Raw genomic sequence first — 57,715 nt, 5'->3', positions numbered from 1 at the left:
TCAGTACACGCTGCTCATAAAAACGAATGCATATAAGCAAACAAAGGACCTGTTTAAAAACAAAACAAAACAGTAAGATGCACCATGCAGGATGACAACGATATGTTGAACTAATACCACATTATTTCACAATTAAAAAGGTGTTCGTTTGAAATCATTTACCATTTTTGTTGGAGAGCAACACCCAGTTTAAAATAATGGAAATTCAAAATACATTTAATGGCAAAAACTGTTTACATTATGACACATACAATGTATTCTTATTGTATTTGTTTGTTAATTTAATTAGTTTTTATTTAATGAGTGACTTAAAATAAATACCATAATATATTTCATATGGCTTTAGCCCCTCAAAAATAAATCAAATAAATAATTATTTAACTAGCCAAAATACGGTGCTTTGTATTTTAATAAATCTGAAAAGAAACTGGGAACTAATTGCGTAAATGAGTGTGCATATTGGTATCACTGGCATGTTTAAACTAAAAATATCAAGACTTTGGTTCGGGATTGTTTGTCAGTTATAACCTCCTTATGGTGCAGGTATCTGGGGCATATCAATTCACAGACGTCAGGAGGGAGAGCTTGTGCCTGCAGCTGAGACCAACAGTGAGGTAAACAAACTGGAGTGCGAAATAGGGGTGCCATTCCTTCAAGGGTTTGGATTCTTCACTGATGATGTGTTGTTCAATCCAAATAAAATAGCTTCACCTTGTGCTCAGTCTTTTTTCAGCTGAACGTATATTTGAATTGCCCCCCATGTTTTGTTTCAGTGATATGCTGTAGTTAAAAATTATTCAGGAATCAGTTAAACATGATTGTTGGACTCCAGAAACCCGTTAACATGAAACCATTACATTTTGATTTACTAATTTAGAGGCGTTTTTTTTTTTTTTTTTTTTTTGCTGGGAAGTGTAAAAAAAAAAGTTTTAAATTTGAAATGCATTCAATGTTGCTTTTAGGATACCTTTGCTATTTGCTATATTTAAACAATAAAGCAAAACATTAGGTCACTAAAATATTCACTAATCTTTAAATCAAACGACCCATCCCCATATCTATTGGCTATCATAATCTCCTGAAATTAAACACGGATTAAAAAAATAAATAAATAAAAAAATCCCATGTGGAATAACCAATTTACCAACATTCCCTTTTCCATTTTTCAATCGACGTAGGTAATAAAGAAATAACCATTGTTTTGTTTGTCTTTAATGCAATGATATGTCAGATATCGAAACTAAAATAGATTTAAATAAATTAAAGAATGTTAGTAAAAAAAAAAAAAAAAAAATCTGTTATAAATTAGAATAAAAACTTTTAAAAGGCTAAAGGCTAATAAATACATTTTGTGCTATAGATCATCAGGTTTGCGTGAGGAAATGCATGACCATGTGTTCATTATTTACCTATACTGTACTTCAATAATGGGATTTTTGAATTCCTAAAATGTGAAATTAATAAGAACAGTACAAGAAAATGCATCTCTGGAAAGTAGCCTGACAACAACATGCTATGTCATTACATGTGATTTGTACCTGTTGGTATTGCCTTTATGGGAACTTCAGTAAAGCAATATGGATTAAAAAGATGTTTTGTGCCCAGTTTATAATGGTGAATGGTAATGGGCCTATAAAGTTTTGCTTCACATCCACCTGAGTGTACAGATATGCTCATTTAAACTTGTAACATTACCTGCTAAGCATTATATAAAGTGTATGTAGCCAAATCTCCCACCCACACAATTCATAGCAACCAGACAGGAAAGACACTTTCTTTATTTCATCTTTATTCTGTACCTCAACATTTGTTTTGGAAAAAGGCAACTGAATAAACTGACATTTTTAAAGTGTTTTCACAAAATACAAGCCCCACTCTCTACTTTGTAACCCTCACACATTACATTAGACTTCCATTTTTAAATTAAACTCATTACATTTGTTCTATATCTGTTTCTCAGACGCACAGACATATGACCAAAAGGGAAACTGAGGATTTGTAGGTTGGGCAGGGGGAGAGGCCGGTGAAAGGTAGCTGACACAAGCCTGGCTTTAAAAGTATTGCAGTTTTGAAAAATGGGTTGAAGATGGGAAATTATATAGTTCTGGCACTCTAAGCTCATAGGTGTGTGCATTGTTATATGCTTCCCTTTTCAGCAGCCAAGGTTTCTTATATATATATATATAGAGAGAGAGAGAGAGAGTAGGAAAAGTTAGTAAGCATGATACACAGCAGGGGATAAAGTACAAACCTACTGTGATAGACTACTAAACAGCTGAGACATTACATATTAGAATAATAATAATCTTTATTTTTATATAGCGCCTTTCATAGTGGACCAACATCATAAATCGCTTTACAAGATAGGAGACTAGGGTGTGTGAACTATGCATCAGCTACAGAGTCACCTACAACGTCTCACCTGAAAGATGGAGCACAAGGAGGTTAAGTGAGTTCCTCGGGGTCACAGAATACAGGGGGATTTAAACCGGGGGACCTCCTGGTTACAAGCCCATTTCATTAACCCCTGGACCACACAGCCTCCTATGATGATATAAGCCACAAAGCCAATTCTCTTCTAACAGCATAGGAAAGGGCCGAAATGTCGGAACCATTTAAAACATTTTAATTAGTTTAATACAAACTGCAGGGGGGAAATGTCTATCCAGCTACTGACTTCTAATGGACCACACCAGTGCTGCGGAAATAGAACTGTACTGTATTGCAGGTTTAACTATTAAATATATGAGGTGTACACTGGATATTCATACATCATGATACATGAAATGTTGACAAACCAACATGCTAATGTAGACCAACTACCTTCCAGTACCTTTAGAAACTGCTTAGTGGGATTACAAACCTTTGCTAAATACACTACTACACACCTAAAGACCCCAAATGCACATAATATGCACAAATAGTAACAAAAACAAATGTATATGTCTGTCTGTGTGTGTGTGTTGCACATGGCATACATGTTAACAGCAACAGCATTTGCTAAATGAAAAAAGCAGCAGCAGAAACATGGAATAGTACACTCTTTGGTGCATCTCTCTATTGATACAGTATGTAAAAATATACGTACATATTTATACTGTATATGGTTGTGTACATGATTAACAACTAACAAAAAATAGGCAAAATTATTTAAACACATTTTGTGCGAACACCAGTCTTCTTGAGCAATTATCTGTACAAAGAACAAAAGTGTTGCGGAGCATGCCTTAAATCTAGAGAAGAATTGTGAACTTTCTGTCCTGTTATTCACAGTAAAACTATAATATACAATTGATTACAGACTGGTAGTAATACAGCAAAGATAATATATGTGGATTTTATTATTTAAATCTATGTACATAAATAGCTTAATATTTCACAGACACTTTTTCTTTTTTTTTTTTTAAACCACAAAGCTTAGGCACACTATTTACAGATGCAAGGCTTTGTGATACCCTTTTTATTTTACAATTATGTTTATACATACATTTATAATATATATTATACAGCCCTAGCAGTAGTGTTGTTCTAAGACTCCCACCTTGAGCCTATGTCAGCGATGCCCACACGCACATGCACACTCACACACACTCGGTAATAGCAAGGAGACACAGGGTTGGTGGGGGTGGTGGTGGTGGTGGGGGGGGAGCAGCAGCCAATTTAAACAAAACAAAGGCCAAGACTCCTGCAACAGAAACATATATTTTTCTTTCTTTTTACAGAATAGGTAGGACTGTAGGGAGGTTGAGTCTTGTCTGTCAACAGATATATCTTTTTATAAACTGTTTTTTAAATCCCCACAGGAAAGTGCTGTTAAGCTCAAATAGGTAATGTTTAACATTCGAGAATATACTCCGATGAACAATTTTAGGCTGTATTTAGCAAACTTAAGTGATTCCAGCGTGGTATTCTTTGTTAGTAGTGTTTTGACACTCCCTTCAAGCTGTCTAAAAAATCAGTTTCCTCAGCTGTAGCGATGCTACCTCGACTGTCGGCAATTCCATGGACATTTTGTGAAAGAATATTACCCTGGTATAAGGCACAAAAAAAACAGTAGGTATTGCCCATGAACCTGCCTCGCCAATGGATGCAGAGAGATACAGAACATCCTTCGAAGCTGTTTACTCAAGAGCTGTATTATAATAAAGGCATGGTGTTTTGTAATACTATAAATGTCAAATGGCACTTCCATAAAATGTAATGTAATGCACTTCCCAAACAGGCGTTTCTTTTTGTTTTTTTTTAATCAAGAATGCATGTTTGAAGGTTAATCCTTGCTTTTTTTCTAGTTGTATACAAATGTAGTCTTGCTGAGTCTTGACCTTGCCTTTTTAATGCAGTTCATATTTACTAAATAAAAACAACTAAATCTTGATTATTGCATCATGAATTCAAGTCTGAAAAATAAGCTTTTTTCTGCTGATATAAATTATATATAAATCCCAAAAAACATCTTGTTTATGTATTTAAAAAATAAATAGGTACTCATTCTTGGAGTGAAATATATAGTGCAGATATACACACACTATGTACATAATGAATTGCACACAGAAAACACCTATAATACAAATATGTCCTTTATACAACCATCATTGCTCATAAAAAAAAGCACAGTGCTCAAATCGATATATAAAAATGGAGTTGGAGGATGAAAAAAGTATGTAAAAAAAAAAATCTAACTACATACTATATATATATATATATATATATATATATATATATATATATATATATAATATATATATATATATATATATATATATATATATATATATATATATATATATATATATATATATATATATATATATATATATATATATATATATATATATATATATATATATATATATATATATATATATATATATATACATATCATAGTATTCAACATAAAGGAGCATCAAAGGAGTATATCCACTAATAATTCACCCCAATTTATCAAAACGGCTATGAAAACACTACTCAATGCTTTGAAGACACTGACATTAACTACCATTCATGAAACAATTAAGGTTTTATATATATATCATTAGTGTAAAACAAGTCCATTAATTAGGTAGTAATACTCTTATCTTTAAGTCCCATATATAGCATTTAAAACAACCTGTTAACTAGTTTTTCCTTAGGCGTTTAATACTATCATCAAAATTACAAATTGAAGAAAAAAAACATCTTCAGAACATTTTATAATTAGGCTAGTACAGGGTAACACCGTCTGACCTTTAAACACTACTGTGATTGTTTTGATGTTTTAATCCACATGTCCTGGCTCGTTAATCTACCAGGAGATTGCCAAAGTCACTTCTCTGCCCACCTCTCATACCCATGCTAAACCACCTCAACTTTGCTGTCTGATTTTTATATTTCAATGTGTATATATAGGCCAAAAGAGAATAATAATCCCTATTATATTACCATGAAAACCACACAAGTGGAAAGAGTTAGCATTACTTTGCTAGCAATGCGGCAGTTGATTAGTTTTCCAAAACGATACAAATATCAAAACAAACACAAAAATAATCTTGCTCTTGTTACTGTGATTCATGAATGGCAGCCTATGACCCCTGTATTGAGACCATTACTGCTGTGTTAACTTTGCATTCAGGCAATGGTCATTCAGTTGATCCAACTGTACACTTCAACACAGTTGCTTGAGTTCACTACATCAATCAGGTAATTTGGCTCTGAATTTGGGTAAGGGTCATGCTGTATTGAATCAACAATGGCACTGGAATCACACAAGATAAGTATTAATTCTGTGCGAGTGCCAATGCACGATTTACTTTTTGTAAAATGTCTGGGCACTGGCAGGCAGAAGACTGAGATAAAGCAGCAAACATCAGTATTCAGTGTTGTGTGATTTGGTATCATTCAACGAGTATGTAAAACTAAGTTGCTGAAGCAGTGCTGGAACAGGTGGAATAATTAAAAGCATGAATTAATACATTCTTGGGCTTTGAAACGTATGTCTAATAAATGTGACTATACGTATTACTGCTGCTCCTCCTTGCAAGAGCAGTTGATCAACATTGAAGTTATGTATTTCAAAACTGTGGACAGGCTTATTGATTTGCATACAGCCTCCTTTTGAAGCAAGCAATTTTTGTTTAAAGCAGAAGATCTTTAGGTATAGTGGTCTTTTGAAATGCCAATTTGCAACACTGATCTGTTTAAAGGAGCTTCTTGAAAACAGCTGGTCTGGTTAATTTAACAAGGATTTCCAGTTTTTTAATAAATACCTTAAACATCAATAGCTTTCATTACAACCCCCCTTGACTTAAGCCTTTAAAACACTAAGGCATTTCTAAAATTAACAATCCATGGAAAACTGAGGTCGGACAATGCAGTTTCATCTCACTTGTGCTTCAACATGTTGCATTGGATGCATTTAACACTTAATTATATAGCAATGTGCTTAAATGAAACTGTGCAGAAAATTCATTCAGGCTGTGCTTTTTTGCATTGAAGTCTATGGTCCTTATTCCTGACGAGGGTATGGGGGGGGGGCTATGGTATCAAATATGAATCTCTTCAGCTTGGGTCTGCCTTTGTTTCAGACTGAAATGCTCTGCATTTCAGAGGCTTGTTTCACCTCTACACAAATACACTTTCCATATCTATGGTGGTCATTATCTTAGTAGAAATGTAAAACCTACTGTTAACACAGCAGTCACAAGCCTTTGGAGCATATTACATGTTTTAAAAACTTATGTACATCCATTACAAAGGATGGCAAATTAGACAACGACTAACAAAATAAATGACTCCCCTTCCAATCAATTAGATGGCATGATTAAACAAGACAGCCCCCCCCCCCCCCCCCCCCCCCCCCTCCTTTGCAACTTTACTTCCAAAACCTGGACTGTGGCCTTTTTATTTGACATATACAATATATAGCTATTCACATGCTGGTGCAGTCTGGATATACACAATAACAATGATAACACAGTGTAACAATTATTTTTATTTTTTTTTTTGTTCCTGGGTAGTAAGTGTAAGTGCCTCAAAAGTATAGAAAATGGCTATTATTCCGTATAATTATACAGTATAATCGTAAATCTCGAAAAACCACTCACTTCTAAATCTTTTGTAGTCATTTTTGTATTACTTTAGTATAAATACATGTTAATTTGGAGTCATATGTTGTTTATTTCTGACTTTATGTGAACGAAAAGACACACATTTGCCCGTTTTCCCATTGGAAATAGTGATATTTTGAAATATCACTATCCTGGTCACAAAAGCAAAGTTTGTGGGGAATAACAGCCATTTTCTATACTTTTGAGGCATAAGCAATTAGGAAATAACACTTACTACCCAGGAACAAAAATTGTGTTACATAGTTTAATTATAATGATATTATTAATAATAAAAAAGGTATGATTGCAGTGGGTAACATTGCACACTGACAAAAAGGTGGCACATAACAATAAAAGTATATGAATAGAGTGGAACCTCTTTAGTCGACGAGCCTGTTAATAAAAACAAGTCAGCAGAAACGCTTTATGCACACGTATCAATTAATAGCAAGTACTTATCTGTGATGTTGAATAACAGTGGAGATTTATGAATATTTTAAAAACCCATTTCACATCAAAAATAATATCATACCTGAATACTGGAACAAGGTTTCATATTACAGTATTTCAATTCCATCATACCACACTAAGTTTAGTGGGTCTTCTTGTGGCCTCTTTCAAAATTAAGAAATACATTTCATCTTACAATCAAGAGATATTTCAAAATGTAGCATGTAGAGTAAGTTCAGAAGGCAAATTTGAAAAATTGCTGACAATTTTTAAATGTCATTGTTTTTGTGAATGCTAACTGCCACGTACTTTGGATTACTTAAACCATATCCAACAACACAAAGAGGCATTCATTTTTAAAGTGCTACTTTATATAAAGTAAGAGCTTTCAGAGTGGAAACCACTATAAAAGACATCACCAATACCCATCAAAAGTTAGGGACTGAGAGCAGTGAAGGTCAAATCCCTCTATATGTCTGTGCGTCCATTTACAGGGCAAGCATAGCACAGGGATGAAGAAAAGTACCTCTGAATGGTTCTTTAAAAAGAGCCAACTGTGTTAAATGCACATGGCCTCGTATACTTCGTGAGCAAAGTGTGATACATTATTTCCTCACTGTGTGGAACATTCTACTGAACAGACTAAACAGGTCTGTACTATGATTTTCTTTTAAAAAACATATCAATTACAACACAGCTGTTTTTTGACTAGAACTCTCTATGGCACAACATTCACTGCAGTTAGGTGGTAAAATAGCACAACAAAAAGAGAAAAAAGATGCAGCATTTTATCTACTAATTGTGGGGCGCACAACTGTAAAGTGTTTTTTCCCCCAGAACACTGACCTTCTACACTACCTTTGTCAGTTCGCGTATCGCTGCGGCACCCAAACTCCTGATGTGTATGGAGTATGGAGTGAATGTTGTCTACTACTTGGAGTTAGAAGCAAATATGAAACATGAGTAACGATAACTTAATATCCGGCTAAACTGCCGATTACTGATAAGAGGGCAGCTCAGAATTCAGAGTGTCTGTTTTTTATCCATGGCAACTTTCCATAGAAGTAAAAAAATAAAAAATAAATAAAAAGCTGCCATTAAACTAAGAAAAAACTAAGATATATTGTCTTGGAATGCAGATCTGTTTTACCCTTTGATGTGCTAAGTTCTACTGCTGTCTCTTTTTTGCAAAGCAACCCTTTTACTCAGCACAGTGCACAGCTGTACTTGCACAGACTTCCGAGCAGGGGTCCAGTGAAGTATCAGGTGAGGTTCCATTGTAATCCTAATTGCGATGAACTGTCTGTAGACAAAAAGCTAAACACATCTGTTACTCTTCCCTGCACCCCCCCCTCCTCTTTCCACGGTGTACTACTGATACACTTCAACATCAGCCTTTTGTTTGTTTGTGTAAATACCATTGCTGGATTTTTAAAGTTACGCTAAAATAATAATGATAACAATAACACTTGCATTAGCGAAGAAAAAAGAATAACCACAGCTTTTCCCTTTGTCTGTTTCATAAAAGCCATGCTATGACAATTCTTTTAACGCCCCTCTTTAGCTGAGTGGCTGTTAATTTATTTCTGAAGGCACTTAATTAATCCAATAAACAGCAAGAAACAAAAAAAAAAAATGAAAGAGGGGAGTGGGAAGGAGAGCAATTACCCCCTTTTCTTGTGAAATGTAAGCCAGCCAAAAAAAAACAAATTAACAAAAAAAAATGAGTAAAAACTAAAAAAACTGAACATAGAAAACATCACAGTTTGTTTCTTTTTCCCCTCTAAGGTGCCACCCAAATAAAGAAGACAAGCCTAAAATGAGTCAAGCTGCATCATAGGCTTTCTGAGATTTTGAGTTTTGTCAGTTCGTCTGCCTCTTCCTCTTCCTCCTCCTCCTCACCTTCTTCTTCTTCAGCATGGAGGTTGCGGGTGGCAGTTGTGGCCAAGGCTTGGGCCGGGAGTGGTCTCTGGGTGTTGCCTGGGCTGGAGACAGCAAAAGGAGCTGCCCTGAGGTGGCCCGATGAGTCCTTGACATCTAACTTCTCCATAGCAGCTGCTGCCCGTTGTGGAGGGGTGCGGTCCAAGCCATGGCCACCGGCAGAGGGGACCATGTTGGCAAGCTCGTCCGTGGGGGAGCGTCCAATGCTGCCGTCCACTTGGACACGGATGTCTGGCGAGACTGACAGCTGGTGCTGTGGCACCATTCCACTGTCCACGCTTTTGGGGAACAGGAACGTTTTCATTTGGCCTTTTCCCTTTACATTGACGGTGCCCCTGTAGTCAAAATCGTAGCCCATCTCGTTGAGGACACGGTAGCTCTCCTCGCTCACCTGCACTCGGCACTCCACCCCGGTGGTGTCCATGCGGCTGGCAATGTTCACCGTGTCCCCCCAGATGTCGTACAGCAGCTTTGTGGTGCCAATAACGCCTGCCGTGAGGGGCCCGTGGTTGAAGCCGATGCGTAGCTTGAAGTTGAACCAGAGCATGTCCTTGTTGAAGTTGTCCACGACGCACATCATCTCCTTGGCGAAGTCGAAGAGGGTGCGGAGGTGCCTATGTGGATGGCTGTTGTCCTGGCACTGCGAGGGGTTGAGGCCCGAAGCAGCCATGTAGGTGGCCCCAATGGTCTTAATTTTCTCGATGTTGCTGTACTGCTGTTTGTTCAGCAGCTCGTCAAAGTCACCAATCAGCTCGTTCAGCACACGGTAGCACTCCTTTCCGCCCTCGTAGTTCTCCTCGTAGAACTCACTGAAGTTGACGATGCTGGCGAATATGACACCCACGTTGTCGTGGTTCTTAGAGTAGCTCTGTGTCACCTTCAGCTGCTCAGCAACGTGGTAGGGGATGATATTGCGCAGCAACCAGTCGGCCTGGTCACGCATGGTCTGGATCTTGGCACGGTGGAGGTCAGCTTCCACGTTGCCATGGTAGTGCAGCCTGTAGCTCACCTCAAACTCCCGGTTCAGGAACCACACCAGAAGGAGTAGCAGGAAGAAAGCCAGGATCACTTCCTCTCTGTTCAGGTCCAGCAGCTGCAGTGTCTCGGGTACAGAGCTGTTCGAGGAGCCCAGCCTGTAACAGGGTAGAACTCAGTAATATGGTTGTTCTACAAATTATTTTTTCTACAGATTAATTTAAATATATTTTTCTACAGATTAATTTAAAACAAACAATAGTGTTTCGGAGATTTAAACTGCAGGATTCAAGACTGCAACCTACACTTTATTATTTCCAAAAACTTTTCATTTTAATGTCGCCTTTTCACATTTTTTTGATACTAGTTTCCTTTAGTTATGCTGAATCCATTAGTTAGTAATAATGGCCCAGGCTGTCAATACTATAAAAGTTGCCTTGTTTGTAACTTGAAATTGGGTGTAGTGGCTGTGCCTAAACTAGCAGTACTGATGTCTTCAGTTCTAAAAATACTTTTCTACAAAGTTAAAGATGTTACAGTAGTAACAGATTCAGCCCCCTGCCCATGCAAATTTCTGCTCTATATTGCAGCAGGATGCCATACTCTGTGCCCAATCCCTGGTACTTACTCCTCAGGGTAGAGATATGTGTAGAGCAGGATCAGCAGCACCACACCCACCACAGTTGAAATGAAGGACCTCATCCAGGAGCTCAGCTGGCAGAAGTTACAGTACTGGATGATGGTGATGATAATCGCACAGCAGATGAACATGGTGAACTGAAACGAAACAGCCAACAAGAAAGGGCTTAGACACTGCCTACTGATTACTGATCACTAGCAATGGACATTACTGCCTGTGGGATGAATTCTCTGGGATGAATAATGGTCGACGAAGCTCAACGGCAGACTTTGGAGAAGGTGAAATAAAAAAATTGGTTAGAAACAGTTTCAAAGAAGTCTTGTAACTACTAACACAAAGGGAAGTCTTGTTTTAATTATCTATACCGTGACAGATCTAGAAAGTCTACACCTCCTTTCAAAATGTTCACCTTTTGTTGCCTTATAGTCTGGAATTAAAATGCATTAAAACTGTTTTTTTTTTTAATTTATCTACACATCCTACCCCGCAACTTCCAAGTAAAAAAAAAAAATTCTAGAAATTTGTAGAACATTAATTAAAAATAAAAACTGAAATTGCTTGGTTGGATAAGTGTCCACCCCCCTTGTAATAGCAATCCTATATTAGCTCAGGTGTAACCAATCGCATTCAAAAATCACACACCAAGTGGCCTCCACCTGTGTTAAATTGTAGTGATTCACATGATTTCAGGATAAATTCAGCAGTTCCTGTAGGTTCTGCTGGGTAGTGCATTTCAAAGCAAAGACTCAACCATGAGCATCAAGGCGCTTTCAAAAGAACTCCGGGACAAAGTTGTTGAAAGGCACAGATCAGGGAATGGGTATAAAATAATATCTAAGGCCTTGAATATTCCTTGGAGCACGGTCAAGACGATTATTAAGAAGTGGGTGGTGTATGGCACCACCAAGACCCTGCCTAGATCAGGCTGTCCATCCAAATTGGATGACTGAGGAAGAAGGAGACTGATCAGACAGGCTGCCAAGAGGAATGGCAACTTTGCAAGAGCTACAGGCTTTTATGGCCAAGACTGGTCAAAGTGTGCATGTGACAACAATATCCCAAGTACTCCACAAATCTGGCCTGTATGGTAGGGTGGTTAGAAGGAAGACATTGCTCAAGAAAGCCCGCCTTGAATCCCGTTTGAAGTATGCAAAAAAACACTCAGGAGATTCTGTAGCCATGTGGCAAAAAGTTTTGTGGTCTGACGAAACTAAAATGGAACTTTTTGGCCTAAATGCAAAGCATTATGTTTGGCACAAACCCAACACAGTGCATCACCCAAAGAACACCGTCTCTACTGTGAAGCAAGGTGGTGGCAGCATCATGTTATGGGGATGTTTCTCATTGGCAGGGACTGGGGCACTTGTCAGAATAGAAGGGAAAATGAATGGAGCAAAGTACAGAGAAGTACTTGAAGAAAACATTCTGCCCTCTGCAAGAAAAACTGGGACGGAAGTTCACCTTTCAACATGACTACAACCCAAAGCACACAGCTAAAGCTACACTGGAATGGTTAATGAACAAAAAGGTAAATGTCCTTGAGTGACCATGTCAGAGCCCTGACCTTAATCTAATCGAAAATTTGTGGCATGACTTGAAGACCGCTGTCCATCAGCGCTCCCCAAGGAACTTGACAGAGCTTGAACAGTTTTGTAAAGAAGAATAGTAAATATTGCCAAATCTAGGTGTGCAAAGTTGGTAGAGACCTATCCCAACAGACTCACAGCTGTAATTGCTGCCAAAGGTGCTTCCACCTTTGACTCAGGGGGATGTAGACTTATCCAATTATGATCTTTCAGTTTTGTATTTATATATACAGCCCTGGAAAAAATTAAGAGACCACTGCAAAATTATCAGTTTCTCTGGTTTTACTATTTATAGGTATGTGTTTGGGTAAAATGAACATTTTTGTTTTATTCTATAAACTACTGACAACATTTCTCCCAAATTCCAAATAAAAATATTGTCATTTAGAGCATTTATTTGCAGAAAACGACAACTGGTCAAAATAACAAAAAAGATGCAGTGTTGTCAGACCTCGAATAATGCAAAGAAAATAAGTTCATATTCATTTTTAAACAACACAATACTAATGTTTTAACTTAGGAAGAGTTCAGAAATCAATATTTGGTGGAATAACCCTGATTTTCAATCACAGCTTTCATGCGTCTTGGCATGCTCTCCACAATGATGTTGGGTCTTTCACATTGATGTTGGGTGACTTTATGCCACTCCTGGCGCAAAAATTCAAGCAGCTCGGCTTTGTTTGATGGCTTGTGACCATCCATCTCCTCTTGATCACATTCCAGAGGTTTTCAATGGGGTTCAGGTCTGGAGATTGGGCTGGCCATGACAGGGTCTTGATCTGGTGGTCCTCCATCCACACCTTGATTGACCTGGCTGTGTGGCATGGAGCATTGTTCTGCTGGAAAAACCAATCTTCAAAGTTGGGGAACATTGTCAGAGCAGAAGGAAGCAAGTTTTCTTCCAGGACAACCTTGTACTTGGCTTGATTCATGCCAAAGCTGCCTGATTTCAGCCTTGCTGAAGCACCCCCAGATCATCACCGATCCTCCACCACATTTCACAGTGGGTGCGAGACATTGTAGCTTGTAGGCCTCTCCAGGTCTCCATCTAACCATTAGACGACCAGGTGTTGGGCAAAGCTGAAAATTGGACTCATCTGGGGGTGCTTCAGCAAGGCTGGAATCGGGCAGATTTGTCTTTGTGAAGGACGCATGAATCAAGCCAAGTACAAGGTTGTCCTGGAAGAAAACTTGCTTCCTTCTGCTCTGACAATGTTCCCCAACTCTGAGGATTGGTTTTTCCAGCAGGACAATGCTCCATGCCACACAGCCAGGTCAATCAAGGTGTGGATGGAGGACCACCAGATCAAGACCCTGTCATGGCCAGCCCAACCTCCAGACCTGAACCCCATTGAAAACCTCTGGAATGTGATCAAGAGGAAGATGGATGGTCACAAGCCATCAAACAAAGCCGAGCTGCTTGAATTTTTGCGCCAGGAGTGGCATAAAGTCACCCAACATCAATGTGAAAGACTGGTGGAGAGCATGCCAAGACGCATGAAAGCTGTGATTGAAAATCAGGGTTATTCCACCAAATATTGATTTCTGAACTCTTCCTAAGTTAAAACATTAGTATTGTGTTGTTTAAAAATGAATATGAACTTATTTTCTTTGCATTATTCGAGGTCTGACAACACTGCATCTTTTTTGTTATTTTGACCAGTTGTCATTTTCTGCAAATAAATGCTCTAAATGACAATATTTTTATTTGGAATTTGGGAGAAATGTTGTCAGTAGTTTATAGAATAAAACAAAAATGTTCATTTTACCCAAACACATACCTATAAATAGTAAAAACCAGAGAAACTGATAATTTTGCAGTGGTCTCTTAATTTTTTCCAGAGCTGTATATATATATATATATATATATATATATATATATATATATATATATATATATATATATATATACACATACAGTATATGTAGTATGGTGTGTAGATAAGTGGGAAAAAAATCCTCATTTAAATGCATGAAACTCTGAGGCACTGACACAACAAAATGGGAAAAAAGTTCAAGGGGGTGTAGACTTTCTATAGTATATATGTGTGTGTGTGTGTGTGTAATATATATATATATATATATATTATACAATTTAGATCTTTTATTTAACATCATGTAATCAAAGAAACAAAAAAAATTATATCACAAAAGTCTACTGGAAGCCATAACAGTAGTACAGTCTTTCGAAATGTCAGTTTTCAATTTGTCAGTTTCTTGTTAAGTATGTGGAAAACGACAAAGCAGTACGTAATTCAATATGTTAACATAACATTGCTCAGCATGTTTCATTATATAGGGTGATGCAAACCTTTTGACCATAGCTGTACTTGGGCAGATTTCTTTTTTGACACATCATGATATTTGTATGTATGTGTCCTGGTTGTTCCTAAAGTAACCACTTCCCCTTCGTCTTCAGCGAACACATTTAGTCACATTTAGCACAATTCAGATGTAGTTCCTGTGGTTAACGTAAAGGCAGAAGTAGGAATGCCGATTAAAATGATTGACTAGACATTAATTTTTTTTTAAGTGCTCTTACTGAGATGGCTTACATGAAGTTGTCCATTTAAGTCTTAAGGTCTAGTACTTACTGGCGCTATCACTTATGTATTAAAAGTGTCTGGAAGCAGAGATTTAGTTGGACAGGTAAACTCACGTGGCTGCTGGTGTCAAACTCGCAGGTGATGTGGGAAAAGACAGCGAGTGCTGGGAGGGAGATGAGGATGGCTCCAATGAAATGCCGGGGGATCCAACCAGAAATGACTTGCAGCAGGTGTTTGGTGCAGCCTGCCACTTCCTCCAGGTAAAATGCCATTCTGGAGAGGGGGAAAAAGAGAGAGAGAGAAAGAGAGAAGACACAAGTTTCAGAGCAAACCCAGACCCAAGTGCTGCAAGGACTCTGGTTATCTTCACATAGGCCAAGAGGACCAGCATGTTACACTTGTAGCAGGAATGTGATGAACTGTGTTATTTCAACCAGACTCACGAAGATGCAATGGTTTAGTGTTCTGGGCTGGAGGATTAGAGAATACAACCTCATGTAACAATGTGTAATCACTCCTAAAACTATTATTTGGTGTCCTGGGGATGGCTATGTTCAATGGCTGATAAGTTCAACGCAGGGAGGCGCAATGGTCAAACATAACAAGTCATCAAATAGTCACCATTACAGAGTAATCCAGAACATCATAAAAAAGGCAAAAACTATTTTTTTTTAATGGTACCAAACCCCCATTGTTGAGAAGTTACTGTCTATTGAGAGTACATTTTGTCCCACAAAGAATAAAACAAATACACACGTGCGCAGCATCCCTTACCGCACGGATAGGACGAGGGACAGCAGCTCCAGTAGGATGGCAAGCACACAGACAGCGACAGCAGCTGGAGGGGCTGCGGTGCCAGAGACCCAGGGCTTCAGGAAGCAGCCAATGGTGAGGAAGAGGAAGACAGCAGAGGACAGGAGCACATCAATGAAGGAGCTGAAGGTGGAGCTGGCAAATGTCTTTACTGGGACTCTGTCCTTCACCTTAGTCAGGAGAAGGGAGGTGAATTCAATAAGAAAAAAAGAAATACAAATCTTCCACACATATACATATATGGCTAAAAGTTTTGCATCACTTAGATTTTTAGGATTACGACAATTAAAAAAAAAAAAAAAACTATATGAACACAATTTAGATTTTAGATCTACCAGAAGCCATAATATTAGTACAGTATTTCATGTTAGAGAAAGGTCACATTTTTTTTACTTTTGGTCAGTTTTTCAGTGTATGGGAAAACTACAAAGCAGTATGTAATTCAATATGTTAACGTAACATTCATCAGGTTTCACTAGACTTTAGGAAGCAAAATTGGTTAATTCTTTAGCGTGATGTAAAACCTTTGGTCAAAGCTGTATGTATTTTTTTTATTTTTCTATCTCTAATCTGATATATGTTTTCAATGGAAGGGCTGGAAGGGGGAGTATGTGCTGTGATGTAATAAAAAATATGGATACTGTAGGTATTAGCAAAGTAATTACTTTTGGTCTTAACCAAATAACTAGCCATTTATTTTTTAGTGAGGCTTAACCACCATCAACAGTGTAGATCAGTGGTGAGCAAAGTGGGGGGCATGGAGAGTCAGTAAGGGGGGCACGACTATGACTAAAAGGGCAGTTCTGTATGATAAAGGGGGGGTGGCATTTAAAAAGTTTGCGCACCACTGATGAACTGGAGTGTTGCAAAACTAAAAATCACCAACAGAGGGCAGCATAACTAAAAGAAATGACAAAAGCTTCCCCTGCTGCATTCAGCAGAGGCATTCAGTGATTCAACTGCAGCATTTAATCTATTAGTCATACCGCAGGCCAGACTTCACCTTGAAAAACAAGCAGCGCCACTGACAATGACATCGTCAAGATGTGAGCTGAAGGTTCACATGCTGACATCCAGGCACTTACACACATACAACCAGGACATTATGCATTTCTAACACATGTATAAATGCAGTGCTGGATGTTGTTCATTATTGGTAGTTTTCTCATATACATGCATATCTTTATACATGTATATTTCAGAATATGTATCTATTTATATGCAGCACACACGCACACGCAGACACAGACACAGACACAGACACACACACACCTCCTTCTGGTAGCTGATGCGATACGTCATTTCCAGGCCCTTCTCCAGGAAGTTTAGGCTCAGCTTGTTTATGGGTGGCTTGAAGAAGTAATCCTTCATCAGGCTGCAGAGGGTTGGAAGGGAGGGCAGAGAAAGTGAGAGGGTGTTAGATGAAGGATGCACAGTTCCAGCTGCTGTGTTCTTGTTTCATTCTGCTTACATATTTCAACAGGATCTAGTGTTGATTGTGGCAGATAAAAACGTGTGCAAGAACTGTCTTGGTTTTATGTACTTCCATACATGCTCAATCAGTTTTACTAGACTAAGAGAAGACGACTTAATACCTTTTATTGGACTAACTAAACAATAATTAATCACAAGCTTTCAAGACCTCAAAGGTCTGCTCTACAGGTGAAAGTAGAAAACAACAGATTGATACTTTCACTTGAAGAAGAGACCTTTGAGGTCTTGAAAGCTTGTGATTAATTATTGTGTATTAGTCCAATAAAAAGTATCACGTCTCCTTCTCTTTGTCTATCACCTCTGGACTGATATGGCTACCACTTCATCTATAAATTTTACTGAATAAGTTTAGAGATAAAATCAAGTACACTCAGGGCAAGTACAATGACTGCTGTATTCATTTCCTTGTCTTTTAAACTGGAAAGTTATTGGCTGCATAAAGTGACAACCCCCCCCCCCCAAAAACTAAATACAGACAGATGCATTTCATGCACACCCCCCCCCCCACCCCCACCCACCCAACCCCAACAAAATTAGCAACCACTGTATTCTAAGAAGACAGACTTGTTAAACAATTTTGTGATAATATGTGCAGTTAGACCACGCTCTGACAATTCCAAGCAGCCCACCTGTCCTCCTTGATGACGTCGACGAAGTGAGCATCAGTCCTCTCACGGATGTTCTTGAACCGCAGCGGGAGCAAGGCTGATTGGTCCATACTTACCCCCACCCACTTCCCCTTCTCCTTCTCCTGTAGCATCTCACAGAGAGAAGTCTGACTATTGGTCAGTTTTTCCTCTGGGGGCGGGCTCAGTAGCCCATTTTGCGTCTTGCATCTTGCGTCTGGAATAGGCTAGAGAGATAGAGAGAGAGAGAGAGAGAGAGAGAGGTAGAACCTACAAAATGTGCTGTTCCTTCAAAACCTCAATTTACTTTTTTTTCTTAAGTAAAAATGAATGAGTCTTAAGATGCAACTATTAAGAGATTGACTTATGTTTTGAAGAAATAAGAATAAGCAATCTATTATTAAACCTATAGGTTATGCAGCAGCATAACACAGCAGAATACTGGTCTAGAACAGGGGTTCCCAAAGTTTTGGTGATGGAGGGCTAGTTTCTGGAGGTTGCATGGGATGGGGGGCTTGCACAAGAAAATGTACCACTCATGAAACTGAAGTATGTCCCAAATCATACCTTTTTTAATTCCTGTACATTTTTGTATTTAAATTAGGAATGTATATTACTACCACTGCAACACCAGCAGCTTTGAAATGTATTTGTATTTTATCCTGTGTCTTGGTGCCACAACAGGCTTAGGTTTGAGCACCAATATCATGCTGTCACATCTTACATTGTCCTGGTCACAACAATTAAAGAAGATAATGATGAAATAGGTAACCTTCAAACTATACCAATTAAACTCTTTTGTGGGCTATTCTTCAGTAGTGAGGCAGAATGCATCTTGACTTGTACAACTAACCACTTCACTGACAGCTGAATGTATGTACAGTGAACTCCGCTTAATTCAAATCTCTGGGGACCATACAAATAGTTTGAGATGTGCAAAATTAATTATTATTAAATTATGTAAATTGATCCGTGGTGTGGAAATTTAAAGCTATTTCTATAGTAAATGTGCAGAAATAAAACACAGACGTTACTGTATTTTACCTTGATAGTTTTATTCTTTCTGAAATCAACGAAATAATCAAACATTTCCATTTTAAGTGCAGCATTAATTATTCATAAATTATCTGCCATCACATTGGTGCTTTTTATGCAATTACATACAATTGCTACGTAACATCCTACTAGCTACTGCAGTCTTATTCAGAAACACTGTACAAAAAAGAAATGTAACAGTAACAATTTTAAACTGTAGCCGGTACTGTTCCTACTGTAATACTTTCCCTAACAAGAGATCCAAGTTGAACACCGAAACTACAATACTGTACAAAGAGCATTTTCCCAGTGTAGTTGAAGCTGAATACAGTTTTGCTTGTTTTTATTTAAAATAATAAAATTAAATCTGCAACAGAAAAAATGCCTGTATCCTGAACCATAACGTTTCTTGCAGGTGCTCTGTTAACATTACAGAAGCTAGCTAGCTACTTCAGCTGCTTAAGTAATCTAACGCTATTTGGATGGTACCTTCACGTCTTCATATCACAGTCTTTGAGCATCTTCCCCCATGGAAAGCAATAGGAGACAAAATAATAACTTAAGAAAAAGTAGAAGCGCTTTTTCTTTTCTTGGGAGGTTCAATGTTATTTTCCTTCAGCACGGCAAATCTACTGTGGACTCCAATATTTATTTTTAAAGGGACAGTGCACATATAATGACCATAACAACTTCAGTAATAACATTGGCTTGACAGGGTCCCGATTTGATCCAAAACATGTAAAAAACGTATGTTAGGGAATTTTGATGAACTTTGATTGCTGTGTATTATTCATTTACCACAAATTACTTGCGCATTTTTTTTACGACAATTTTCAGAAAATGTAATAATAAAGTAAATGGTCAGAAGGTGGGGGAGGGGTTGAGGGTTTGGGGGCCGCACCAAACCTCCTCGCGGGCCGCACTTTGGGAACCTCTGGTCTAGAACAATGATTTCAAGCAGCTCAAAAATACTGAGTTCAGTTGGGTAGGTTGCTTCAGTTGCTTTAATTAATTGCTACCTTTATGTTGTTCTTGTGGTCTTCCTGACAACCATTCTGGACAGTGCTGTCTTCAGTTGGGGTGTCACAGGTTGGGACCAGCATCACACTGCACGAAGGACACAGCTCCTGAAATGAAAGAAAGAACAGTACTGACTTCTTGGTATTTTTGTCACTGTAGACCAAAAATCTATGCTGTGGGTTATATAAAACCAGGGCATGTAATTTATAAGCTATCCTACTGTCTTATGATCTTCATTACCAATGATTAACCACTATATGTACTTGGTTATCTTTCAGTCGTTATGTGGAAATTCCAAAAAACAAAAGAAACAGGAAGTCAATAAGGTGCTGGTTTACCACAGCAGCTGAGAATGCACTGTAACTATCCACTAATTACAGGAAAGTGTGTGCTGCACATCACAGGGGCATTTATTGCATGATCTGTACATAGAGTTAGAGGATGTTATTAAACCGAGCAGGACGGTCCACAGGTCATGTTGGTTCGTGGTACACCACCAGATATTCAAAGGGAAGTTGTAAAAAAAGTAGAATCAATTGAACACATCTTCGCAAATGTATAAGAAACAAAAATGCCCTGCCACAACAGCTGGGTAAATATAGTTTGCTGCATACAGTGCAGACAGACACTGAATAATGACGAGTTCTGCTCAAGTCCTGGGTGATGATCTTCAGCTTTAGGTGCCAAAGCACCTAACTTTCCTGAATGGCTTCTTCTGATTACAGTTCTCCCAGATAGGTATGATGCTCTATTTCTTGGCCATTCATGTGAAGATGGAATATTCCGTTTTTTTTGGTAAATCTATTTCATATTTGGATCTGCCGCTGGGGCTGATTTGATAAAAGCATACAGTCTAATGATATCACACAGGGGCAGATCTCCTAGCTGCCTTACCACTGTACCAAGGTCGCTGTCTTTTCAGTGCACAGGAGACGACTGACTATAAAAGCAAATCTGCCCTGGAGGACGATCGCCCCAGTGTTGTATCATTAGTTTGTGTGAGCTTTATCAAATCTGCCCCAAGAGGCAATTGATTAACAAAAAACAATATGCACAGAGATGTTTTTCCACGTAAACCAATGTGATTTCCTAACTGATTATGTATTCAATTAGCTACAAAAATTACATTCAGACAGACATTATTGACAGAGTATTTGAAACCAGACAGTGTCAATTTTTCTTTTTTTTTTTTTTTTTAATGTCTCAAAACACCATTAAAATCCCAGCCAGGGTCCCAACAGATTCATTTATTGAGCATCATTAAGCATCAGTTCTGGTTGTTTGAACTGGTAACAGCAAGTTGCCAACAACCCAACCCCCCCCGCCCCCCCCCCCCCCCCCCCCCAGGGTACCCTTGTAATAAAAAATAAATTTTAAAAACTTTAATGAAGTGAAAATTCTGCAGGGGGGTAAGACGTTTGATATCGATTAACCCCTTACTTATTTTTTTTGCTTTGCATTCAATCCAGATAATCGCAGGATTTCATCATGTTGTGTATAAAGAGCAATGGGGTTTGGAAGCAAGTTAAATAAATAATGAAAAAAGACCTGCTGTTCAAGTTCATAAATTAACATTTTCACAATCAGCTCTAAGGTCGGACCCACACCACCTCCCAATCTCTAAATGTATAGTGAGTAGCAGGCTCACCTTGGTTCTGTCAGTCTGGCTGCTGGTGTGTGTTGCCTCTGTGGTGGTAATGGTCTCTGAAGTCTGTGTCCTGGAGGCCCCGTCCACATACTCCGACCCAGCCAGGCCCAGCTGGGAACACCTGCACTGGGACCTCTCCACCTTCCGCCCAGAGATCAGGTAGGTCTTTAGCCCTGCAATGAACAACACAGCACTGTCAGCCTTTCAGCACTGCCACTGTGGAGTGCACCTCAACCTCCTTTAACCTCGCCAGGGTAAATTCAGTATACTGCATGTCATCAATGGCCTGTACCCGATAGGCAAATGAATCCCAGGTAACCTGCATGTTGAGACCTCATCACCAGAAGCACACCCGGGCTACACACAGCAAGGAGGATAAAGAGAAAGAAAGAGAACTAATAAGGAAGATAAAAAGGAAGACTACAATACTAACTGCTAAAAGGATAAAAAAGTGAAAATGAAAACATTCACCATATCCTGAAAAGTTAGTAAACATTAATTAATGTCATTTAGCAGACTCTTTTATCCAAAGCGACTTAGCGACTAGGGTGTGAACTAATCATCACAACTGGTGTTAGGACCTCGTTTTTACATCTCATTCGAAGGAATAAAATCAGCCGCCACCCAAACATTGCAGTACATTTTCAATCGCTGCAAACAGTTCACAAACACTGTATAAGAAAAACTATTCCAGGGCAAACAGAAACCAAACATAACAGAAACCAAACATAACAGGGAAACAGTACAATATCAGCAATATTTATCTATATGCTAAAATATACAAGATTGGAATGAAAAGTGACATTCGAAAAAAATGAATTTCCAATGCACATAGGACATGTTAATACATTTAGCAATATCCTTTTAAATCCTAGGACAGATTAGGCAAAGTCTCTCTATGGATCACAAAGTATATAATATGGTTTATTAACCGTAACAATACGTCCTCCAAATAAGTCAGGGTTGCCACTTTTAATTATTCAATACAAGTTAAAAGTCAAGAGGCCTTCCGTTATGTTATCTCAAAAGAAAACATATTTCACAATCAGAAACGTGAAATGTTTCTTTCTAGTTTTAAAACAGTAACATGTTCCTTTTTATCTGTACCAGCTCGCACCATAGCTGGTCAGAGGATAAACAGAGAACTCAAGTTTCCAGTGCAGTCATCCTGGCACCTAGCACCATTCAAGAACAATGAAAAACAACTGGGCTTGCACAAACAGGGCACACTAGCTTACAAAGCACAACTATGCTGCAGATTTGGCTTAAGTGACTGTAAATGACTTTCCCGAATTGCTAGGGATGAGCCATCGGTTTGGCACAGGATGCCCTGCCCATAAAAGTGAAGCAGTGATCTGAAACCTGGTAAGCTTGCTGCCAAACACTCTGAAACTGCCAAGGCGGTTGAGGTAATCTTTACTAGGGCTATGCTTGCATAAGATCCACAAAGCAACAGAATAAAGATTATGTTAATTGCTGGACAAGGGAGGAGAAGGGGGTGGGGGATTGTGGCAAAGTGCCCTGCCCCTGTGTGTATTTTGTGTTGTATGTTGTGTGTTAATGTTGGTGTGTAGTCATTGGTACACGGGATATAAACGGGTCTGTGTAACACAAGTGTTTAAAATGTATATTTGTATTTAGGCACGAGGATTGCACAGCACTTCACGTGCAAGTAAAATGTAATAATATGTGAGCACGGGGAATTGCACTTTATTAATTCATGTGCAGTTGTACCGCGACTCCAATTGAATGATTGAGGCGGGACGGGAGGCATGTGAGAGGGAACACACCCCAAACTCCCTGGAGTAAGGTGTGGAGTTGGTCCTCTGCTACCTGGAGGCAGCTATAAACAGAACAGCAGCCCAGGCAGCAGGGTCTCCAGCGCCCAGGCGGGTGGACCGCGAGAATTCAGCGCCCAGACGGGGGGACTGTGGGGATCCAAAACCAGCAGAGGAAGAATGCCTGCTGACCCCATCTCCACCAGCAGAGGGTGAGTGCCTGCTGGTATCACTTCCCCTACCGTCACCACCTGGAGGAGAGGAGCAGGTGCTTCCTCTGCCTCCATCACCTTCCCCTACAAGTGAGTGAGAGCCGCACCAGTCCCCTGCAAGTGAGGGAGAGCTGCACCAGTCCCCTGTAACAAGTGTAGACTACAAGCCGCTCCCACTTCCACTGCCAGGAAACTACACGCCGCTCCCACCTCCACCGCCAGAAGACTACACGCCGCTCCCACCTCCACTGCCAGGAAACTAAAACCTCTGCCACCTCCACAGCCAGGAATAGAGCAGCAGGAGCTGTCTCTGCCGCCGCCACCTCCACCGCCAGGAGACTACACACCTCGGCCACATCCATCGGCAGGAGCAGAGCAGCAGGAGCTGCCTCTGCCTCCGCCACCTCCACCAACAGAGGGTGAATGCCTGCTGGGTCCCCATCCACCAGCAGAGGGTGAATGCCTGCTGGGTCCCTGTCCACCAGCAGAGGGTGAATGCCTGCTGGTTCCCCCACCAGCAGAGGGTGAATGCCTGCTGGGTCCTTCCCCACCTGCAGAGGATGAATGCCTGCTGCTATCACTTCCACCACCAGCAGAGGATGAATGCCTGCTGCTATCACTTCCCCCACCATCATGAGGAGAGGAGCTGGAGCTGACTCTGCCTCCATCACCATCAGAGGGAGAGGAGCAGGAGCTGCCTCTCCCTTCACCAGAAGGACCACGACTAGATGCTGGCGGTCCTCAGCAGCCCTTGCATAGGCTGCTGAGGGAAGCCCAGAGAAGAACCGCCTGGCCGCAATGGCCGAGAAGAGGGCCAAAACCCGCACCCCAGCTTGTCCTGACTCCCTGCCTCGCTTTGCCCAAGGATGCCTGCCGCTCTTCACCCAAGGATGCTTGCTTCGCTTCACCCAAGGATGTCTGTCTGGCATCGCCTTGAGTTGCCATTTGTGTCCCCCCAGAGGGAGCTGCCGACTATGAAGTGGGGAGAGGTCAGGAGACCACCAACCCCAGCAGCTTTTCCACAGCTGAAGGAGTCAGTCTGGGAGCTGTCAGCACGTCTGTAGACAGCCACACCTTTAGTGTTGTGTTGTATGTTGTGTGTTAATGTTGGTGTGTAGTCATTGGTACAGGGGATATAAACGGGTCTGTGTAACACAAGTGTTTAAAATGTATATTTGTATTTAGGCACGAGGATTGCACAGCACTTCACATGCAAGTAAAACGTAATAATATGTGAGCACGGGGAATTGCACTTTATTAATTCATGTGCCGGTGTACCGTGACTCAAATTGAATGATTGATTATCAATCGAGTCTCGGTACAGCTGCATAAAAGCAGCATGTTTTCACTCACTCGGGGTTGTGTGTTCGGTGAGTGGAGAACGGGGGGGGAGAGGAGAGAATTAAAAATGAGAAAACTAAACAATGTAGAATATATAACCGTTGTTTTGACTCACCGTGTTTGTCTGTTAGTCCACTGTTTGTTTAAGTGTTAGTCTGTTTTGTTTGTCTGTTTATTTTGGCCTCACGTGCCGTGTGCTGTTTTTGTTACAACCTTTTTATTTACTGTCTGTTCATTTATTAAATGCTGAGTGCAAGGAAGTGCTCAGCTTCTGGTTCCTGTTTCTGGTCTGACGTCCCCCACTCCAGCCATCTTTGTGACAGGGATGCTTAGAAAGTTAAGCAGAGATTATTAATTGAAGAAATAAATGAAATACTAACTTGTAATGAAGACTTCTCAATGATTGCATCTATTTTTAATGACACTGGCTGGGAGCACTGTGTCCTCAATTATTTAAAAATAAAATTTTATTCTTGGGTTAAAGGCTCTATATTCACAAAATTAGCCTTGCTACTAGAATTTGCAGGTTTCAGTTAGAAAAGGTTTAAACTACCACCCTCCACTGTGCTTCTACTGTTTCCTACTGTGTGGTATAAAATAATAGGCTCTGTATCCCTGTAGCTTGTGGCTGTCTAAGGCTGTCAGTGAGTCACTGTGCATTCATTGTTTGTGTGCAAGCATGAGTTTAGAGTCCAAGTGAGTATCTACTGTTGAGCACCGAAAGTGTCTAGGTATGAGTGTCAGGTAAGTCTCTATACATTGAGTGTGTGTGCATGAACGAATGTGTCCACGTGCACTGTGTGTTTTAACCAAGCATTAGGGGTTTATTTGCTTAGTTTAAATGCTTGTGTGGAACAAGCCTGGTATGGCTCAGCTGGTTATTCACAATTACAATTAACACATGATACCCAAACAATTAATGCAAACTTCAGATAAACAACTAATGAATTATAAACCCCTTTTTATTTGTTTATTTATATTTTAAAGATTAAACTGTTTGTGCTGATATTACATATATAAGTTATCCAACAACTGTTCCAAATATCCAACAAATCAAAATGAGCTAGTGACACATACAGTACAGGAGCATTTGCAGAAGACATGACCAGTGTATTGAATGTGTCCCTGCCATTTTTCAATATGCACTGTGCAGTTCACTGCTGCTGAATGCTGTATTTTGAGTGTTATTGAGACTGTCATTTTATTATATAAGTGTGTCATTGTATGTTGTGGAACTTGTATCAGTGGTTGTACAATGTCTTGCATATTTTTATTGTGAACTACAGTGTCAGTATGTCAGTGTTTGGTGCGAACCTGTGAGTGTGAGTGTAAGTGTTAGGTAACATTTCAGTGTGTTTTGAGTGCAAGGGCAGTGTCAGAACAGCACTGGGATATACTGTATATGCTTGCAAATCACTCAAAAGAATATATTTATTAGTTTCAAGTTTTCATTTTTTTTTTTTTTTTTTTTTTAAAAGATATGTTCATGTAAAAAAAATGGTTTTGAACACAGAAATGTGTCATGTTAATGCTTTTAAAATAATATTGACCTTTGCTTGTAAAATAATGTGTGCAATGGTGGCTAGAGTGCAATGTCATTTCCATTTGTCCATTGGATGACGACGACATTCAGTAAAATGCTAGAAACTCAATATAATACCGATGCAGTTATAAAACAAACATGTGTCGCAGCACACAGTAAGCAAAACTCATATTCTAACTGCCTGCTCCACAGCTTTATATATATATATATGATTCATATATATATATATATATATATATATATATATATATATATATATATATATATATATATATATATATATTATATATATGCTGAATGTATCTAATATATTCGGTTTATGAGCCTGAATGTATCTTTGCTCGAGTCTGGATGAGAGTGCATGCCTGTGAAGACATCATTGTACACCGATGATGGCATTGCTCACTGCATGCAAGTCACACTGCTCATCATGTGTGCGCGTCTGCATCAGTTGTGCACTACATGATCACGTCAGTATGCACTGTGTGCTATTGCCTGCGTATAAATGTTGTGAATACTGAGTGTAAGCGACTCTTTGTGCTGCATCTACCAGTAGTGGTAATTAATTCAGGACTAATACTGGTGCTACCCTAGGGGAGTCAGGCTGCACATTAGAAGCAGCCTCCCCGGGAAAACCCAGAGTCTCATTCTATTCCTCTGTGTACCAGTCTGGAGCAGGCAGCCTGACGGGCCACATTATACATTTAACGTCCCCCACAGGAACTCCCATTGCCAATGCTTGCTCACTCTGGAAGGTGTAGGAACTAGCTGGGGAAAGTGACCAGTAACAGCTAAGACACTGATATTATTTCACCCCTCATTGATGTTTAAGAGTACAAGGAGCAGAACCTGAAAAAATGAAATCTATCATCTACTGTACAACCACAAAGACCTGAAATAGACATGCCAATATGTAAAGTTAACCAAAACCAAAAAAAACCAAAAAAAAAAAACAACAACACACACAATGGAAAAGCCATAACAGATTTACATACACTGCTTTCGTATGAATCAATCCATTGTACCCAGCACTAGACCTAACTTATACGCCACCAAAGGTTGACAGCCCGTTTAAACCTAGCATAGCCTATAGACACCAGAACTGCTTCAAAAACTATATCAAGGTGCCTACTTTGTAGTCAGCCTCATACATTGTATCTGCAGCTCCTTATTTAAGCTGTTGATGCAGCACTCATTTCTGACATGTCTCCATCAGTCAGTTGTACAGAGTGTGCCTTCCTGTTCTGAAGCAAATGCTAAGCTGCTACATTACTGATATATGATCAATCACTTAAATTATATCAATTTCTTTCAAAGCATCTTTTGTTCCGCATGATTAACAGAGTGCAATAAATTCCAAAGTGCACTGCCAATTTGAAATGTGGTTATTTTTTTCCACAATTTATTACACCAACATTGAGGGCATAAAATGAAGAGCTTGTGCAAGTGAAGCCAGCGGTACAGTGAACACAGTAAGGGCATGAAATAATGACAGCTACTAAAGACACAGTCATCCTTGTTGGAACATTTTATTTAGATAGAAATTAATTTTTGGTCTTAGAATACAACTCACAGAATGGGTTAAAGATTTAGCCAGATTCTGGTTAAATTCCTACTTAGATAGTACAAACTAAAAATAAAACAGGTTTTCTTAGGAAATTACAGTGGATTTTGAGAGGGTTATAAAAACTGGCAACTTCAAAGATAAACTGGATTGAACTAGATGCTTTGAAGCCAGGGTTAGGACAAATGGGCAGTTAACCAAGTGAGAAGAGATTTGTGTCTTTCTTATTGGTTTAAGGAAAAATCATGATGTCACTGAGAGACTGCATTTAAACAGAAAATACTGAAATGTTCTTTGTATTGCTCTGATCCGTGCTTGGAAAGAGGAGACCTGCAAACTGGTGTCACCATGTAACCTTTAAGATGTCTGGTTGTAACTTTGCAACTCAGAACTTTTATCTTCAATAAACTAAACTTATCTGGACTTGAAAAGAAGAAGCTCGCAACCTCTCTTTTCCTTTTTTTCTTTTATGAGTGAAATTCACCAGACCAGACTTGAGCATAACCAACACCTACAGTAAACATCTATACACTGGTTAACTGTGATGATAGCAATCATGTCTGTAAGTTATCTCTCTTGCAAGGGAGTATGACAAAAAACACATACTGCTTCAGCATGCCTGAAGCACCTATTGAGCTTTTGTTGATCAATACAAACAGAACCAACCCTTTTTCAACCACTGAAAAAAGCTGACATGCTTTGAAAAGTATGTCACGCCATCATTTTTGTACTGTGTATAGATTTTCCGTTTACTAAGTCACAGTTGCATCGTGGGCAGAATTTAAGAAATTCAGATCAAGCATGGTTGACAATAATCAGAACCAAAAATTGATTATGATAGCAAAGCCTTTATCAGCTGGCATGCTCCCCAAAAGCATCACTCCAAACACACACCAGGCATCATTAAAATCATTATATTGCTCATCCTTTGCTCTTAACTCTAGGAAATTATCCTAAATGATATTGACTATTTAAATGATACATGCTTATGTGTCCCTGGGGTTGTACTGAATATTATCATGAAGTATGTTTCTCAGCCTACCTGCTGTAGTCAACTCATCTGGCAGAATGAATCAACCTCTTGATGATGCCCCTCATGCTGATCCCTTTTGTGCTTGATGGGGTTTAAATCAGGGATGTGTGAATGCCATGATAGAACCTCATGTTCTGTGTGTACAATGTTCCACAGGTTGTTGAAGGGGTTTGGCGTACTGTATTTTGAGTCCAGTTAGAGATCTTCAAGCCCAGTTGGGACTCTGACTGCTTTCTATGGACTGTGGCACTCCAGCGACTCTACTGCAACATTTCCAGTATCGCAGTAGATTTCTGGTTAGGTTAAAGGTCTTCATCTTGCCATGGTACAGAAACCTATAATTGCCTGTGAATTTCCATCCAACTGTTTGTTTCAAATGAGTACTGCCTGAAAACATAACAATTAAACTATAACAACCACACAGGTAACATTTCTACAGCAGTACACCTGCATCTATGAGTTGAGAGCCAATGCATCTATTGCAACTTACTAGGGACAGATTACTTACCAATAACAATAGATTTAGTGAGTTAAAATTGATCATAACTGTTCTATCAGTTTTACACATAAATCTTTTCATCCACCTTACTTAATTCTACTGGTGTTGATGTTCATTAATCTGTATGCAAAACCTATCACAATTTATCCATGCACGTCCCAATCCACCTATAAAAGTCTGTTACGTACATCAATCAATCAGTCCAGATCTAGATCTACTTGACAGTACTGGTGCAATCCACCCAATAGCTTGTCTGTCAGTCTACAGTGATATCAAGAATATTGCATCACTAAACATTTTCCAGGAATCATCTAATATGGCAGAGACTCTGGGCTACACAGTATCATAAACTGAGATTAACTTGCATGGCATTAAGCAAGATTAAGGGAGGGTCCACTAATGCAATCAGTGGCACACCAACAACTATTGTACATTAAAATGCTTGCTTTTTACTGCATGCAATGTGTGGCAAACAAGTTTTATTTTTATTGCAATACATTCTTAATTCTCAGTTATTTATGATCACATAAAAATAGCTCCTTTTTATCTATCCACGTGCATTTTCAACACATGGCCCAAAACACTGATAAATAAAGGGCAGGTGTGAAACTGCATTCTGATTTGAATTTGTACTGCCTCCTACTTTGTGTGGCTGATGTTTTATCTCCAACTGGATTTTGATCTCACAAGCTAATCAGGCTTTGGGTCAGTACATGGGTGGGAGTGTTATCGGTGTCTTCAGCTCACCCACTGTTGTAAGCAATCACAGGATGAACTTATTAGGAGCACTGTGCACCAAGAGAGTGTATGAACATCCAAAATGTTGGACCTTTAAATAGAAAGGACGATTACACCTAAATGTTTAGTATAGACACACATTTTTTTTTTTTTTTTTAAATATAAAATTGTACTTCCTACTAGTACTTTCCTAGAAATGTGTCCAAAATGATCCTACTACAGTAGTATCCTTATAAATTCACCAATATTACCATAACCACTGACCCTCCGCCACTTATAGTTGTGTTCAGCACACTCCTATCCATCATCGCACTCAGCAGGACTCCGGTCTGTGAATGATTTTCTCTGTCAAAGCTTTCCTGGATTCATGTCTGGATATTCCTTTTGAAGAGAATTCAGATCTGGCACTCCTGTATAGACCACCTTCACAAGCACAGCTCACACAAGGAAAATGTGACAAACCACACACAGACTGAGGTTTTATTTCTTTTTCGAGTCCTTTCAGGATCTCAGCCAAGCACAGTGTCTAAGTGGATTCCAAGTGTTGAGATTTAGGTTTTCTTTTTCCGTGTCAACATTGTATCGCACCAGACAAAAGATGTATTTCATTGTGCGTCATCAACCTTTTCATCATCGTGAGTGTGAAATGCAGCCTCATGAGGCAAAGAGTCAACTTCCTCTGACAGTTGTCAAATTAGACCACAATAACTCCACAATCCACTTTAGTCCAGCGCAGAGGACTTTCATTCCCATTCCTTACAGGATGCATTTTTCATGGTTACTGACATGAAACAACCTAGACGCGAACTGGATCCCTCAAGCGGCTAAACTGGGGCCGGCTCATTATATCTGGTCACTGGAAAACAAGCTTTATGTTACAAACATCAGCCTTTCAATGCCTACACCTTTCCCAGTCCCACCTCTTTCTACTACTGATAGAATCCTGTTCCATTGCTTTTTTCACCCCAATTACAAACGTGTGAAGATATTTGTGCTTCAGAATTATTATTCAAAACTATTCCATTTCAGAATTATTACTGGTCAATATCTATGTGAAATTAACTGTGGGCTTATGCTGTGTATGAATACAAGAATTAATTTGCTTATAATGTCTATTAATCATTTTTCTGTAGGTCTGTATAATATCTAGTGGTCACCTAGATAGAGGAAAACAGAAATGTAATCCTGTACTAGTACTTTAATTTGCCAAATTTTTCTAATCTACTTTTCATAAATATTGAAATGTTCACCCTTATCGTGATGTTCAGCTTTGTATGTACGAAGAGTATCTTCAAGAGGAAATATTTAACTCAATGTGAATCATCTGTTCACAATTTCAGCAAAGCAAGAAAGGACACCGTGTTAAGTGGAGTTCCACTGGAATGGTACACTCTCTGTAACGCCATGAAAACGTAGGGGACTCTGACCAAAAGTGATGAAAATTTAGTAAGTTCAGCTGCATAATGTTAAGAGGAGCAGTGAAAATGGTACTGACACAGACATTTGTACAATGATGATGATGGTGCTTATTATTATTTTTTATGTATATTGTCCAGTATGCCCCAGACTTCTTACGAAAGTGCCGTCAGTCAAATATTTGAAAATGACTTTTCTTATTGAAATAAACAAAAATACTAAAAGTTGGCATGCTAGCTGGGATCTCGCTTGGCAAGCACTTCACTTTATCTAACGAATAAATAAGAACGTGTTTCTAGGTCAGCCAAATAAACCCTGACCCTGACATGACCATGTTAATTACACAGCGTTAACAAGCCGATACCCGTTTGAGTACAAGATAAGAGCTACAGTCTCACCTGCAGAGAGAGAGAGAGAGCGCGAGCGAGAGAGAGAGCGCAAGTGAGACACAAAGAGAAGGTACTGTTTGAATAGACTCGTACAGAATTGTTCTGAATTGTTACAGAAGACATGCTGCTGCTCCTTCTAAATATAAACTGGATGCTATTGGCAGTAAGCCCATTTTTTTATTTTAAGAGAAATTATTTTTTGGAAGAAAGAAAACATGTCAGATACTATGCCATTTAAGGGAATAAACTGATAGCAAGTTGAGACCTGAAGGTTAAAGAGCGGAGGCAGAGTATCCCTCAGAGATGATACAATAACACCCTTAACATATCAATTTGCATACTGCTATCACAGAGAGACCAGAACATCCACTTAACATACTGCATGTTAATGGACATTGGGGTTCTCATTAAAAAACATGCACAGTAGGTATTTTGGTGCTGGGACATGGCATGCATTTAAGTATGCAAGACCACATAAAAAATATTGTAACAAATACTACATCAGATATAAGGGAAGGCTTCCTAAGCTTGAAGATGTCAAAATAGCCTCTTACTGCTGCAAGTAGTAGCTGGAGGTTTTAACAGTTCTGTGCCAGATGAATATTAATTGGTACGAAAACAAACAAACTGGACGGTCAACTGGACAGGGTTTCTAATAAAATACAGTGCCCCAGAAACAAAACGAAACAAAAAATACTGTGTATGTTTTACAAATGAAAATCCCACCATCCTTGTTAAGTAAACGTACACAGGGGCAGAAGGAGATACTGTATTAGTATTAGGTTTACTGCTCGGCTGTGTGGAGAATAATTTCGAGCTTGCTGTCCCTCACGACAACAGAAGCAGTTGCCCACCTGAAACAGCACATTCTCCCAGCACAAACCAATGTACTGCAGGGTTAGTCACATTATTCTGGTCAGTTTTACTGCTTATCAGGGAAACGGGTCAGCCCAACCCAAACACATCAGACTTGAACTTAAAGTCAATCTCAACAGCAGAACTTTAAGGTTTTCATGGTACACTAACAATTTCCAATATTACCCCCTTCCAAAAAAATATAAATAAATAAATAACTAATTTGTATTAAATACATTTTATAAAAATAAAAAAAAACTATTGCATACAAATTATTCATCATGTACTTTTAATCCAGTGGCAAATTGTGATGCAATTAGATCACCGTGGCAGACTATTAGTAGCCAGATAACTTCTTGTCTAGCACAAATGAAGCATGAAAACCTTTGCTGTCTAAAATCTGTTCAGTTTGGCTTCTCTTACATGTGCTCAGGTTAGGGTCACCAATGCAGTGAGTGTTAGTATACCAGAGTAACCCAGATACCTTCACACACTCCACCAGGGTAATGTTGGGTTGTTGTACTGTTAAAAGATAACCTGCAATTACTCAATCCACTAGAACCCACAATGATGTGTTGTGCTCTTCAGGGACAACTATCTACCCCAGCATAGTTTGAAGGACCCCATCATCCGTGTCAATACTACAGTATGGGAACCCTATTTCTTCTAGGATCGGGAAACGGCGATAGAAACTACTCAGGACAATATCTACTCAGCTCTACTACTTCTGCAGTACCAGCATGGGGTTTGTGTGTATGTGTATACTGATTGATTTACCGTTCTCTTGGTGTTTTTAACTTTACAAAAAGCAGGATTTGTCACTGTCTACTACTAGCACCCCAGCGTGGAGTCAGTGATCACAAGGATAACAGGGACCTACTCCATCTACAAGCACCCCAGTATGTTGAGTCTGCATCGACACAAGACTGCTGTGAGGAATCGGCAGCTGCTCCAGTCCCATTTCTCCCAGCAGATGCAGCTACTAGGCTGAGTGATTGAAGGAGACCTATGATGGGGAGGGGATAAAACAGGGAAAAAGTGGTCAGTAGTAAGTCTTGATACATAAATGTTCTACTGTATATATGATCTACATCTTTATTGCCAAAGTCTTGACTATTTATACCATTATATAAAGAACGTAGGGCCTACTGAATGTAAATATCCCCACAGTGACGTGCTCCCCATTAAAAAGAAGAGGTAAAACCACAACACTCAAAATTCACACACTTCATTTTTTTGTTTTTATTTTTATAATAAACACTCTACTTGGGAAATCAACAGCCCTACAGCTACAGAACTCTACACTGTTCTTCCAACAAGGAGTTGGATTTATTCTTTTACTCTGTAAAAATCCTAAACGATAAGAAGGCCTATTAGCTGTAATATTGCAAAATTTAGCTAATTTGTTTAACTAATAACCAAAGCAACAGAAGACCAAGAAGGTACAACCACACCAGAATGTTTGTAACTAACTTGCAATTGCAGCACCTCCCAAAACACTCAATGTAGCCTGTGAAAATGCCACCATCTTTCTAATAATATACACTACTATATAATCAGAATATATACCCTACTGTTTAAAAAAATTAATTCCTGAAATAACTGGCTAAAAGGACGCATGTTGATTTCTTTAAATGCTTTATTGCTAATTGAAACTCAGTTTAATGGGCCCTGTAAACTAAGAAGCAGCAGATCATTTTGAAAAGAGTGCTTGTCACCGCCCTGTTTAATAAATCACCAGGGATGCCACACTCCACATCCAAGAGACACTGCTGTTCTGCGGGTATGAATCAGTGTGAAGGAGATGCTTGCATACATACTGCTGGCTGAATCTTTCCTCATCTACCAATAAGAAATCTGACGAAAAAAACTAATCATTCGAAAACAGCAAGCGGAAGGAAGACTACTAAAAATCAAGTTAAGCTACAAGATGCAAGCTCTGCGAGGTGTGAAATATGGATGCTTAAGGCTTGACCTCTTCCAGTGCCTCTCTCTCAAAATCTAGTAATTAAAGGCTGCTGTCTGCATTTTTTTACACCAAACATAGGTGGGCTCTCATTGTGTCGCTACTCTCTTTGTAATTAACAGTTACTGTGTGTTGAGGAAATTTCCAGCCAGCCACTTATCCACTGTCCCTGCTCGTCACTGAAGCAATGAGTGGAGTGAGAGCCATTACTCTCCACTGAGCAATCCATCCATCGTGACGATAATCACAGCCATTCATTCATTCATTCATTCATTCATTCATTCATTCAGTATCGGGTTTCAGGTATTTAACACATCTAAAAATGAACCCATACAAAAAACCTGAACAGAAGTCACTCTTGGCATTTGCTTGCATTTCTGTATCAAATTCAGAAATAAATTACAAATTGACTGATCAAGGAAACAGCAGTCACTTTTCATCTAAAGCACAGTTATAAAATAATCTGCCATATAAAAGTATAACAAAAACATTATCTAAAAGGTCTAACACAAGAAAAGGGGACAGTATCAATGCTAACCAGGAGGTCAGAAATTGATTTTAAAAATACAAACAAAATAAAAGGCCAATAAAACAAAAGTTTTAGCAGCACATTCTTAGGAACAAGAAGGTGATAAAAACAGATTCAATAGCAATGTGACTGGTACAGTAATTAAATGACTACACAGAACTGAACTTAGAAACAGCTATGATATATGGAACTGATGAACATTTTTTTTTTTTTAATAAATTGAAATGTTTTTCAATTTCCATTCCTTGGCAGCAGCCAGTTGTACTGTTGCACTAAACTGCATTGACAACTTCAACACTTATTTACTGTGGATGTAAAATTGAAAAAAATATAAATTTAAACCATGTGAGCGGAGTGGAGCGTGCCTGTTTTGTCCGCTGTATGAAAGAGTAGTGATTGATAACTCTGAATAGCCTGGTGGTGCAGACCTAAAACAGTACGAGGCTGGCAAACGAGCAGGAGTTTATTCTGCAACACATCACCAGGCATCCACCACCAGGGAGAAGGCCAGCCAGCCAGCCTGCATTAGCAGTTTCCCACATTGATAGCTGCTGCCTTGTATGGGCTGCCCTGTCAACCAGCAGCCACAAGAGAGAAAGCAAAGGGCAAACTTGGTACCAACATCAGCTCAGCTACAGAAACAATCATTTTACAGGGAGCACCTGGCAAAGGCTGGCAGGTACTGGGTCGACATCTGAGTGTAAACAGTCTACCACTAGGATAGGAATTAATACTTACAGTATATTGTGCTCTGGACTGGGGGTTCTTGTTAAAATTAAAGAGATAAGAGATTTGTAGCTTTACAAAATAAGTGCTGCATTAAGAAAAGTAAATGTGATTACTGGGATTATGTTTCAAAGATAAGGACTAATTGTGTTCTCATTATGTTAGAAACATTTGTGTGTTTGACCTTGGGACATATTATTTGACCTTGTGCCCCCTATTCTATAAGCAGTAAAAATGTAGATGCTACTATGGGGAAGCTTTTTAGTTTTCATTGAGTTAGTAGCTGGGCCCTAAATAGCTTTCCTCTGGTACTACAGAGGTATTTTATAGCTATTCATGGCTGTGAAGGAATAGAATTTCTCAGTCTTTTTGAAAAGAGCCAGTCAGAAATAGCTGGCCCGACTTCCTGACTGCTTAGTTTTGACAAAATGTTTGCCCTGAGTTGCCCTGTTGTAACCGAAGGATGCTGACCCCCTCTGTGATGGAGTGTCCACTCACCTTACCTCCCCTGCTTTGTCTGTCCACAGTGGGAGCTGCTTGACATTCCCTTCCTGAATCTGACTGTTTCAGGGAGTAAAAAATGCATAAAAAACCATTGCAAAACCAAATGCATTCAAAAACCAAGTGGTGAAATATTTTGGGAGAGGAATGTACTTACACCTATCTGTTTGTAAGTAGTTTCCAAGAAATACATGTACGCAACGTTATTGACTTACATTACACTGTGCTATATTTTGCTTTTTTACATGTCCCTAAATAATAAAAAAACATTCTATCTGTATACATGCAAAAAATGTCTATGACTTTTTCTACAATTACAGCAGTCTGTCAGCTGAGCACACTGTGAGGTCTATGGAATTGATCAAAACATTAAAATAATAATTGGCGATTCAATTATTCTAATATCCATATGTAAAAAAACAAACAGGTTTGTAACAAGCAGTACAAATCACTGACTTTTATATTAAACAAAACAAACAAACAAACAAAAAACGCTGAAGATAATAGTGTAGCCTACAGTGTGAAGCATACACGTCCTTTTCCAATCAACAGGTTTCACACAGCACCACACCGTGTTCCGGACTTTGCATGACTCTCATTGCAGAATCTGACTCATTGTTACTGTCGTCAATTCTAACTGGGTGAGTCACAAAACAAAAAGAATGTGAACCACAGAAATTCAAAAATGAGTAACTGTCAAAAAGATAACCGCCTCTTTCAAGTGATGGGCACAAACTGTACAAGGTGAGTGAGAAGTCACCCATTCATCCATGTTAATTAAACAGGTGTTTTAAATTGATTTTCTTTTACAGCAACATCACTGGCATGTCACAGGATGTCAAACTGTGACATTTTTGGATATTCATCTTCTATTAGACCAAAATATTTATAAACAGATCATGTCACCTGTTTCACTCAAGGTCTTGACTCAAGAGACTTGCCAGAGGGATTAACAAAGAAAGCAGATGAACTCTCCAAAACCAATTATCCCTAGACACCACTTCAGAGGTAAAACCATGCATTATGTAGGCTCATGCATATTCCATAACTTCACTGTCATAATACATTAACACCCCCCACAGTGAGAACTACAGTACAGACAAAGCTGGAAAATTATCTTTGATCATTCCCTCTGTGTAGCCTATATTATCATACATTGAACCAGTGGCTATAACCAGTGGTTATAATGTGCAACAATCTCCAGGTAACACAGCAGGAAGAATTGATTGTACTGAGTTGTACCCAGTCCTCACAGTTTTAAATATTAAACTCCTAGCCTAGAGATACACAATTCCCATGTTGGATACACGTGTGTATTTGTTTGCTCTTGACGGGGCTTTCTATTTTGATAAAAACACAAAACTTAGAGAGTCCTTATTTTTATATAGCCTACATTTTGTGTAAAATAGACCTCCTGCCTCACATGCATCTATCTAAACAGAGTGCAAGTTCAACATTCGGCATGTACAAATCTGCATATGTTCAGATATGGTCATTGCAGGGGTAATGTTACATTGGTAGGCACAGGTATTGAATGCATCTTCAGTGTCAAGATTGGGATCCTAATTCAAATCAATCCTAACTCTAGATACAGTTAATGATTTTTTATTTATTCTTTTATTTCTTCCAACATTTCAAACTTCATTTGTGATCTTATTTATTAGTATTAAAGCTCTGACATTCCCAGTACTGGCAGCATTTTAGACACATGGTTCAGTACAGGCCTAAAAGGCTGTTCTTGTACTAAAACATGTGTGCTGGACAAAGAAGAGAATGCCCAAGATTAATTGGGGCAGCATGGCATGCATCCACTGTTCCTGCCAGGCAGTGAACTACTAAGATTATAAGAGCAACAAACTGAACAATGATAATCCCTTGGATCAGTACAGCAAATTGGGGTACTGTTTACTGTTAGTGTAATAAGATTATTCACCAGCTGCTACTGCTAAACCACTTATCTCATAAGGCCACATTACTTCCTAGACATAATCCTGAAATCATTACTGTAGGTCACATCGACTTCAACCATAATCTTTTAGCCAAACTGTCTCTGAGTTGCTCAGCTTTAACCACCCTGTCAAACACCTGTATGTTCTAAACCTGACACTCCTACCAACTACAATGACAGAAACTAGTATTGTTCAATAGAAAACATCATATCTTCTTAGGTAAAACTGAAGAAACTTAACCTAGTTACCCTAAACCCCTCTTATGCCTATATACTGGCAGAACTAAGGATTGTAGACTATTTAAAATTTCCTAAATGTCAGCAGACATTTATGTATACAGTATATGGGAAAGAAAAATAAATATTTACTACAAAAGTACATGACCTTAAACTGTCCACAAACAGCACTGTATAAAGAAAACAGCAGACATCTACAGTATTTTGGTAGACATGACAAAGGTTGACATTTTTGGAAAATCTGAAATGCTTTCGTAGAACTTTAAACAGCTACTATAACTCGTACAAATCTTTACTCAAGAACATGCACTCATATTCAAATATACTGTGAAAACGAGGCTACATAACAAGAACAGCAAAACAGTACTATAAAATGTCTTTCCTGTTCATTTGCTTATTACAACCACAAATTATTTTTTCAAACAAAACTAAAAATATGACGTCAAACGAGTGGTGGGAAAGCTCAATGAATTAGTCATAAGGCTTATGGCATTTTCTTTTTTTTTTTTTGCAGCTTTTTATAAAAACAAAAGTTTAAGATAAGTCAAATGTTTAGCTTACAAAGAACATTATACTTTATCCTCAATTTTCAAAATGAAAGATCAAAATCTGCCTCAAATTATCCCAGGACATTCGGAACTGTGACATCACTAGTTAGGGTTGCAGGCTCTTAATAAAATAACAAAAAAAAAAAAAAAAAAAAAACTCCAGCAGGCCCACTGTGGAAACAAAAACATCAGTACTGGAGGCTGTTTTCTGACCAGACTCAAAATGTCCCTTAGGATCTAACTGAAGCTCCTGAAGGTTTACTGCAAACGACTGGCAGTTAAATCATTATTATTTTTGCTAGTCTGCAAAAGTTTCCATCTATTCTCCCATAAGAGCCCCACACTGCTACTGTACAGTCTAGCAATACACAATTTATAAAATACATTTTTACAAGCTTCCTAGATGGGTCCCCACAATCGTGCTAAACGTTCACATTGTATTACACCTCAATAGACTTTTTGTTACTATTGTAAATAATATCAGGCACATAAAGCACTTCTTTCAGCTTTCACACCCTGATGTGCATCACACAAAGGATTATACAAAAAATGACACAAAACTTGAGGACATGCTGCTATCTCCCCCTGCCCCTTACCTTTCAGCTGGTCAGCTACAACACTCTGCCCAACCCTCTCCATCACCCTGCCGTCCTCTCGCAGGTATCGGTCATCAAGGAAGCTGGCGGTCACCTCAGAAATGTGGACTTTACCAGCTACACCGAGCTGCTCCATTAGGTTGGCTAGGTTGACGTCGTTGGACCAGACGTCAAACTTGAAGCGTCTCATGCCCAGGATGCCACAGAGCACAGTGCCCGTGTGGACACCCACCCGCATGTTTACCATCTCCTTCTTCTCTTGGCAGAACTGTTCTATGGCCCTGATCATACCAAGGCCCATCTCAATGCAGCAATAAGCGTGATCAGCACGTGGTTCTGGGCAGCCCGCCACACAGTAGTAGCAGTCACCCAGCGTGCTGATCTTCTCACAATTGGTGATCTCGCAGAGTCTGTCAAATCGGCCAAATAGGTCGTTCAAAAGACCCACCAGGGCATGTGCCGACTTATTGGCACTCATCTTGGTGAATCCCACAATATCGGCAAAGAGGATGCTCACAGGCTCCATTCGCTTCATATTGAAAGGCCTGAAGATGATTTGGGCTTTGGGAATGGATGGCTTTTTCTTCTTGTTTTTGGGGCTGGAAGTGGAGTAGCGTTTCACCGAATTCTCACTCTCATCATCCCCTTGCTTCATCAGCTCGTCTGCTACCATCCTAGGCATGACCGAGTGGATCATACGCTCCTTCAGGGCTTTCTCCACCTCCAAGTCCTTTCCATGCATTATGGACTGGCCCACCTTCAGAAAGGTGCTTCGCGAGCGAACCTCTGACATGATGAACAGATGGATCCCAATGGCGTGGGCACAAATGTGCAGAAGAGCCTTGGCAGGGGCTAGCCAGTAAAGGGGGTTGGACTCTGTGCTGTCACTGGCAAAGTAGAACCAACCCAGGATCTCAAACAACGTTGAATAGACCAGACCTAGCAAGACACAGAGGTACAGGTGCAAGTGCATGATAGTGTAGAGTAACAGGAGCACCTCCATGCATAGGGAGAAAGTGCCCACAGGGGAAAGGCAGGGTTCCCAGGTGTAGGCAGCATTAGTCAGGCCTGTGCTGTTGTCAAAGTCACCGTCTTTCAAGAAGAAAGCATGTTGCAATTGGGGGGACAAAGTCAAGGCAAAAGTGACAATGAAGAGCAACAAGGAGACCCAGACATACAGTCTGGCGTAGAAGCGGGTGAAGGTGAACAGCAAAAGCAAAATGCAGAATACGAGGAAACCCAGAGTGGGGACCAAAAATGCAGTCTGGTCGCACCTGGCACCGTTGACCCTGAAGTAGATGCTCCAAAGGAGGCATGCAGCCACCAAGTAAAAGAGCACATAGCGGAATCTGCGCTGGGTCTGGGGGAAGCACCTCTCAAGGCAGGCTTCTTCAAGGTTGGTAGAATCAAACTTGGGGTTCCACCACTGCCACGAGGACCTCTCAAAAAGCTGTGGCAGCTTCTTTGGGCGCCTGGCCCTTGTAGTCACCACCCTGCGGACACCTGACTCCCCAGAGCTACAGCTGGAAGAGATGCTGTACTTGCAGTGCTTGGAGCTGCTGTTGCTGCTGCTGCTGCTGCTAGCAGGGCCATGCAGCTGTGGCTTGCTGTTGATCTTCACAGACACACTATCTCCAGTGGCACTGCAACTAACCTCAGTGCTATGTAGCAACAACTGTTGGTGCTGTGGGGAGGCCATGTTAGAAATTAACACAAAAATAATTTTAAAAACGTCCCGCACTTATTCCATCCTCTTCTTGTTACCCAGGCTGTCTACTTGTACTTGAGCACAGAGTTCCAGGATCTTCTTGTTGCACAGTTCATCATTGGTCTCTCTCATACTGCATCAATTACATTTGGTTTAATACATTTCATTTGTACTACACTTTTTCTCTTTCAAACACTGCAAATCATTCATCACATAACTTCGCAGGATTTTAACAAGGAAAACAGTTTTTTTTTTTTTTTTTAATATCACGTTTGTTCATCGTCCCCTTTCGAGTGTTATAAAGAAACTTCTGGCAGTTGCAGACAGAATCTGCTTCTTAAAATACTTTTTCTTTATGATCAATCTCTTCTGAAAGTGTGATGAGAAATAACACCAGCCCCTATCCTTATTCTGCCGAACATCCTCCAAACACTCCTCGCTTCAATATAACTAGGATTATTTTAAAGAGAAACTTCACTTTCAAATGTTACCGATTTCCTTTCCTCTGCGTTTAATCCACATTAAGGCTTTAAAAAAAAAAGACCACATACATTCCAGTGGCACCGTCATTTTTCATTCCTACTAGTTTAATCTTATTTACTTTTTAAATCTTATTTACTTTCTTCTACTATCGCATTACCGCGCCCAGGTACTTCGTATTTCAACACGCAAAGTGGCTGGAGGGGGTGTCTGAACTTGGCAGCAAATAAAATACGAGACTGTTTTATTTGTCTTGCTTTCCCTGTTTTAGTGTCTTCTGTGCGCCTTTCAACAGGAGGGCCTGCTCCTATCAATACATCCGCGTCCTTTCCCGGCTCACCTCTCCGTTTCCTCACTGCGGCGAGCACGGGTCCAAAACTAGGAGGCTTGGTTGGTGTCTCTTAAGAGACTGCCGAAGTGGGAGTAGACAAGAATATCGAGGAAGGGTTGTAAAAAAAGATTTATATGTCACGCAGATCTTGCAACCCTTATTTAACCCTCACCCAAAAAACGAAAAATACGAAAATCAAAACCAACAAAAGGAATCATCCATTAACAATGTTTATTCTCCCCCTTTTCAATATTCCAAAGGCAACACAAGTTTTGTTTTTCTTTCTTTCTTTCTTTCTTTCTTTCTTTCTTTCTTAGGTCACCGTTCTTCAGCAGAGCACATCAAGGGAAAGTACAGCCAGGACAGTTATTAATTTTCCTCCCCTCTGCTCTCCCTAGCTTGCAGTCCCAAAGGAAAAGTGTCTCAGTTTTGGGAGCTTTATTCAATTACTGTGACTGAACTGTGGGGGTGATGATGTCTCCGGGTACAGACATTCCTTAATTCAAGGCAACTCCGCAGTCTATTCACGTCACCAAGATCTCCTGGCCGAGCTTGCTTCCAATTATCTTTCTTAACGGCTGTCAGAGGGTTGTCGTGCCAATCGGAGGATGACGAGTATCGGAGAGAGCTTCATTTTTTTTTTTAAGACGCTGACGCTACAGCCACCATCTTCTCATCAGATACAGAATTGACAAACTAGCAGCAGCAGTGGAAGAGTGCTGTGTTTAAGGAAGGGGCACGCGCACGTACAGAGGAGAGACAGATATTGGCAGCGCGCACGTACAGAGGAGACGAGGGTTTTTTTTTTTTTTTTTGAGACCGCAATGAGCGTGCCCGAATAACGTTCTCCAGTCAAGTTGTCCTAAAATAATACTTGCGCGCTCACTGAACGAACGTCCAAAACAGAGAGTGTGCACAGAAAGGGTAGAGAAATTAGCTGTATGGTGTTACTGTGGTCATAATTTCATATACCAATTTATATATCTATATATATTATTATACCTAAATAAATAATTCAAACATACAAAACTGTGACATGTAATAACTTGACAAACAAAAAAAATTTTGAATGACAGTATAGGCTACATTATTTGAAACGTGAAACTGAAATGTCTAAATAAATCAAATAATCAAAATTTCACAACTATTCCTTTATTTAAATTAAAACAAGACCTAAAGGTAAACACTAAAACAAACAAACAGAGCAAATTATTATCTTTGTAGTCTTTAAAAAAAAAAAAAGCTTTTACTGTTTCTCTACACTCCTGTTGAGGTCCTCACATGAATCAATGGCCACTCACACACACTCAGTTTATTCATCCCAATCAGTGCAGTCCACTTGCATCACCTGGCCTCCACAGACTGTACTAAAATACACTAAAGTTTGAGTTACAGTGAAAATAATAAATCCAGGAAAAGCAAAGTTCTTTAAAAACATCTTTTGATTGAATATCATGCCTCAAATATCTGAAAACAGAAGCTAAATCAGACACAGGCGGAACCCATTACTGTGCCATTAAGGCAAAATTAAAACTAATTGGAACTAATTTTGCTGAATCTCCCTCTGTTTCAACCCTTCTTCAAGATAATGCATTGTAGTTTCTCCCAGTAGCCTTTCTCTTGTTACTGTAAAAGTTTACTGTGATCCATAAATTCAACCCCTAAATCCTGACAACAGAGTTTATTAAACAGGTCTAGAAAGGAAAATTGAATGAGCATTATCTGCTTCTCTGAAAGTTATTTATGGTTTGCCGGCTGTAAATTTGAGAGGCTGGCATCCTGAGTAAACACACTGATGGATGAATTTCCCTCATAAAGACTTCTGACTTGTGGTAGCGATAAAAAAGTACAGTTTACAAGTACAGTGAAAAATGACACAGTGTTGATCTGAGAATTTTGAAAGTCTTCCTACCAAATTGAAAGTATAAAGTTACAAAAAAAAAAAAGTCTATCAATGGCATATGGTCAGCCATTGGCACAAACATTTTTTTCAGAAATACACATTTTCGAGATTGTAATTGCGTTATAATTTGACACTTATTTTAATAGATACATTAATTAGCAAATTGACATTTCTGCAATAGAAACTCAATCCTTCACAACCATTGTCAAGGTTGTGGCTACAGTTGTAGATAGAAATGTGTGGATCTTTATCGTTTTGTTTGGCCTTTTTACCAGTTTTGTTTGTTAAGATTTGTGCAGGTTCATGTAACTCAGTAGCTGCCAGCACGGAGTCCTTATGCAGCAAAGCGAAATGTATCGCTTGCCTTTTCCTGATTTTTAAGTCTTGTAAAAGTTTTTTTTTTTTTTTTTTTTTTTTTAATTTTCTGTCAGCTATGTTCATACATAACCAATAACAGGCCTTTATGCGTTTGGTTTTCAGTTGTGTTGTTGCTGTGTTTTTCCATGTAATAAAACCTGCTCTGCTCTCTTCCAATCAGGGTGTTGTGGAATAGGGGTGTATAGCTTTTAAAAACCATCAAGTTAACTCCTCTTAAAAAGGTCTCTCAAGTTGTTTGTTTCTGATTTTGTTACATTATACGAGAACAATTATAAAGTGCTGTTTGAAAATACACCCCCTAGTGTGACAACATACAGTATATCCATTATATCCAATTCGCTGAAAGATGTGATGCTTTTGTTGAATTTCTCAATAGCCACAGCGTTTTTATTAAACACGGTAAACAAGTGTCAGATATAAGCAAGCATCGTTCTTCAGTCTAACAGGGACACCTACCATTACATTATGTTTAACAGCAGTCTGAGGTTACAGAATCGAAGCAAATACAGGTACCACTGGGTTTGCATTGTCTTTGTCAATAATTGCATCCTTGGCACCACTCTATACAAATGTATTTCAACAGAAACAACTTCAACCAATTTAAGATCCAGTTACAGTAGTACACTATTAAGTACCAAGACCCAATACAAGCTTTGAACAATGATTTGTCACACTCTATGCAGGCATTAAATCTATTAGCTTTCTAAAAAAAATCTGTTATTTGAGGTAAGAATTAATTACTCTCGCTTTGGATCAAAGTTCTTTAAAAACATCTTTTGATTGAATATCATGCCTCAAATATCTGAAAACAGAAGCTAAATCAGACACAGGCGGAACCCATTACTGTGCCATTAAGGCAAAATTAAAACTAATTGGAACTAATTTTGCTGAATCTCCCTCTGTTTCAACCGTCTTCAAGATAAGGCATTGTAGTTTCTCCCAGTAGCCTTTCTCTTGTTACTGTAAAAGTTTACTGTGATCCATAAATTCAACCCCTAAATCCTGACAACAGAGTTTATTAAACAGGTCTAGAAAGGAAAATTGAATGAGCATTATCTGCTTCTCTGAAAGTTATTTATGGTTTGCCGGCTGTAAATTTGAGAGGCTGGCATCCTGAGTAAACACACTGATGGATGAATTTCCCTCATAAAGACTTCTGACTTGTGGTAGCGATAAAAAAGTACAGTTTACAAGTACAGTGAAAAATGACACAGTGTTGATCTGAGAATTTTGAAAGTTTGTATTTAGTCTTGTATTTAGGGAGGCAACCCGTGATAATAACTTTTATGACAGCTGTTTGTGACACACACACACACGCACACACACACACACACACACATATACTTTACCTCTTAACACATCAGTTGCAAACAGCTGCACTAACTGCTGTCATTTCTGCAATTTATGCTGACACATTTGAGAAAAGACCACCTGCTGGGAGAATTGACAGGTATGAGGTAATACATTTTATTGAACCGACTCATTTTACAATTTGAGAATATGTAGGAGTTAATTAAATGCTGAAGAAAATTCTTTGAAAATATGGATCTGTATTTATATATTCTGTATATAAGGACTAACAGCGCCCTGTTATATGTTTGTTATATAGTAAAAGATAGGAGAAATTAAACTGTACAGCTCATATTTCTTATATGTTTATTTTATGATGCCACTGATCAACACAAAAAAAGTCCATAATGTCAAAGTGAAAAATAAAATCTACAAATTGTTCCAAATTAATTACAAATACAAAAGTCAGATTTTTCTGGTCAAGATCCCTTTCACACTTTAGGTTGACCTTTGCAAGGTCATAGGTCGAAGGGGAAAAAAAAAAAACTCAGCATGAATTTTTCGAGGAAAATCTGAGACGGACGGGTAAAAAAATGTCCCTTTTCTGGTTGAGTTGGCGTGGAATGACCCTTAAGTTTAAACTGAGTATAATTAAATAGCTTGCTGCTGGCCATTTACAAGATTGTAACACTATGCCGCTAGTTGAACGCAACCTGAAATTGATAAGGATCTCTGGTGACATCAGGACCGATGCTGGCTTAAGTCTGAGTTGTAAATGTAAATGAGGCTTAGAAGTGTAATAATTATTATGCGATACAAAACCACATTACCCCGTCAAGTTTTAAACATCCCCCCCCCCCCCAGAATTAATTCTGAAGACGCCCATGGTACTTTTCTAGGTTAGGAAAGGACTTACATGTCTAATAATATTTTGCCTGCAATTTTTTAAAAATAATAAATAAAAAACATGCTTATTATATGATTGTAGAAAGCAATATTAACAAATAAAAAAAGCATCTGTTGCACTATACTAATTCTTAGTGGCCTGGATTCAACTTGGTATTTATCATGGATTTCCAAATAAGGAACGATAATGACAGATAATACTTGATCAGACCCACTTTTCCATACCCCCAATAATAAATAGATTTGTTACAGAAGACTCCATTGCTTTCTAATCAAAATAGGTTGAAAGCTGAAGATCATTTTGATATGGTGCCATAAGCAAATGACAATGGTTAATCACAATAGTTCTAACCATTACAAACAAAATAAGCTGGCTGTCATGTCCAGTTCCCTAAATAGTTTCTGTGTTTAGTAGAACAGCATTTCGAGAATGCCTCATTCTTCTAGTTAGCTTACATGCGAGCAAGGTGTTGAGATAGAACAGCTGTGTTTCATGGCAGTGGCAATTCTGTTTAGTTCACGTTGGCAGACAGCCATAGTTTTTGGACTGACCTTAAAGGTGAGAACTTGTCAACACAGCAGGTCTTTCTTTTATGGGGGGTTTATCTTGATTAGAATACATTTTCTGTTCAAAGTTCCTTCCAGGAATCTGATTTAGCTCTTAACAAAACCAACTGCTTTGTGTTTTGTATGATTGTGCTGAATTCCAGAAGGCACATTGACCCCTGAATGTCAGTCCCCACCAAATAGCTCACACCTTGACATTTCAGAATACATTTCCACACAGTAGTATGTAAGGTATTCTGATTGGAATAACCAAATATGGTATTGGAAATGAACCCCCTTCGTCTTTGGAATTATGGGACCATGGGCAGTGCTTAACCTAGTGTGTGTTTTATGGCAGTCATTTCTTAGAGATTGGCAGAGTTTTAAAGAGCAATGTAGTATAATTTTAATTGATGTATTACAATTCCAACACTAGGTAATTGTATCTGCAATCATTAGTGATATTTGTTCTTTACATATGCCTTTAACTGGATCTAAGGTTTCTTTGGGTTTGTCTGGAGGACCGTGAACAGTCTTCCTCATTCTATTCAAATCACGTGACTCCTTTCAAGCTCCAGGTGATTTTGATTTCTATAGTACCACGTCTAGAGAATTGTGATAGAAAGTTTTAATCACAGCATTTTTTTCCCCATACATGAAAGATCTAATAATATATAGCCCTTAGACAATAGAACCAATGAAGACTATTCAAGTGGTGTGATACAGATAAAGAGTTAGTAGCGGGGTTTTGATAAATATAGCATTACATATCCCCATGTGTTACTACAACTGTTTAAATAACATACCTGCAATTTTTATTTTCATTGTTAACATCCTGATAACTTTTTACATTTACAACTTTAAATTTTTTTTCAAAGCTCTTTTCAAAATGGCCGTTCTAGTGTAAGGATTATTGCTCACATGGTCAAACAGGTAACACAGCAGAAACGATCCATGATGTGGTACGGAACAGAAAAGCCAGAGCACTTGTTTTTTATTTTTAGAGGACAGATCTCGAACACCATCTAGAAAATAGCTTTGACACAGACTTTTAAATTAGAAGTGTAAAAAGCTGTCAGGGTTTTAACAATGAAAAGAAAAAAATACAGGTACTGTATGTTATTTAAACAGGTGGGGATCCTGCTAATACTATTTAAAAACACTTATTAAATAAAGCCATAAGGAAGCAAATCTAATTGTTGATAAAGAGCACAGTCATGGCTGCATGGGCCAGCTTTCTCTTCAAATCTACACAGGTAATTAACTGAGTGTTTTATATATAGGACAAAAAACAATATATCCAATTGAAACCATTGCATTGAATGCATGTGCCAAGGCTGAAGGTTTAATGTTTCTTTCCCTTACCAAAAAGAACTATTAAATATCTCATAGTGAGCACTGCAGTAACACATCTCTTATACCTTTTTTTTGCCACAATAAAAGCAAAGCATAATAAAGCATGGGTGAGCACTGTAAAGCCCTGAGAGATATAGTCAAGCATAAAAATAAACATTACAAACCATGGTAAACACAATGTATAATCATGGGAAAAGCTGTCCTTACCATGGTACACTTCAAGGAGGGATCACAGCTTGTCTTGTGCTTGCAGAAGGTTTTGTTCCAGTATTATTTTCCAGGATTTAGTAATTCCTTCAATGCACACAATATTACTTCAGTAATGCATGATTGCTATGTTGACTAAATGAATACATTACCAGCCTATCAGAGACATGTAACCCAGTGCTCTACTCAAACAAACTACAGCACATGAACTGTGCAAAGCTGACCCTTTCCACTGGTTTCACAGAGCACAATTAGCACAATCTTGGACTACCTGATGCTAATATAGATAAAGTAATTTAAGATTTGCACGAATCAGGGTCTGTTAAATCAGCACTGTATTATATGTAGGACTCTGTAGTATTAGAGTTTAGAGGATTAGAGGTAAGCTGCAAAATGACAGATTTGTTTGAGACAAGTACCACAGCAGACTGACGCCAATACTGCTGGAGAGCTGAGGAAAAAGGGTTTGCACTAGCACTCATTGCAGTGCTGGAGAGCTGAGAATGGAGTGCTTTCATTCGTTATTTTAATTGTTGTGACTAGGCAGGGTTCGCAATGAGACTCAGAGACTAAGAGACTTGAATGCTGCAGTTTAATTGCTCATGCGCATTTCATTCACCATCCATACACAAAAACAACAAACCACACCGCACCTTCACCATCCTAATCATAACAATTTAACCCCCTCTCTGCCACCAAATATTCCCCACACACTACATCGGCAGGGCTTCTGCCCTGCACAATTGACCACAAATCTTATAAGGGTTATTGAAGATATATCATATAAGAATTGCCATTTTAAGAGCAAGTTGCTTCAAATACCATTTGAATTGCTTTTTTTATTTTTATATTTCCCTTATTATTTTAGTTTTTAAATCATTCTGTGTTCTGGGTTGTGTTGCTCCAATACTAAATTATTTTCTAAATCTGTCTTAATTTGTCTGACTTTCAGCTTATCTGGAGAATCTTAATAGGAAGGGGCAAACAGCCTTCCTCATTCCATTTAAATCCTGTGACCACGTAACCCCCTTACTGTCTTTGTCTGTCTCTTAGAATAGGTGGCGCTAGCTTTGGTGAAAGTCACGTGTAACATGGTTTGGGTGGAACGATGCTTAATTCCTGGCAAATTGGACAGACAAGCTCAGCTTTAGAGAACATTGATAACTCAATATGGGAGCAACCGAACCTTTAGAATGATGGCAAACACCTTGGCAATGTAAGGGAAATGTTAAAAAAAATTACTTTTGAAAGGAATTCCTTTTTTTTATATTTTCTAATAAGGAGACAAGTGAGAAGTGGGAAGGGTAGACCTACACTTGAAAATACAATACTTTACTACAAGCACTTAGCATATGCAGTGATTAGAAGGGTAGCCAAGTTATGGAGAAAGCTTACAGTAACCATGTACGTTGACACTCTTTGTCCCAGTACTTATTTCACTGTACTTAGTTCACTGTTGTTGTATATTTATCTTTCTGAAGTAACACAAGTCTGTTGATTCAGCTGAACGTTCCAGGATACATTAAAAAACAGAGGAGGCCTCCAAAACCAAGGAAAGAAAAAATAAACCAAGAAAACATAATAAGCCAAGATATCTGTTCTGATTAAATTCTGTGAAATGTGAGTCAGAGAGCCAGTACTAGACTTGCAGTACATACAAAATGTAATGCTTTTCTATGATGCTCGCAATCATTTGGAGCTCTCCAGTACAGACACATCAAGCAAATTTAACCACAGCTATAGCAGTAGTATTCTAAAGACATGCTGAAGTTTTTTTTTTTTTTTTAACCCATTATTCATAGGGGGAACTACACACCACCATTTCCTTTCCTTCATTGGAGGTTGTTATTCCTTTGATTGGTTGTTTAGAGATTTCTGGGGCCGTTGCCACCTTTTTAATGAAACAACTGCCTTATCTGATGTTGAGCTCAGATGGAGGACCAAAACACAAGTACGTTTAACATAGATTTCAAGCTAATTTACTGTTCCATTTTTCCAGACTGTCTGGTATGTATATAATAACTTCAATACTAGTCTGCATCCTACCTGAACTCCCTTTGCTGACTGGGGTGGTGAAACATACTGTACTCACACACACACAATCAATCACCTTCTCAAAGGGAGGAGTAAAATATAGAAAAGTGTAGCAAGCAAAACATAGGCCAACACAGCCAATCATTCTGAAGTACTAGGAACTGGGGTGCAGCATGATTTAAAAAAAAAAAAAAAAAAAAATAGGAATTAGTATGTTTTTTTAGTAAAACGCAAATAGCTTAAAAGTCATTTTCATTGATATTCCTGCACTTCCTTTCAGAATTTGTAATGATTCTGAATGGTTCTGGGTTCTGTTACTCCAAAGGAGTTGTCGTCATGTTTCTCTAGATCTGGCTTTTGGCTTGTCTGGATAATCCCCCCTCCCAGGCACTGAGCATGCATCCTCCTTCCATTCAAGCCATGGGACAATGGGACTGATGTACTCGTAGAATAGCTGAGGCTGGTATATAATATGATAACTCAGCAATGGATCAACTGAACCCAAACCCATTTAAAATGAATACTTTCATCATTAAAATGTAATTGCAATGTAAATAGTCAATTAGAATGCAGTTTACAGGTAATGTTTAACCAAGATAAAACACATTGTAAACTGCACAATTACCCATGCAAACTGACCTTTCTAAACTTGTATAGAGGCCACACAGGCCAGTACAAAAGTCTCAGTCCTCTGCAGCCCCAATCAAACAGCACTCCTCGCTGTGGAAGATACTGATACTCGTGATAGTTGGGCCCCCACCATAGTATAGACAGTGGTGTAGGGCTAGTAACACAGACTATTATTTATTGTATAGGTCTAATGCTTATTAGCTTGTTTTAATAGATTAAAAAAGTTTTAAGGGTACAATATATGTGGTGTGCTAAAGTTTTTATGCTAAAACTTTAAAACTGAAGGACAGTTATGTCTTTGCATTGGCACCATTCTACATTCTATGAAGCAGGGGCGACCCCTGGTGGAGAAATGTGTGTAAAGTTTTATTATAAAGCTGCATTTGGTAATTTGGTAAAATTAATGTGATAATATGATCAAGTGAGACTATAATATTATTTATGGTTTTGGTAAAAGTCAAATTCCATGTTATAGGCTCTTTAACAATTATAATTGTTAAATTTCTTAACAGACACCCTTATCCAGGGCAACTTACAATTGCTACAAAATATCACATTACAGAATATCATTTTGCAGATAAGGGCAGTTATAAAGTACATAAAATAAGTTAGAAAATAAGATCAATTTCAAATGAGCAAAATAAGGAATACAGTAAATAATTAAATGCAAGAGAGGGTTTGACTAAGAGCAGTTAAACTTACAATAAAAATATCTGCTTATACAAGTAAAGTCCATTAAGAGCATGTAGTAAGTAGGAGTTCTAACAAGAGCAATTAAAAATCATGAATATGGATACCTACAAGAGTAAAATAAAGTACAAGATACAGGAAACAGTTAGAATTAAGAGCAGTAGTAGAATACAGCAAGGTATGGAGCAGTTCAGTGCAACTACAAGCTGATGCAAGTACTGGCACAATTGGATGCCATATAGTCCAGTACATTCAAGAGTTGTGAGGATTACAGATGCTGTCTAAACAGGCGAGTCTTGAGGAGCAGGAAGGTGGTCAGGGTCTGAGTAGTCCCGATATCCCTGGGTAGGTGAGCAACATAAGCAGAATTCGCCCGTCTGCACTTTTGAAATCTACGTTCCGTGTGCTATTGTGGCACCTGCCGCAGTTTGGGCAGGGGAAACTTTAAACATAATCTTTGAATTTGCAATCAGTGACTACGCCACCCCTTGTTTCTATTGATGACCAAGATATGGGTTCCCTCACACAAGCCCCTTCAATTAAATGAAAGTCAGTAGTCACAAAAAATTGCTTTTACAGAGCAGTTTTATTTAACTAGTACAAATGTAAAAAAAAAAAAAAAGTATAGATAGTGCACTTTCTTTAAAGGTAGCTATACCAGAAGGAATTGAAATTGAGGTAGATAAGTATCTAGTTCCTATAGTTTAACACCTAAAATTGAACCTCAAAAGAAACACCTGGGTCAGTACTGATTTATATACAAAGACAACCGTACCACAGAAAGCAGAAAGGACACCGGAAAGGTGATACTGCACAAAAAGAAACAAAAAACGTGAAAAAAGAAAATAATTCAATATAAATCCACAAAAACACCCAGTGCAAACTCAATTCGAAACATAAAATAAAGTGTACAAATAAACTCAAATCCCCAAATACCAGAAATCAAACGTGACTATCCCCTGCGTCTATACCGTCTATGCCAACAGTGGTAGGGTTGCACTTTGTTTTTAAGAAAGTGCAAAAGACAGAATAAGTTACACTAACTAAAAACCCAAGGCATGTATAAGGAATTATATTTAAAAGAAAATAAACAACTAAAACGAAAATAGGCCTAATCAAACACAGCAATACATACTTAAAGAAAAAGAGAGGGTTGGTAATTTCACAAAATAAACGCAATCAAAGCAAACTAATAATAATAATGATAATAATAATCGGCGCTCGCATCTTCGGGTAGCTGTGAATAAGCTCCACTACTAGTGGAAAACGTCTCCCACAGCGCACCCTGACAGCAGTTTGATTTGAGAATGACCCCGGAAAACAAAAGACAGCCCCAGCATTTACCGTCCCTAACTCAGACAGAACGCACTCTGTATAGGGATTCCCAGCAACCGCATCCTGCATGGTCCTAATGTCCCACTTTCTCAAACAGCGTTTAAACAACTTATTTTAGGCAGCGAGTTGCTTTTTTAAAATATTGCTTGTGCTATAAATATATTGATTATGAATTGTATATGTCGGTGTTATTGTTTATACCAGTTGTAACCTTGCCACTTCAAATCCCTTCCACTGCAGGACTTAAGTTTCAACCAGACATGTCTTAAAAGGTCAATTAAATAAGGACAAGTCTGCCTGAAACAAAATCGTGCAATGTATGACATGCTCTGCAAAATTATTATATTCTTTTTTTATATACCACTTGTTGAATAAAGTTATTTCTTCAAAATATGTTAGAAATGCATTAATTATTGAATATGTATAATTAGTTTTTATTTCATATGTTTTTTTTTGTTTGTTTGTTTGTTTTTTATACTGGAAGTCGGAGTGCCACTTCCCTGGATTTGGAAACTCGGCTTCTGAGGACTGAACTATAAACGATGCACAACTGCGCTCAATTTAAAATAAATAAATAAATAAATAAAAATATTTATTTCAACAGCCTTCATTGCTTGACGACTGTAGTCTGCTTTCCTAACCTACAACAGCTGCTGTCTGTATGTATTTTCCTCTGTTTTTTGTAGACAAAATAAATGAGAGAAAAGAGACACGTATTCCTCCACTGGGACATGGCTGCCGGAGCCACTGTTGAGTCCACGCCGCTGGCTGACTGGGCCCTCCCACTCAGGGTGCTCGGACCATTAAAAACAACAACAACAAACATAAAAAACCCTACTCTTCAGCTTCTGCTGTGTGTGAATGTTTTTTCCACTGTCTTGCAGTTTAACAAAAAAAACCTCTCTCTTTTCTATATATACTGTCTTGTAGGTTGTGCTCCACTCCACTGTAAACTACGCGCTGCCCCAGTTGTGTGACTGCATGTAGTCCAGACTAGACACCTGGCCCAGTAACCTCTGTGCTTACACCCCGGAGCTCAGAGACTTGGTGCCTCGGTGCTTCAACGCCCACAGTGATCAAATGCTCCCTGCACCAGTACCCTCGGTGCCCCAGAGCCTTGGTGCTTCTGTGACCTTGGTGCTTAGATGCTCCCTGCAACAGTGCCTCAGAGCCTCTGTGCTTCGCCGACCTTGGTGCTTAGACACTCCCTGCATCAGTGCCCTCATACCTCAGAGCCTCAGTGCTTCGGCCCCCTCAGTGCTCCAGAGCCTTGGTGTCTCAGTGCTTCAGACCCTTGGTGCTTGGATGCTCTGTGCATCGGTGCTTAGCTCTGGCACGTTGAGATGCCGAAATTCTACACTTGCACGTGCTGTGGAGGGATGCTTCCCCCACAGGACAAACACCTCTTTGCATCAGGTGCCTGTGTATGCAGCATGCCTCTTCCGCCTTTGGACACGAGACGTTCCGTTCAATCTGCGCAGCGTCCCAGCCACGGATCCAGCGTAGGAGTCTCATAGAGTTCACGAGTGCAGCTTGTTCAGCTCACTCAGCTGAGCTCTGCAGCGTTGGGATCCCCGTCCTCCCCCCTACTCCATCTGTCTTGGAGCCCTTCGCAGTGCATACCCTGTGCGCAAGGAGCAGTAAGCAGGTGAGACACTCGGCTAAGGACATCTCTGAACTGAAGAGCCAGATGGCTCAGGTTCTGGAGTACCTTGTCAGGCAGCAGGCTCTTCCCCTTGCTCCTGCCCCAGCTTTGCCTCCGGCACCTGCCCCGGAACCGATCCCGTCCTCACCGGAGGTCGCCTCTGACGTCTCAGAGCAAAACGTGGCGATGAGCGTGGAAGAACACGATGTGATTTCAATCGCGGCTTCCTTGGACCGTGACCCCTTCACACAGCAAGAGACGGAGATCCAAGAACTAACTCAGGTTACCTCAGAGACTGATTCTACCCCTCCTTCGAGCTCAGTTCAGGCGCTTATGAATCGAGCTTTCAAATTCCTCCAGGTTCCCTAGAAGGCAGCACCTGAACAGCACCGCTTTGTTTTCAGAACGGCGCAGGCTTCAACCCACCCAGCCCTTCCTGGTATTCCCGGATTTTCTGGAGGAGGTACAGTCTTCTTGGCACCAACCGGCCTCGACAACGAGTGTCTCCAAACAACCTTCCACGCCTTCCAAGGAAGCCAGCAGGGCTGCTGGGTCTAGTGGACCATCACAGCCCTGGTGTGAGCCCCTCCGATAGGAGGTTTGTCTAAGGACCCTGCATCCCCTAATGGCCAATGCAGGACAACAGAGGCCCCTTAAAAAGGCGTATGCAGCTGAAGCACAAGTAACACGCCTTGCCAACACGGCAGGTCTCGTCATGGCCTACCTGGATGGCATCATACATTCAGCGCCCCTCCCTGAACCAGTAGCTTCAGAGCTGCGCTTGGTCTCAGGTACGATGCTACAAACTTCAGGCCTCCAAGGGCAAGCCCTGGGCAGAAGCCTCGCAGGCTTTTTAGTGGCATGCAGACAGCTTTTGTTGTCATAGGCCAGGGTCCTGGATATGGACAAGTCTGCCTTTCTGGGCTCACCTATCACCCCTGGCCATACTTTCGGGCCAGGAGCGGAGGAGATCCTGCAATGCTCCCACTGAGAGTGGGAGGTGGCCGGGATACTCCCCTCCTGTGCTCTGGTGTGGGAGAGGCTGAGACGTTGGCGTTCGCCCGTGACAGAGACATCACCTTCAGGCTTCTGCGACAGCTAATAACCGGGCCCGCAAGGATGGGGAAATGCCGGACGTGGAGCCTCCACGCAACAGCACCCTGGGAGGCAGTTCCAACGTCGCACTAAGTAGCCTCCAAGACAGGCTCCACTCCAGCCCCAGCAGCCCCAGCAGGGCCCCTGAAGGCTTGCGTCCTCAGACCCACCCCTTTTCACACCAGCTGTAATACTGGCGCATTTGCACACTGTTGGATGCTCGCCACCGTACACACCGGTTACGTGCTGCAGTTCTGTGCAGCCCCTCCTCCCTTTCGAGGGATGATGATTACATCTGTGGGTAGCCCTCTCCAGGTATTGGCCCTCAGGCAAGAAGTAAAAACATTACTTCTCAAACAATCCATTTGTCTCATATAACCCACCCTAGACCTGACACACCTCAACGGGTTCTTGAGGAAGAGGAGATTCCTAATGGTCACACATCGCCACATCCTCCATTGTGTGACTGGTTTACCACTGTGAACTTAAGACATGCATTTTCACCTATTTGTCCAACGCTCATGAAATATCTTTGCTTCGCTTTTCAGGTAAGCGTCTGAGTTTCTGCTGCCATTTGGTCTCTCCTTACCCCCCCACACATTCTCATTCTCCCCTTTTTAAGGTGGGCCTCTGTTATCCTGAATCAGGGTGTATTAATTACCTGGACGACTGGTTGATTTCCTCCCAGTCACAGGAGAGAGCAGTGTACCACACAGCGATAGGGAAGGAGCATCTGGGGAGACTGGGTCTCACCCACAGTGGCCAAAAGCCAACTAATACCAGTTTACTTGGGTCTCCGGCTGGATTCCTTTACAATGCAAACCTACCTGTCAGACGACAGAGTAGCCAACATACACAACTCTCTAACCCTATTTCAGGGATCAACAGGACAATTAGTGTTGTGCC

General features: G+C 39.5%; 1 protein-coding gene across 2 annotated transcripts; it reads right to left on the bottom strand.

The window, feature by feature from the left end:
- Nucleotides 1-7,312: 7,312 nt before the first annotated feature.
- LOC121330489 (adenylate cyclase type 9-like) lies at nt 7,313-43,530 on the bottom strand. Of its 2 annotated transcripts, XM_041277039.1 has the most exons (10): nt 40,276-43,530; nt 34,105-34,230; nt 21,857-22,029; nt 20,208-20,315; nt 18,157-18,380; nt 17,306-17,408; nt 15,995-16,203; nt 15,334-15,493; nt 11,077-11,225; nt 7,313-10,606 (listed from the first exon to the last, which is right to left on the bottom strand). In XM_041277039.1, exons 1-10 carry the CDS (start codon nt 41,972-41,974, stop codon nt 9,367-9,369), a joined length of 4,191 nt encoding a protein of 1,396 aa, XP_041132973.1. In that variant the 5' UTR covers nt 41,975-43,530; the 3' UTR covers nt 7,313-9,366. The 2 variants fall into 2 exon arrangements, with proteins under 2 accessions (XP_041132973.1, XP_041132974.1); XM_041277040.1 differs by lacking the exon at nt 34,105-34,230.
- Nucleotides 43,531-57,715: the final 14,185 nt, after the last annotated feature.

Source organism: Polyodon spathula, chromosome 18 (genome assembly GCF_017654505.1).
Source record: "Polyodon spathula isolate WHYD16114869_AA chromosome 18, ASM1765450v1, whole genome shotgun sequence".
Lineage (NCBI taxonomy): Eukaryota > Metazoa > Chordata > Actinopteri > Acipenseriformes > Polyodontidae > Polyodon > Polyodon spathula.
Note: the sequence above shows the minus strand (reverse complement) of the source record. Positions and strands in the feature narration are given on the sequence as shown.

Bases quoted from the DNA above. Each gene is read 5' to 3' on its own strand.
- LOC121330489 (XM_041277039.1), bottom strand. From the start codon at position 41,974: ATGGCCTCCCCACAGCACCAACAGTTGTTGCTACATAGCACTGAGGTT. The intron at 18,381-20,207 runs GTAGCAATTAAT...CTATCTCTCTAG, and splicing joins ACCACAAGAACAACATAAAG to CCTATTCCAGACGCAAGATG. The intron at 10,607-11,076 runs GTAAGTACCAGG...ACCCTGTTACAG, and splicing joins ACATATCTCTACCCTGAGGA to GCTGGGCTCCTCGAACAGCT.